We start from the raw sequence: 71,305 nt of genomic DNA on the forward strand, positions 1-71,305 counted from the left end.
ATGCTGATGGTAACACTGCGCAAATTACAGTTACTTCCTGGGAATGCCACTTCTGTGGAAACTCTTCTTTTGTTAAAAAAATCTCTGTAAATGGTATGGCTCTCTGCATATTTACACAGCTTGTTTACATGGCATAGAATCAATTTATTAGACTGTAAAATCCAGCACTTAAGTAAAGTTTTTGCACCACCCCCCAGAGAAAAATAAGTAGTTAAGCTTTTCATCAGAAAGAGAGACCTGTTCTAGACATTGCATCGTTCAGCCACGTACTGACGAAAAAAAAGTAACAGTCAAAATAGGAAGAGTGTAAATATTTGGAAAGTGTTATGCAGTTCTGCAGAAAGCTGATTTAATCGATAAAAATCAGCAATGACTTTTTCCAGGTGCAGAGAGATTACTGGGAATTATCGTTAGGGAAGTCACAGCGAATCTGCAGCACAGTAAACAAAGAAATAACCATCTCTTTTTCTTGCATTGGCACAGAACTAACCAGGCTGTTATCCATAGACTGCGTGGTAATTACTGTGTAGTCTAATGTTCCTTGGTTACTATTTGAAAGCAGTGAGAAGACAGACATGCTTGGGTAATTGAGAATGTTCCTAGGATGGGATTTTGAATTTCCACAAACATGTTGGTCCAGTAAGGAATAAAAATGGTAAGAAGCTCTAATCCATGCATTATTTGTGTTGATCAAAACTTTTAAAGCTACAGTTTGTTCCATCAGGCCCTACACAGGTGCCAAACATCTCAGCTCTTCCTTCCTGATGTACAGCTCTGTCAGATGTTTTTGCTCTCCTTCATGTCTAAGGCAGAATTAAGTTCAAGAGGCATTTTATGTTCTGATCAGTTCTGATCTTGGTGTGTTTACAAGAAGATTCTGGCAGCTGTGGTTTATTCAGTTTGGCTGAATGCCTCTGACTCATACAGCTGTGCCTCTGGAGCTACCCAGCGGCTCAGGCAGCTCACTCAGATCCACCTTAGCTTGTCACACCTTCAAAATATTGTTAGAACCAGGTTTTTACCTAACTAACATGACATCAGCTATGTTCCATCTGCTTAACCTCGCATGTGGGAAGTGCAGATGTGCGATCATTGTGGACAGGTTTCAACCGAGTTTTCTGATTACAGTCTCTAGCATCCAGGAGTTGCTTTTCCACCAGTAATTTCATTTGCTTTCTCGCATCATTTCCACATGCTTGAACCCTCACTTTTTGCTGTCCTTGTTCTGGAAATCAAGACAAACAAGCTACTCTGGAACACTGTTCTGCAGGTTGTGTTTGGGCAAGAAGTTGGTCAGGACAAGGATTCTGTGCATGTAGGGAAGAAAGATGTCTGAGAGGCCAGACCTGTCACCCACAGTCAGACAGGAGAGAAAACAGGCAGCATCGCCCAGACCGTGTCCCTATGGACATCTCATCTTTTGCCCCTAGAGGTTCTGAGGGTTTGTTAATGGTTGGGTGACAGTTTTTTTTGAGGCAGGGCTCCTCATTTCACGTGGCTTTAGCATTTATTCTGGACACGCAGTTTCAGATTTTCTACTAGACTCGCTGAACATTTTGTACTGAGTTACAAACTGTTGTCAGTGGATTTAACCCAGCTGACCACAGACTTGCCTTTATTAGTGCACATGCACAGAGCCCTTAGAACTAGCTCAAAAGCTTTTATATCCATTTTTGTTAGTGTATGATCTGCCTGGTTCTGGAGAGGCAGGCAGACAAGCACGAGCTACCCATGGACTCAGGAGATAAGATGTTTCATACCCACGAGCCTGCGCTGCTCTTTGAAACAAGGCTCTTCCCCTCCAGCACTGTCTGCAGTGCTCACTTTCATCTGGGCAGACTTTGGAAGAGAAATCTTGGAACGGCCTGCTGCACTGACCAGCTGCTGGGGCCTTTTGGAGATTGTATTATGCTTAAAGAAATCAATCGCGAATGTTCCAACGATCTCTTTCATTCAATCCTAATTAATACAGACCTAGACTTTCTCCATTTCATATACACTTGACACTGGTTTCTAAAACATCACCCAACATACTAAATGATGGCAAAAGTTATGCTGCAGCCAGTTTCATTCACGTTACAGAAATAGGGCGAACCACACACATCCCAAAAGCCTTTTGAATGTAATCCCCATTTGTGGCCTTCATTTATCTTTATGTCTTTTCCAGTTCTACTCCCATTGTGCCTACAGAATTCAGGGATCCATTTTAGATTAATACAAAAGCTGTACAATGCTCTTTTCTGTGGATCTTTACTCTTTGGCTCCCCAAGTGCAGGCTGTTCCCTGTCTTGTTTTGTGTGCACACTCTTTTTCTGCCTTTCTGTTTTGTCCCAGAGGTTACAGCCTGCGTGCACCAACACCCACCAGCACTGACAGGATTCTCTGGAGCCCCCTCCCTCCCCCCCCCCCCCCCCCCCCCCCGGCTGCTCCAGCACAAAAGAGAAGTCATAGAAAAGACATTTGCAGCTATTTGTAGAACTACTTTCTCTGCACACAACAGCTCCAGCTCCTGGGGATCTGTGTTTGGAATGTAAGGTGTGCTGCTGCCACTTACATGCAGACACCATCATTACTTGCTGGCTTAGAAAAGACTGAAAGCCAGGCTGCTTTTATGGTTTACAAGATCTGCATATAAATATAATCCATTTTAATTCCACAATTATACTGGAGGTGATGCCAGGTGTTAAAAGTAGAGTGAGTTTCTGGCAGGACTCCAAACTTCTCTGTTCTCTCTATTTCTATGGGTTGGAGCACAGACCAAGGCAGCACTCCTGCATCCGGTTTCCACCACTGACACGAGTTTACTTCGTAGCTGCCACATGGAAGCTGTCCAGAGGTTACTTAACTTTATTTTGAGACAGTTCTTTGAAATCTTTGAGTGAGCAGCGCCAAACGAGTGCAAAATGTGTGTAACTGCAAAGCAGAAGTTATTGCATTTCACACGGGAAGCTGCAAAAAAATGAAACTGCAGCAAGTGAATGTGGCCACGTGTGCGTATCTCTCGTTCCACCTTTGAGCCTTAACTGATGCTAGACAAAGCTGTGCTGGAGACAGCAGAACCAGATTTATGGTATTTTGGGAAAAGCAGAATCTGATTTGTGTTATTTTGGGAAATGGAAACCATAAACTACTGTGTGTCCATTTGGAGATTTGCAAGTTATGTGAGAACGCACAAGTCTATCATATATAACAAACACAGAGGAATTTATACTGGCTGGTACTGAAGGAAATCTTCCTTCCTGGGAAGGAGACACTAGATGATATTATTTGGTAGTTGTAGTCAGAAAGCATGGACCTGTGAAGCAGGGCTGTGGAAAACGAAATGCGGTTAAAAGAGGTAAGGCTGTGAGAACATGAAGAGCTATCTGTTCTCCTTTCCTGAGAGACAGGAGAAGTCCCAGGAGCTTTACAATGGAAAGAAGGTAAGAATGCACTTCTATATAAAAACCACTGGAAGAGTGTTTGGGGAGAACACGGGTCTCAGAGTTCAGGAGCGCAGGATTGCTATGATAAGGGGGAGTTCAGTGTCAGAGGTGGCACAAACCCAGACACCAGCAAGGCTGTGGTTTGAGGAAGGATTTCAGGTTCGTGCTGAGGAGGTTAGGGAGGAAACAGCCTATACTGAGGGTAGACATACTTAAACATTCAGTACTTTCTAACTGGTTGGCATCCCGGCCCATGCTGTTAGCACAAAGTAAACCCTGGTAAGAGTACATCAGAGAGCTGATTGTGTTCGTTCACGTGCCCAAGCTTTCTGTCAGAAATATGCACGGGCCAATCCCGGGGCACTGCATCTGTTGCCCTTGAAGCCAGCACTGTGCTTCACTACTTTGAGCTGGTTTTCTTCATTAAATACATTTACTGAGCAGTAAATCTCTTGCTCAGCATGAATAATTAACAAGGAAAGGTGTCACTTACTGCATTAGTGCTTCACAGTCCTGGCCATCGGAGTTTCCAGCTCTACAAAGCCTGTAGTGGGAAACTGTCAGCCCAACTTCTCGTCTCTTTACAGAGTTAATTTTGGGTATGTTTCTCATCCTGGGGCTTTACCTAGCTGTTGAAAGTGACAAAAACAGATGCCATAAAACACAGGAAAAATGCAGCTGGACTGAGCCTAAGTATTAGCAAGGCATATTCCCTTGACATGCACTAATCTTTTACCTTCAAAACCAGGAAAGATTCAGTTAAACTCACAATCATTTTATAGTCTCCATAGAACCGTAGAAGCCTGGGGATCCTTTGTTATTCCTCCATAAAGAGGAAGTTATATTGGAAGTGCCCTGTTTAAGTTGGTTGTTTTTAAATACTAACATTTATTGCTCTGCAGTTTCTCTTTAATGTGTGCATAGAGAACAAGAAAACACCTAACTGCTCGGGCATATATTTAGAAACAGTAAGAGTCCTCTGTTAGTAACTGGTTACTCATTTTGCCATTTGTATAACTGATCATTGTTAATGATCCAGTTAATGGGATTCATTAGGGAGGTTGATGGCTTGCAGTCATACAGCACATGATCTGTGGAGCTCAGGAATGAGCCTGCTGTAGCTGTCACCGTTTTGGGAAAGCTCCCTTGGTTGGACACACACCGACTGCCCCGTGCAAACCTGTCCAACCCTGCATTTTCATTAATTCACAAAAATGGACCGATATGTTGGCACAGGTCTGCAGTTCCTCCTTGCAGCTTTTTAGCAGGTGATGCCCTGGCCAGGTTGGTCGGGTGGCTGCAGTGCGTCCCAGGAGGCTGCTGATGGCACGGAGCACTGGGGCCGGCTGGGTTATTTGCCTCTGTGCCATTTCGCGCCCAGCAGAGCAGACCGACCTGCTGCACCCTGCTTGTGTCCTCACCAAACAGAACCAGATGGGTCCATCAGTCTGAGGTTCCATCTAGAGCCAATTGCACACAGTATCTTTTAAAAATATACATCTTTGTCCACATTTTCAGCAAGGCTATTTCTACTGTTTAAGGGGAACAGTAATGAAAAACTGGTTTAATTTTGTGAGTTCCTGAGGTGATATCTGGATGGTCAAAACACTACATTAAGTTGTCCTCCAAGCAAAAGTGTTCTTAAAAAAAAAAAAAAAGAGTTACCAATACACCAACATGAGCGTTGTGCACAGAGCTCAGCTGTACGTCTGTGTGTGGGAAACACAATACTTTGATTGAAAGCTGAGCCCTGTGTATCTCACAGGACATTAATGCAAAAACGAGAGAAATCTAATCTTAATCTTCTAGAGACTGAAACACTGATACAACATGTCGTGCCCTGTCATCACCTGTTGCTAAGGGTCGAGATATTCCCAGTGTAGGAAGGAGGCTGTGAATGAGGAGTGCATTTTGATGACTGCAGGGGAAGGCAGAGTCTCAGGAGCAGCTGAAGATGCTGCTATTTTATGGTGTATAAGATACACCTGACCCGGGCAGCAGATCAGCAGGGGCAGCCTGAGGTACATGCACAGAAAACATCTCCTTTGGAGCTACTGGTACATTTAGCAGCTGTCAGTCAATGAGGAGAGCTGATTCTCTCAGAAGCAGAGCTCCTCACAAACTATGGTTGAAAAGGCCTAAAATGTGGCTTCTTCAGCCTTCCCTTGTCCCAGATCTAGCTTCTCTCTCCTGCAAAACTTTACAGGAGCAGACTGTAAACTAACTTTAGCATTATGACACCAAAGGCTAAAAGACTCTCAAGACTGAAATGCAGGCGTGCTGTGCCACAAAGCAGCATCACACGCACTGTCCCACCAGCAGCCAGCTGGAGCAGGCAGACAGCACCCTCAGGTGTGGGCTTCTGCAGAAAGCACAGGGCAGAAAGGGCTCCCAGTATCTCAGGGGAGGAACTTGGCCAGTTATCTGGTGGTAGAAGCAATGAACGAGATTAGAAGCAATTGAAATCGCAGTGCACCGTGCTCTCCTCCTGCCTGCAGTGAACAGGCCAGAAGCCCTGCTGCTTGGGGTGCTGGACGTGGATTTGGCAAAGCGGCGCGAGATGCAGTGATAGCAGAGAAGCTGGGGCTGCAGCATCGAGTTTCTGTCTGAGGATTTCCTGCCCTAGAGAAGGGCCGGAGCCTCCCCTTCCCTGCAGCAAGAATTCTCTTGAACAGAGCCCTCAGAATCTGCACACAAACTATCGCCGTGTCCCTGGGCAGTGAGCAGAGCCCAGCACAAAACCTGCGAGGCTCTGAGAAGCGGGGCTCAGCGATCGCCTTTAATTTTAATTACAAGTGCAGGCTTGCTCCGCTCAGCCCCACCCACACGCCATTTCACGCCTGATTTCTTCTCTGATTTCTTTGGGGAAAGAGAGGGAATTCGAGTGTGTGTAATTTGGGTTAACAAGACGCATTATATGCAGCCTCATTCTTGTAAAAACTTTCACAGGGAAATCACCCAGCCCATGGAGGGAAAAAGTTCTCTCCTTATTGTAATTTTTCCAAGGCTAATCAAACTCTCACCGTTATCCTATTGATCACAGGGAAGGTTTGATTTTCTACCGGCTCCTAGTTAAGGTACAGTTGCTTTGGCTTACTGCATGCTGTGAGTACAACAGAGATCAACCCTCCATTTCTATGCTTCTTTTTGTCCCTTTCCCAGATCCCTTTTCCTTCAAAGCTCACCTGCCTTCTGCTTTTGTGGTGCCCTACCTGCATTTTGCCATCTCCTACATCTGTTAAGCAACAAAAGGTGAAGAGCTGGGTTTATACAATTAAAATTGACAGAATGAGAACGGGAAAAAAGCAAAAAAATCCTAAACAGGTGTGAAAACAGGAGGAAAAAAGGTAAAAGTTTCGTATGGATGCAGCATTTCCCAGCAACGCAGACCAATAGGCTCTGTGTGCAGTACCTGCGGCTGTCATTAGCATAACCTCCTTCCTGCTTGGACAAGTAATTAAAAGGCGCGTGCGCTTAATGGCGCGCATCCAGAATTGTCCCTGAATGCATGAGATCTGATCCTGCCATTATTGCCATATGCTTTCTAGTCTCCAAAGCTTGTCTTCCTGTGTGAGGGAAAGCACCAGCCTCCAATTCAAGGTGCAGCTCCTGTCCCTCTGGTGGACAGCTGCTGTGTGTCAGTGCATGGTGAGAGGCCCAGAGCAGCTCCACAAGAGCAGCATGCTGGAGAAAGGTGCAGGCTTTGCTTTGCCTTCCTGAGCAAGGGTTTCTTTGGATGTGTTTTGTGTCCCTTCAAGTCACTTGGGAGTTTAGGAGAGCCAGAGAGAATAGATTTTTCTGTCATTATTTGATAACCAATACAGTTCCCTTTGACCCTCTCCCTTCTTCCCAAAAAAGAAAGAGCGGCTCAGCATTGTGTTATTTTTCAAAGCCTTTACAAATTAAGACAGTAACGTGGAAATCCTCGTTGGGTTTCAGTTCATACTTCCTCCCATGCTGGGCTGAAACGGGGATTCTTTTGTGATGGCTGTGCTGCTTATTTTTTTAAACCTCCTGAATTTGGCACACTGCCCTACTTTATTTTCTTTCCATTCTCTAGTGCTGCTCCCAATGGGAGGCTCATTCGCTTCTAATGCATGGTGTTATCTTTTGCAAGTTGAACTCTAAATCCCAATGTTGTTTTTCCTCGCTTGTTATTCAGGTGCAGGGAATGTTAATGATGTCTCTTTGGTTGGTGGATGCTCTGGCTATGTGGCTTTAATCGTTTTTATTAATGTATTTTACAAAGTAAATTTCAGCTAAATGTAGATTTTGAGTATAGCTAAGAGACAGCACACCTGGGAGACACCACAACCATGCATCCGTGTGTGAAACGCATCTTCCGTGGCAAGGAAGGACACTCACAGGTGAGACTGGGAGAAGTTTTACAAAAGCTAAAGTTCCCGAACCATAAAGTAACACCTGGTTTGCAGAGATACAGAGGAGGGAGATCTGCAGACTAACCTGTTTGAGGGTCACCGGGTACCGTTCCTGTGTGGGGACAGATGCCCGCACCAAGCAGAGCTCTTTGATTAGCAGCACTTAACAGTCCCCCGCCACAGAACTAGCATTAGAGGATTTGGCGGAAGAAAATACATACTAGTGTCTGTCACTTGTCTGTTTGTTATTGAGCCGAGAGTCCCGTGGGAGCCATGCAGTAAGTAAGCAGTAAAATCATCCAACAATGCCTTGAAAACAGTTCTGTCTCTAAACACCGCATCTCACAGGCACTGATTGTGTTCAGAATGGCTTTCTTCATCCCGGGAGACCGTGTTACCTTGGACAACACACAGCCTTGGCCAAGAATAAATAATTAAAGCTGGGTGGTGCTTGACTTGTTGCTGCAATGAGAGGATACGGGGCTAGAAAACAAGTTGATGGATTTTACATGGGCAAAATCTCCAGGCCATTATCCCCTTCCCAAGCACTTGCCCTTAATTCCTATGCAAGAGACACTGTCAGTTTGTGGGATTCTTACCAGGAGCTTGTGAGAGAAATGTTGAAAAGGGATTTTTCCAGGTTGCCTTTTCCGTCTTCCCGCTGCATTAACTGCAGGTGGTGCAGCTGCTGTTTCGGCATTTCTTCTTCAAAAGCTACATCACGTAATATCACTGAGATCACAAGGAGATGAGAAGAAAAATGGCCCTATAGGATTTTTGATAAAAAAAGGATACATCCATAAAAGATGAAAGGTTAAATTGCTTTTAGAAACACAGCAGCGTTTAAACAGGTGAAGATCCTCGGAAATGGAGTTTGGATTCAATAAAGTAGCCGTGCAGAAGGGCAGAGGAAGGCCTTTCTTTGGAGGGAAATGTCACACTTTAGTGTTAATAAAATGTCTAGTGGTATGATAATAATGATAGCAATCAGGAGCCTTTATTTTTCACCTGGCAGGGCTGGTTCATGCGTGTTTTTTTCAAAGCTATCTGCAATTCAGGAAAGAACAAAAAAAGAATCAGGCATGCATTGACTGAAAAATATCACAGTGTAAGAGAAGAGAGCCAAAACGGCCCAAGACATCTGAATGTTACTGGGGAGATAAAACGTGCTGCTCCCAGGTGGCAGGACATTTTCTTCTTCAGCCTTTTAGATATTGCCTCTTCACAGCTGAGTTGTAAAGACATTGCAGGAGATTTACAATCCTAAAAGAATACACAATGAAAATGTCAAAAGGAAAAGGCAATTGCAAACAATAGTTTTGCTCTGGGCTGGCTCACTCTACGCTCTGCTTAGTAGTGATGTATCACAAAGGCAATGAGCACACAGCATTAGATTCTGCTGCATCTCCTGCATATTTAATGTACAAAAACTCAGTGGAACAGAATTTGTTTTGCGCTGACAGAGATGTCACTTACAACTTTTCTGTGGAAAGAGAGGCAGAGTGGGGAACATTGGTCTGTAGGGGCAGGCGGTGGCCCCACCGAGGCTCACAAATAACGGACCGAGGGGTCTCACTGTGTGCTCTCTGCACACACGCACAAGTGTCCACAAAAATCACTCCTTCTTCCTCCTCTTTTTCGCATTAGCACATTGCTCGCCGTACCTCTGGTGCATCCTGCATAACTGCTCCGTCTGCATCATTAGGTTAATTGACTCTCTTTCTCTGAAATATTGTTTACCCCCAAATAAAAAGTGACGTGCCTCTCTGTCAGCGTACAGCTTTGGTTTGGGCTACGACATGTGCCCACCATGGGGACAGGGGCTGCCAGCGGTTCTGCTCTGCCATTCCCTAAAGGAGCTCTTTTGGTGAACTAGCTGAGGGTGGGAACACAGCAATCATCACTCTGTCCATGGCTGTTTTTTTTCCCAAAAGCACTTCAGGACATGAAAATACGTAGCTCTGGCAAGCTGATTAATTCTGTGGGGATGAGAATTAAATACAGCATCCACCAAACTGGTAACTTCATTGTAGTTAAATACACAGAGAAAAACAGCTTATTTTTTATGATTGCACCCTTCAACTGAGTAACATTTCCTTTACTGAAAGTTATTAAGTCGTGTACAGGTACCGGTCTGGTCTCTGGCCTGCTAGTCCTGTGTATGGCAAACACAAACCCACCTATGTTAACAATGCACACGTGGGCTGATAGACACCTATGGGCTGGGCAGGTGGGAGTATCTGCCACATGGAGCAGAGAAGCAGGTCCTCGCAGCCGTCCAGACCTGCACTGGGGCAGCAGCAGCCCTGGGGGCTGGGACGGGGCAGCAGCAACGAGGCTTTGCCACATTGCCAGGCAGGAGCCCTGCTGCACAGCCCCACTGTTTGCGGTCATGTCAGGAACAGCGTGGGACGGAGTGGGACGGGCAGCTCGAGCAGAAGCTTCTCAGAAATGTTTCCTACACATGTTTGGCACGTGCAGAGCTTGCCATCTCCCCAGCGCTCAGACGTTCTGGAGCTGAATGCCAGAGTGCGCATCTGGAAGGAGGAGACTGCTGTCCTGCAGAGAACTAAAAGGCTGCCGGGACTTTTCAGATATAAACTCTCCTCTTGCCTTGTGCAGCAGCTGGCTGAGTTAGCTGTAGCATTAATATCGTAGCATTAATATTAACTTCAGCAAGGCTCACACTGGAGATGATACACTCCAGCCCCAGGAGCCAAGTCTTTTGAACAGTTTTTGCAAGATTCAGCCATGAGCACTCACTCCAGCATTTACTTTGAGACTCCTCGACTGTAGATAGGCTGTTCATGCCGGCCCAGAGTGTGTGTTGATGGGGAAGGTGCCAGCTCTTGTCAGTCACAAGTGTTGTAATGAATTACCAGGGGGCTCACAGGGTGCAGCTGTGTGTGTCAGCCCTGGGAATGATCACTGGAGCAAGATGCAAAACCATGAGGACCTGCTAAGACAAAGTATCAGAGAGAGAAGGAGCTTCCTTGGCACAGGAGCCCGTGGATCCTGCTCACCCTGAGCCCCTTGCTGTGCTGAGCCCTGACAACAGCATTGCTACTGCGGGAGACATGAATGCAGAAACATCAGTAACTGATACAGAAAGGACTGACCTAATGCAGGACTCCATGGCATTTCAAACTAAAGGCCTCAGCAGTAAAAGGCAGCCAGCAAAGCTGCAGAGGGGATGGGAGCTGGTGGGATTTTGCATGAGTTTCCCTGGGATCCAAAATTTGCTCTGCTATCCTGTCCTTGAGAAGAGCTGAAGAAGTTTGACGCCAGTAAGAAGTGCCATCCCGAGCCTGGAGCAGACACTGCGTCCTTACAGAACGAATCTACAGGTAGCCTTTACAATTTGTCTCCTCTCTGTCAGGAAATGGAGTGTTTTTCGCAAAGAACCCAAGCGTTTTTCTTGAGGAGGATTCGGTGGGAGCAGGAAATATCATGGAAAGTCAGATGAGAAAAGAAGCAGTGTATTGTTACAGGGAACTGGTGTGCTAATTGCCTTTCAATAGTTAATGCATTTTCCCAGCGTATCTTTGCTACTGTAATTTGTGCATCAAAAATACATCATTTATTGCTGTACACCTCGCACAACTCTGAGCTGGCTGAGTGCTGCGGCTGTTGATTCATCAGCAGTACACTTGGGAGAGCTCTGGGCTTACCTTTGCCAGGGCAACGCGTCTTTTGGACTAACTCTGATCCAGGATTGTCTTGGAAAGGAAAAACAACCCAGAGTCTGCCCAGATCTGCACTGTGCTGCACATCTGGGCATTTGTGTCCCTGGGCCTCTCTGCCTCCCAGTGCCCATTGCTGGGTGCACGGCGCACAGAATAAACTCACCCCTAAAGTCTGGGGCTGGATCACCTCTTAGCAGAACATCAGACCATTTTCACTCTAAAACTCACGTGATACGGAAATGAAAAGGAGCAGGAAATGTGAAGATTATTAATGCAAATACAAAAGTGTCTTTTTTTTTTTTTTCCCCTGGCACTAATTTTGAGTTTTCACTGTTACACTGAAAGGTTCACAAACAAATATTGCAACTTTCCACCACAGCCCAGGACAGCAGGCAGCTCTCTGCCTGGCTTTCTGGTTCCTTCATACTTTTGCCTGTTTCCCCCTTGTCCTTTTTGGAGCAAACTTGAGCCTCTGCCAAGGAGGGGGTGTTACAGGCTGGCTGCTCCAAAAGTTCTCCATGTTCTGTTATAGCTGGGTTTAGGTATGGCTCTAAAAATATAGCAGCTCTGTAATATAACGAGAAACACGAGAGAACCAAAAGTGAAGCAGCCTCAGAAAACTGCCAGCAACAGCGAAATGAGCTCGTCTGTGGGTTGGAGGGGCAGAAAGAAACAGTGTAAGTTCCACAATTTCAGAAATGCCTCCAGTATGAAGAAAGTTACACAGACAATATATAAGAAGAAGGAATATTTGGCACTTTTCTAAAATAATGTGCTATTTGTGGGACAGGGATCATTGCATTTTGAATCTAATGGTTTATAATGCTAAAAGGAAGAATATCCTGACTTCTTTCCAATATTCTCATGCGTTCCCTGTTTGTGACTACTTAGGGCATCTCTCACCAGGATCTCTGATCCGTTTGGGCCCAGGCACACGTAGGCCCTGCCTGAGGAAGGAGCTTTGGCTCAGCACGGTCAGCTGTGAGGGATGCTGTGGTTCTGCACAGCCTGGCTGTGCAGCAGTCAGGAGAGGCACTGTGCTCCTCAGTGCCCACGGAGGTGGCCTTTCCCAGCAGTGAGAGCATCTTTCCACACCCAGTGACACGGTGAGCTCAGGGCCTACTGACTTCCAGCTCCCTGATGGCCACTGGCTAAATCCACATGGCAATCCTCCATTTGGATTTTGGCCTGAAGTCGCGCTGCCTCTCCTCCACTCTCACTGCAGGATTCTCTGGGAACTGGAGAGGCTGAGGCAAATAATAGATACAAATTACGACCAAAGAAGAAATGACTGTCATTGTAAAAATGTATTTATTAATGATCTTCACATAATTCTCCGGGAGTGATATTCTGCAAGACAGAATTGTAATAGATTTTCACCAAATGGGAATTTTTTCCTCCAGAACTGTGTAGCATTAAAGGGAGTGAAGCAGCTGAATATATTTCCTCCAGTCAGGGAAATGACGGATCAGGGACAAGAGACAATACATTAGTAAACAATATAAAAAATGTACATTTTGTCATTTTGTATTCCTGAGTTATTCTAAATCTGTGAATAAATCGAGAGCTTAAAGTCTCTGGAGCTGTTTTGAAGTCTCTTGCTTTCTATAAATATTGCATTTGCCTCAAGTAAGAATTTCTGACATGTATTAAAAAAATACACATTAGCAAAGCTTATAAAATAGATATTTGGAATGCTGTTATTGTTATTTTTTTATTCAAAATACAGTTTAATGCAACAATTGAGTTCTACTTCAAAGTGTCAAAATTATTTTTCATGCTTTTTCTCCACGTTCTTTGAACTTTACGGTTGAAGCTCTAATTTTCTGCTTTCCGACTCTGTCCTCCTTTGAAGCAGTTCCGCGCACAGATAACGCGCTCCTCTCGCTGTTAGCGCTCCTATTAGCGCTCATTACGGTCTCCTGGCGCTGCCCACCACGGGCTGTGTTTGCCGGCCAGTCCGGCGCAGTCAGACCGACCCGCAGAGCTGAGGGCATCGCGTGCAGCCGCTCGTAGCGCCGTTACGGGGGAGAATCAACGTGAGACGCGAGCATGTGCTGCTGCCCATGCTTCAGCTAACCAAACGGTGCGGGGAGATCGCTTACTGTAACAAACCAGCACGTAATTGTTTGCAAAGGGAGAGCTCTGGAGCCGGGACGTATGGGAGAAAGCAGCTGCGGGTTTTCCTGTTCGTGACACGCCGCGTTTGATGCCGTCCCGCAACTTTCAGTCCGGCCGATGCCCGGAGCACCGCAGGGCCGCGTTCCCGCGGTGCAACGTTGGGAACCTCCAGAACCTCCCGGGTGCGGCACTTCCAGTCCTGCAGGCCCTGCTGCGGGACGCGCGGAGCGCTCCGGTGGTGCTCGGAGCTCCAAGAACGAACGGAGCGGGTGGGGGGCCGCGGCCGGCACCGTGTGTCACAGCGGGGCCGTCCGCGCAGTGCAGCAGCAGCGTGAGCCCACGGCACCGACGGCAAAGAGCCCTCGACGCAATCGCCAGCGGTGGGAATGCTCGGGCTCGCTTTTGTGCTCACAAGGAGTGGCTCCGCGATTGACTCCTTTCCACAGCTTTTCCGGGCTCTCCGTCCCGACCGACGAAGAACGCCATCCCCGGGACGGCTGCGCCCACCTCCCCCCCAGCACGGCCATCGCGGTGCCGCGGCGGGACAGCGGTTCCCCGCGGCAGGCCGGGTCGTCGCTCCCCGGGGCGCGGCCGAGAGCGGCAGCGCGGTGTCCGGCCGCGGGAACCGCCCCGAGGGAGCGCCGGCTGCTCCTCGGCAGCCACGTGCTGAGCGCGGCGCTTCGCGGAGCCGCGGGGCTTTCCTCGGGCGGGCCGCGCTTTCCGTGGGCACGGAGGGACACGAAGAAAACCCCAGCACTTCCTCGAGCAGAGCGGCCGGAGAGCCGCAGCCTGGCTGCCGCCGTCCCCCACGTGGACGTCCCCGCTACCGGCCTTCCTCCGCACGGGCGGAGCCGCTGCCGTGGCCGGGAGGCGGCTGTGCTCGGGGCGTTCGCAGCACGTGCCCGGCGGCTGATGTGCGCGTGCCCGGCGGCTGATGTGCGCGTGCCCGGCGGCTGATGTGCGCGTGCCCGGCGGCTGGTGCGCACGTGCACCGCGAGGCGCGGCCTCGTCCTCCCGTCCTGAGCCCTCAGAGCGCGCCGTGTGTGAGCGCCGTGTCGGTCCGGGGCTGCCCGTGAGCCCAGCAGTGCCGAGAGGAGGCCATGAGGCGGCGGTAAGGCTTGGCTTTATTTCTGCTATCGTGGAGTTGAGGTCCTGCAAAAATAGTGCTAAAAGAGCGCCACGCAGGTGGCCGCCGTGCGGGTTGGCGCTGTGACGTGTAGAAGTGGGGCCGCCTCCTCCCCTCCCCTCCCGCTCCCTTGGCGGCCCGGTGCTGCCCTGCCCGGAGCCGTGCTGCCCTGCACGGGCGGTGGCGGCGGGCGTGCGGCCCAGCAGGCGGCAAGAGGTGGGGAAGAGGAGGATCTCCGTGTCGAAGTGGCAAAGACAACACCTGGCAGCCCCGCTGCGTGCCCTGCCAGGGGAGGAACCGCGGCCCCGCTGCTCCTCCGCAATGCGGGCGGCCCGCAGGAGGCGGTCTGACAAACGCCGTTGCAGCAGGGCGCTGCGGTGTTGGGTACGCATTTATTTCCCGACTCTTTGACACAGCAAATCTGCACCTGAATCCCGGTGGGTGTAAGGTTGGGCGCAGAGATGCGCTTTCACATATTTATGTCAATTGCATCATTATTGTTCTCTTAGTTTTTATCCACTGCCCACTTCAGTTAGCGACAAAGGATTTCAGTGCTGGCCATGCAAATTAAAGCAAGAGCTGCTATTGTTTTTCCAGATACCTGACAGCTCCTCTTATTCAACCTAACGCAGACTGAATTTGAAAACAGAGCTGGGCCGGGTATTCCTGGCGCAATGATAGCTGACAGGCCGCTCGCAGGCTCCAGAATCAGCGTCATGTCTGACACGGAGGAACGTGTGTTGGCAGCCTTGCTTGAGCCGTGTTTCCAGAGCCGTAAAGAAACGGGAGCTCTTCCAGGGGATGACAGCAAAGCTGCTGTTTGAGAGGAGAGCCAGAGGCCATGTCGTTGTCATTCTTCTCTGTGTGGCAGTCTGCACTCACTCCTTGGAAGAGCACCTGGGAGCATATATGGGACAGGAAGCGTAATAAACATTGAAGTGATGGACCAGTACCAGCAAGGAAAAGAATTAATGAACATGTATGGTGACAGTGGATCTTATGCCTAGCGTGGACTTGTTGCTGTTCTGCTGGGGGCAGGGCAGTTCTGCTGGGGCACAGTGTGCATGGTGTGACACCACAGCCAGCAGGGGAAGACAGCTGTCCTGTTTGCTCCTTGGGAATCTGGCTGTGGTGATACTGGTATTAGTTACTCCATGAGGTGCCTGCTGAACCGGGTGCACTGTGAGTGCATTTAGAGTGACTGCCAGTAGTACTGCAGCAGACTGAAAGATCCCGCTTGGTGATTCACAAAGCTTTGTTTTGCTCAAGATGCATCTGAAAAGCTTCCCAGATTAAACATCTGTCCCTTTAACGCTGAAGCAGTTGTGCAAATTGGAGGCCAGAAAGAACACAAAACAGATCTAATCTGGGCTGTTCTTTGGGACAAGGATGGTCTGTCTGCTTAGAAAGCAGTGGGTGAGCTACACCAGCCTAGGATAATTCTTAGAGCAGGAGGTCTTGGTGCCAAAAAATTGCAAGTGTGATTGGAATCCTGGAAAAAGCAATGATTTCTTATAAGTCTGTGTTGTACTGTCCATGGATAGCAGGTAAACTGAAAGTTGCCCTCCTGCTCCAGTTGCTGGAGGAGATGGTTCAGTGCTTAAAGCCGGAGCGAGGCTAAGACACAAACATGGTCAAATGTTGTCTGAGCAGTTCATGACAAATTCTAAGCCATTAAGGAATGTGGGAAAGATGGGAAAGTTAGTGATAGTAAAGAGTGGAATTCTAGCAGATGGGTTATGGTAAGCATTAACCACAAAAGCCTGCCAAGCAAGTTATGTCTCGGATGGGTGCTGCTGAACGAACTTTGAGGTGAGAATCGTTTGCTTCCAGCTTCTCAGAGTTGCCCACCTGTGTTCCCAGTGGCAGTGATCGCTGCTTACCTCCTTAGCACCTCCTGTGCAAGCTGGAAAATGTCACATAATTTCTAAATACTGTTGACTTGGTTCCATGTGTTGTGAGAAACTATAGATGCATTTCTCCTCCATGAGTGTGCTTCCTCTGTCCTTGTGTGAGAGCATGGAGATGAGGATACCTTGTCTGCCCAGTGGGATGCAAACCACTTCTCAGCTGTGGGTTTTCTACTGCACCTACTGCAATGGGAAGTGGTCTGGAGCACCCTGACACAAAGAATGACTTCTGTGGGAAGGACCTGCAAAATGTGTGGGGGAGGAAGCAGTCATAGAAGGGCTGAGGTGAACTGCTTTTGAATGTGGCTGGGAAATTCCTGCCTTTCAGTTATTGTGTTATATTAATATGTGATGAAAGAAGGGGAGCTAGCTGTTGATTGTTCTGCTAGTTTTGTTGTGATGCAATCTGTAGGAAAAGAGGCAAATCTGTACTCATGGTCCTTTGTAGACCCTTTGGCATTTGGCTGAAGCCTTTGGCACGGTCTCCTCTAAAGGCAGTCGGGTGTGAGGGTCTGCTTGCTGCTGTTGATGGGATGGGAGGCACCCTCAGCACTCTTGCGGATGACCACCAAACTGCAGGTGTTACCTCTGGGCTGTTTTCTGGGTTGCAGTGAGGGCAGTGAGCATCAGAACTGTGTCTGCTCATGCACTTCTTTCTGCCACTGTAAGCCGTGAGCTCCGGAACACTTTCCAGGACTAGATCTAAATAAGAAAAAGTGAAGCGCATCTTAGCCAGTGCTTCTCTTGTCTTTATAGCAGCTACAGTGCAGGAGTGTGGGCCTTGTCTGAGCCTTGCTTCTTAGGAAGGTGAGACCAGAAGTGTTCCTTACTCTTTGCTGTCCAGGCTTTTGACACAGACCAACCTGCCCTGTATTAACTTTTGCATTTCTCATCAAGATGCAACATACTTTAAATAGCATCTGCATGACTGGCTCTTCTTTTTTTTTTTTCCTATGGAGGCTGATATACAAAGTACCTCAAGTGGCAGCTGTCACCAGTGAGGTGGCATTTTTCTTCACTGAGGCTGACAGCAGCTGTCCAGGAGAAGTATGAATGGAATGAGAATGACATCATGTTTATTCAGGAATGACATTCCCAGCCATGGATCAGTGTCAGCAATATTTTGATAAGTTTTAGAATGAGAAAACATTTCTTGAAATGTTCCCTGATTTATCCTTTGTAAAATACACAACACAAAAAATAATTGAAGAGATTGCAGCAGGACAAAGCAGGGCTTGCCTAGCATATGTTTCAATACACACTTTTATCGGTACTGGAGACAGTCTGTTGGCACTGGGGCTCACAGCATCTTTAACTCTTGTGAGCCCAACGAGTTTTCTGAGCCTGCTATTCTCTCTGCTCCTCCTTGCCCTGGGCCTGTTTGTAGCTGGACACGGGACAGGTTTCTTAAATATGTGTGGATTATTCAGTTCTGTGTGCAGTGTGATGACCGATGAGGATTCTTACAAGTGTTGGTTTATCCTGAAGCCTAACGAAATGTTTCAGGGAACTAAATGTACAGCGCAGTGAATTTGAACACCTGAGTCCCACAGGCCTGGAGATCTGTTTGACTTTGTTGTATTACTTCTTGTGAACTCTCTCACCACTACGGTACAACTTGGCTACTGCCATGGTGATGCCTTCCCATCACCCAATGCCTGTTTTTAATGCCCAGGCTTTTAATCCCCTCCTTGCCAATATGCAAGCAGGCAGTGCTGCCTGCTGTCCCACCCCAGCTGCTCTCCCCAGTGGGTCTGAGCAGTGCTTGTAGGAGCAGATCCCCATCAGGTGGGTGCCAGGAGGAGCCTGGGTCTGCACCACAGCGGGAGCTGCTGCCAGCCTAGTTGTGGCTCTTTGGCATCCGCTGCCAGCTGGATCACGATCTGCTGCCACCGGGCTGCAGAGATAGTCCTGGCGTAGTGGCCTCTGGGGGCACTGACTTCCCATCGGTCAGGTGCTGCTGTGCATGCTGACAGATCACAGAGTCTGAATTTTCCTTCTGTCTGTGATATTTGGAGACCTGTGTGTATCTGTCTAGCGGGGCACAAAGTGGAGGGACGTGTGGGGGTGACCTCACTGCAGTGAATGCTGCGGGGTGAGCTTGGCCAGCACCACAGCCCGGAGTGCAGGCTGGTGTTAACTTCATAGCTCGTTGTGTACTTGTTCAGTTGTGGTTGCCCATTTGTTCTGCCTCCAGCCTTGGCTCTCTCATGGTATCGCATTCAGCAGAGTTATATTTAATTTGAGTTCAACAGAAGGGCTTATTTAAATATAAACCATGTGAGTGACAGCACACGGCTCGGTGTGTACGGAGATGCTGTGTGGCAGAAGGCCGCAGAGATGCCCTGCTGCCCTGCCCTGCCCTGCCCTGCCTGTCTGCAGCTCTCAGGGCTGTGAGGTCATTCTGGAGGTTTGCACGGTGCAGGGGGAGCTGTGCCAGCTGCTTCCCTTTGCATCCTGATTCTTCGTGGTATGCTGGTTGCTGCCATCAGGCTAGGAAGCAGTAGCTGGCAGCCCTGTGTCCCTGAACACGTGGGCAGATGAACTCTGCTATAATCTGGAAGGAGTACTGGTGGTGTAGTGTGGTTTCTGGGTATCTCCCAAACCATCCTCCCCAGGAAGGTGTAAAGGTATTTTTTTATTTATTTGCAGCTATTGATCTGTTCTGACCGGTCTGGCCTCAGGAGAGGCGTGTGGCCATCAGCTGGGCTCTTCCGGCCAGGCTGCCTCGTGTCTGCTGGAGTGCCACTGCAGCACAGCTTGTGCAGGGGTTGGAAAAGAGCAAAGAAGGTGGGAAAAGGCTGCAGCTTTGTGGCTGCCGAGTAAGGACTGTGATCACTGCGTAAAGACGTGCTCCTCCAGATGGAGAACATCTTACACTGGGTACAGAGGAAGCAACCGCTTCATCTCTGTGAGCTGTCCGATTCTGGGAAACAGATTCCTTGGTTGATTGCTTTACAACCACATTCTAAACATTTTAAACAATTCATGTGTTTAAACTGTATGTTTCTCTCCCCCAGAACTTGCTACTCTGCAGTGTTCCACAGATCTTGTTTATAACACGTTCATCTAAAATTATCTCAGTGCACACAGCACCCTCCTATAGAACAGATGCTATGTAACCTGCAGTTCTGTTTTGATCTCAAATCAACGTGTTTAAGCTACTTGTGTGAATTATAAATTGAAACTAAAGTAAGAAAATGAAATTGTTGTGTTTTTTGCCGTGATGCTTCTGCAGTTCAATAGTTCTATTCATTTTAGAGTGCCTTTCTGGTGTGACACTCGCAGTTGCTATTTCAGGTTTAACTATTTTTGTATTTAAGGAGTTTCTGGGTTATCTTAAAATAATCTCTAAAAATTAACCTTTCCCAACTACATTACTGAACTTTTCCTGAGGTCTACTGGATTTGTTTTTGCATCGCTTCTGAATTTAGATGAGATTTATATACAAGAGACATTTTCCTTTGTAATTAGCCTACTTGTGTGTCTTCGTGCATCTTGAAAGGATGGCTAAGTATCTCAGGAGATTATCGCAGCATCCCGGGGCTGTTTCATATCTAAATCACTGGTTATCATCCTCAGATAATTATTCCTATTTATTTACTATTTATATTACAGTAATTCCTAAAGGAATCTCCCAGGTTGGGGCCCAGAGTGCTTGAGGCTGTAGGTGCATGAATGAAATATACAGCTGCAAATACCCCCATGTTGCTCTAAGATTAAGGTTATGTTTTGCAGTGCCAGCAGGACTCTGAGTGTGCTTGTGACCCCTCTAGGCAGAGGAGGCTGAGGATGGTTGCAGGCTGGAACCCAGCATCTTTTTGCTTTTAGAAGGAGATTCAAGTTTCACATTCTGGGCAAAGCAGGCTGCGGCCAGGGATTTTACTGCTACTGTCTATGTGATGAAAAGTGGAGTTCGTGATCTGGAGCTGCCTGGTTTGGTCCTGTACACATTGCTGGCTTTGCAGACCTATCAAGATGCAGTTTTATCCTCTTGTGGAGCCCTGCAAAAGCCCTCTGTTTTGACACTGGACTTTCATTTCTGAAGTCTGAAAATATTTCAGCGTCTTAAATTCTCTTGCTTTGGTGAGTTGGAGAGAAACTGATCTCTCTTCTCAGAACCTCCTGATCAGAATGGAGCTGGTGACTTTTTCACTGCCCCTCTAAAAATTTTCTGGACAAAAATGTTTCTTTCTGAGAATGCTTCACATATATTTCTGAGAATGCTTCACATATATTTCTGAGAATGAACAACTGAAGCTGGGATTGCTTCAGAACAGAAGCATCAGATCCACTTTCAGTGTCTCACCATAGGAAAGCTAGGAGTCACAAATGTGAGTGAGCCAATGGCAGCAGTAAGGAAACTTTGGACTGAGATTCCCCCAGATTTGAGGTACTGTGAATTATTTGTCTCCTCCTGGCCCTGCTGGGTCCCCACACTGTCAGTTCTTCTCAGCCTGATGCTCCTTCTTGAGATTTGAGAGAATCACATCTCCTTCCTCCTCACCCCTCCTGCTGCTCAGGACACAGCAGCTCTGTGCTGCAGTCTGGGCACTGGAAGGGACTCATGTGTGCAGCTCAGTGGGAACAGACTGGGGAAGAAGGTGGGTTAGGAGGAGAGGGGACATCTGCAATCCATGGGGAATTACAGAATAAAGTAATGGTGTTGTGGCCAGCGAGGTGGAACAACGCAGGTACAAGGAGGCACCAACCTGGAGCCTGCTGCTGGCACAGCACGAACAGATGGTGCTGACAGGCAGAAAGGGGAAGGTGTCAGCCCTGCCAGGGCTCCCTGAGTCCAGTAACATGAGGTGCCGGGCCACAGCCAGCTGTGGGCTCATCGTCCGTCCCCGGGGTGGACAGCTCTGCCTCACCACGGCCCGGCCAGCCCCGACCTCTGGGCAGGAGGGGAGGCAGGTGGGGCCCTCACTGCTGCAGTGCGCTCGGCTGCAGCGCTGCTCTGTGGATGGAAGCGCAGGGCTTGGTGGGTGGAAGCGTGGCTGCGGCAGCGGTGCAGCAGGTTGAACAGAAAGCTGTGCCTGGCTGAGCAGGACGTGCGTTTTCCTGGTGGCCGTTGTTTAATTAGGCTGTTGTTGATGCTGACACTGTGTATTTTCTTTGCTCTATCTCCTTTCTTTCTTTATTATTTCCTACTTTGGTTTGATGTTGTTGGTATATAAAATTTAAAGAGCTCTAAATTTTTTTAAAGGCCCCTAAAGGGAACGGTGCGTTTTGTGTTAAAGTCATTACATGAACACCTGTGAACCGTTGAGTTTAATTGGGCTACAGCTGTTGGGGAGCGAGTGGGGATTTATTGGTTTGATCGGCTGTCTTCAGGCTGCGGTGCATTGTCAGGCACTGCCCTTCCAACTTGTCTCTTTAAACAGGAGCCACGCGTACACATCAGCCGGCTGTGGGCACTGTGGATCCCAGGGATGGGGCTGCCATGGCACAGTGATGGTGTGGCCGTGCGAGGGCACGGTGGCAGCCAGCAGGGAGCACAGGAGCTGCATCAGTGAGGGGACAGCAGCCAGCTGTGGGTGTGTGGGACCTGCTGGGTGCGGGGACATGACTGGGCAAAGGCGGAGCAGAGGAGGAGCGTGAAGACAAGGCCTGGTCTGGAACATCGTGTGTCTGAATGGTCAGCTCTGGAGGTCATGTGAAAAACAGCTCCATTAAGGATGCAGCCGGTTAGAAAGACAGCAATAAGCCTGGATGCATCCTCTCGCTAAGAAGATGGATCCCATGCACAAATAGTTGGTGCTTTTTTTGCAGATTGCAAGGGCACGATATGCATATCAGAGGTGGAGAGGTAGGATGGGGAAACCTCCATCGTACCAATGGTGGAGACAGACTGCCCAGTCCTTCTGTGCCCCCCTCCTCACCCACGTGGGAGGCAATGGCTGGGACTGATGCTTACCTGGCTGCCTGCACCCTGGGGCCAGGAGCCCGCTGAGCTCTGCAGCATCTGGTGGGTGGCTGAGTGCTGTGCCCATCCGCTGCGTGTGAGAGCTGCCCGCCTCAGGTGAGCGCTGTAATGAGGCTGATCCTCTCTCTCTACCAATCGTCTGCAACTCACATCCTTGTGCAAACATCCAGACCCTCAGCGGGCTCTGTGGGACCTGCTGCTGGTGTGCCCTGCCTCTATTGTTGTGAGTCCCTTCCCTACCAGTGTCTGGGAGGGATGTGGATGGAGATGTGTCTGCGCTGTGCCTCAGGGGAGGGGGGAGGGTAAGAAAATTCCTTTTGATTTTTTTTTTTTCCTGTTGTTTTCACACCATTAGGAAATAATTAACCTCCTTAGTGAAAGCATGTCTCCTTTGCACCCGAGTAGGAAAACCTTAAAATATACATACAATACTTTTAACGCTAAGCTTAAATTATGCAGTTGCTGCATTTTGATGATAAATATGCAGATGAGAAGATTTCTGCCTCTTTTATCTTGTGATTCTAACTCTGTCTAAAAACAGATTGTCGCAGCCACCCTAATTCTGAGAAAAACAGCCTTTTGTGCATTGAAAAGCCAAAACAAGCAAGTCTGATGATCAGATCTTCTCTTCCTGGCTGGCATATGTCTGCCATGCTAGTGAAGGAATCACTTATCTTTTGTGGCGATGGCAGTTGGTGCCATCAATTCCTGTCAGCTGGTAAAAGGGATGGGAAGCCAAATTCACACACTGGTGATTAATTCTGGAAGCACATGAGAAGAAAGACATTGTGAATACCACTGGAAAACTCTGAAATTGCAGCGGAATGGGCAGAGTAGATACATTATGCCCAGGTTGCATTGGGTAATTCTTGTCTTTCTGCACCACGGGACAGCAGGGATCCTCTCAGACCAACTGCTGATGGTAAGTGTTCCTGCCAGGCCAGCCTGAGCTGAGTGTGATGCAGGTGTTGAGGAAGGAAGGCTGCTGATCTCAGTCAGTAGCGTATCTCATCCTGTGCCTCTGCTTACTGCTTGCCTTTGGTTTTGCAGGTGACGCTTTCCTTAGAGGCCACAACTGCTTTGGGCACTTTGAGGATGGGTATGGCATTTAAGAAGTAGCCTGTTTTGTTCCTACCATTTATTTCTCCCCTGGTCTCTCTTGCTTATTCTCATATATACGTGCATGCAATCATTTTGTCTCCAAAACATAATTGCCTATTGCCCTGCCTGTTGCAAATGGGCTGCCCCATTGACCATTGTGCCCTTTACAGTGTTTGCTGAATACTCAAGGTCAGGAAACAAAGCTGTTGAGGGAGTGGGGCTAGCCTCTCAGCTACAAGAGACAACAAAACCTTGTGCTTGCCTAGCAATCCAGAGCTTGTATCTGCCAAGCAGCTCTTGAGCTTTGGTTAAAAATAAAGAAAGAGGACTCTAGGGTTCACCTCTCCAGGCAGTGGCTGGGAACAAGCTGCTGCTGCCCCTGAGCGTGACTGAGCTGCACTGCGTGAGGCATCGGCATCTTTTTGCTCTCCTCATTTCTGAAATAGTCATCATGAAAGCATCTATTTCTCCTAAGTTTTGTCTTTTTTTCTGACTTTGCTGAGGGTCATTACCTCCCAAATACATATTCTGAAACTTGAGTTATTGAACATGGCAGAAAGCACATGAAAGCGGTTTCTGTTCAGATGCTGTGGTTTTGTGCTTTTGAGTCTTTCTGAACTTCATAGCATCCTCTCTGGTGCTGCTAATGACAAGCAAGAGCAAGTTGCTATGTCCATCGTCAGCCGTTTGCCTTTTGCTGAGCAAACTCCAGGTACACGTATGGGCTCCTCTCAGGCCGTCCGCTGGCACCGGTGCTGTGCTGTGAGCAATGGCAGAGCAGGGAGAGAGCCTGTTGCTTGGCTAGATCCTCCTCCTTCCCCTTCACTGCATGTCTCTGACAGACTGTAAATGAGGGTAAGAAATTTGGCAAAGCGTAATTAATAATGCTGAGCAGATCTGGAGTTTTGTAGTCCTGGCTCCCGGTCACTTCCCCACACTGCTGCGCAGCCCAGTGCATTTCTCTGGACACCTGTCAGATCAGTGCTGAAAACACTGCTTCAAACCTTACATTTAATCAGGCAGTCAGTGGAGATGCTACAGAGTTTGGATATAACAGAATTTACATAGAAGATGGCCTCTGGTGGAAGTTAATTGGCCCTGCATTACCTCTGCAGAAACCCCCCACTGTAAAATAGCAGTTTGCAAGAGAGCAGCATTAAATCAAAGAGCTGTGGAAAGAAATCGCGCTGTCTGCGAGGATTGTGAAACTTTGTTCCCAGACAGTATAACTTCTCGTTTGACCTGTACATATCCCACAGTCAAACATGAAGGGCTTTGGACTCTAATACCATCTGTGGGAATGTGATCCCTTGGCTAGTTTGCAGCTGTTCAGCACTCTCTCAAGATACACTGGAATTTCTAAGTTCAATTGTATAAGGCAGTGAAAATAAGTGTGGAGGGTTTTAATATCGATCTATGAAGATTATGATGTTGATAGGCAAATAAACACTTTTGTGTTATGTTTTCTTGCACAAAGGGCACAGCATAACACTTTTCTTTTAGACTGTGGAAAGCTGTAGTGAGAAAGAACAGAAGGCAAGTCCCCATGGCAGCACGGCGTGCGTCTGCACACACATGTCTGTCAGTCTTCTGCAAATGGTTGCAGACGCTCTGAAAGCAAAGTGGTTGTTGAGCTGTGCATATGGGAGAGTTCTTACAGTCATACAGATGCAGCCCGTGGAAAGCAATGGGCCCTCAAAGCTTGGGCTGCACAATCCATGCAGCCTCACACCTAAAAGTGTGTTTTCTGATCTTTGAAGACCCTCCCTGCCATTTTAGGCCCTTGGGTAAGGAGGGTGAGTCAGCCACATTAGGGTCCTATTCATCCCATTTCTTTGTGCTTAAGCAGGCAGTAGCCACTGGAACTGCACAGCCCATCTCTGCACTATCTCAATAGCACTGCTTATTTCTCTGTCTCTTTAAAACCTGTGTAAAACCGAACCTGCTGGAGCTGTGCATTAGTTTCCTTCAGAGTCCATAAGCGGTTCCTTTCCCAAGAAGCCCAGCACCTCGCTGCTCTGGACAATACAAAGTAGAACTGTAGGAGATTCTGTAGAGAATCTGCCATTTGTAATGATTTTCTTGTTCTTCCTTCATATAAGAGATCTGCCCAAAGAGCAGTGGTCACAGAGGCCTGTTTCCCTGGGGGTCCGTGAACAGTAATTCCTCTTCTTAGCACCCTGATCTGGTATCTCCTCCTCTGTGTCATGAGTCCAGCATGTTTAGCATATTACACATTCTGTTTGAATTGAATTGGTATTTCTGCAGCTGTATCATGTGATCACCAACATTAAAATGGTTGTTCCAGGATTAATAGTTCTTTCTCTACTTTTTGGACTGTAGCTTCCTTTTGCAGGAGGGGCAGGAAATCACGTCCTGTGCTTTACACTCAGCCTTGGCTTTTACCCAGAGGAGAGCAGGATTTAGTGCTGCTGATGCCTGCATCTTGCTCAGATTGTTCATAGTGACGGGAGATGAGCTGTCGTGCAGGAGGGCGGGGAGTCCCCGAGACCCCAGGAGCTGAGGCGTTCTGACTGAGCCCTGCTGACTTCAGGCTGTGGCTTTCGGAGCAGGGACGGCATTTCCTAAATATGAGTGTGGAGTGCAGCCAGTTTGTCCACAGCTGGGGCATGGCGGTCCCGGGGCCCCATCCAGGCAGAAGGGTGTGGGTTTGGGAACGCTGCCCAACCGCCGGCTGTGCCCACAGCTCCCAGCAGCCACTGTGCAGGGTTTCTGGGTGGCAGATCTGCAGGCAGTGGGGCTGCCCATCAGACTGGGCTATAGATACATCAGCATCCTTCTGACACTAAGTCTGACATATGTTCATGTCTCTTTGGCCTCCAAAGCTGAAACAGAACTGAAGAGGCTCCTCTTGTTTATTGCTCAAGAGACTGCAAGCATTTCTTCCCTCTTACCATTGCTGCTTGTCTCTTAGCAAGGCGCTGCAGGCTCTCCCTGGCAAGCATCAGACACAGACTCTCCCCTCCTGCAGCCCATGGTGTCTACACAGCACAGTTCTGCCCTTCCATGTGGCTGTTCCCAGCCACAGTTCTGTTTCTCAGAACCTGCTGCTGACATGAGCAGAGGGCTTTATGGGTCAGTGGAGCAGCAAGAAGCCAAGCCTTGCCCCCAGTGCTTTGGCTACTGAGTGGGCCTGTCTCTCTGCAACCTCAGTGGATGGTTTCAAAAGTCTTTGCTGGTTTTCCAGATTTAAATCTCTTTGACTTCTGGATTTTGACCACGGATAGTCCCACTGCAGCATGGCTGCCAAGCACTGTCTTTGCCACGGGCTGCATTGGATGTGGCCCTTCAGCAGTTTCCTTGGAAGCGGGATAGCCACAAAGCTGAGAAACGTGAAAACCAGAGAACTTAGTGAGATCATGTAAGGAACTGCAGCGCAAGGCTGTCTGCCCTCTGCAAAACAGAGCGGGGCACGCAGTGCTACAAGTGGATGGCGTTTGGATGCTGGTGCGCACTCTTAGATTAACCTGATGAAATGCAACAGGGTAGAGAGGAAATGAAAGATTTTGTACAAACTATAGGGGCAACATATGGCAGATTGGAGATGGGGAGACCTTGGAGAGCAGTTCGTGGCCACAAAGATACTCAGCCTGTTTTACAGCACAGCTGCTCTGAACAAAAGAGCCTGTCTAGATCGCTCTCGTGTTAGCTAATGCTGGTGACAGGAAGTTTGGAAAATGTCTGAAATATTGCTCGTTAAATGGGCAAATGCAGCACTCAGGTTTGAAACATACTGATCAAATGTGTTGGTCATAATGGTCATGGTTATGAGATGTGTCAACAATTTAACAGAGTGGGTGCGAAAGCAGGGAGCAGTGGGACCAGAAGAGCAGAGCAAGCAATGTGTTGCTACGTAGGGCTGCACGCTTCCCTTGCAGAAGAAATTTGTCCAGCTTGTGCAAATGAAATTAAAAAGGCAGAGCAGAGAGGGTATGTGGTTGAGCCACCCAAATGGACCTCAGAGTGCCCCAGTTTGGGTTTTTTGCAGAGAGTCAATGAAAATATCTTTTTTCTGGAGCTAAGTTTGCAGCTGCAAGCAGCAGATGGCTACGTGAGTCTCATGGGCAGGGAACACCCTGACTTTGGTGATCAACAGATCTAATGAGTGAATGTGGTTCAGAACTGGTGGTGCAAAATTTCTCAATAAATCACGTGAAAGTGTAATCTGGGAAATAATATTGAGAGTTCTTCTGATGAATGGCTCTGCAGGTACACAAGCAGGGATCAGTAGGATCTCTGTTTTTATAGATTAGGCTGGATTTGCAGAGGGGCATGAAGGAATACCATCAATCAGGCAAATATTTTCAATAATGCCTGTGAGTTTATTATTCTTCTTTGGCATTCTTAAAATAACCGTGGATGGGAGGAATATTTGAGTCTGAGTTACACAGCAACTGCTGCTGCTTTGAGTACAGGGAGCAGCCCTGCTGTAGGGGGGGCATTGAGCTTCTGAAACTGGCCTACAAAGGAAGATAGTTTTGATGGACTCTTTGTGACAGGTGTACGGTAAGTTCCCTGCCTGGAGTTGGTCTTGCCCTGCTCAGCAGCACGGTGAAGTCTCTTGGACGCCAAACAAAAGCCTGTCTGTTTCCCATTCTTCTTGAAGTAAGGGATGATTCCCCTTCCAGCTGAACAGTAAGAGCAGAGCTTTCTGTACAGTTGCTGTCACATTGCTGCCTGTGTATTTCTGCAGGCGCATAGCGATTCTGAGCATTCAGTCTCTGGGTGTGGAGGCGGGAGCTCCTTCGGCAGCGCTGTTGAAATTTAGGCTCCCCGAGACCCATTTGTTTCAGAAGCTGCGCATACAGCAACGCCCACCGCTGCGACTCCAGCGCCTGGAAAGGACTCCTGCTCAGAAAAATTACGGGCACGTAATGAGTGGGGACTGCCTTAGCCGGGCCGGCTTTGATCTTTGCTCACGAACTGGTTTAGGATAATAACGGGCTGACATAAAATACAAATGGCCACTTTGTGAGACAAAGATGATTGCTTGTGTAGGGCTTTGGCTACTGTGCAATTCATTCCTTTTCACAGACTTGCAGCTAATATCTAAGAGTCATTTGCAAGATATTTCTGATCTACATAGTGGCCCCACCTTTCCTGCAGCTGCCACCGGAAAGCCAGGTCAGCTGGGGGCTTACAGTGATAGCAATGAATAATACATGATCTGCAATCTGGGCTCCCTTTGCCGTGCTGTTTGCAGGCCGCATCTTTTTCTGCCTTAAGCAATGGCTCTTTCGGTGGCTGTGCTGGAATGTGGTTGTGTTCCTCCTGCGGTAACGGTGCCGGGGATGGCCGGAGCCGCGGGTGGGTTCCTGGGGATGGCTTATGGCTGTTGGAAGTGCTCTGTGCTGCTCATCCTCGTGCAATGTGGTGGTGGGACAGAAATACACGAAGGAACTGAACTTGGTAGAGGAGCAAGCTGTGTTTCTCTGTGTTTGTTTTTTTTTCTTTTTTTTTCCAACCCTGTTGGCTTTTGGCTCTCTCGATTTCACGGCTCTCGGGCAACCCGTTACAGTCCGTAGCGTTTCGTTTGGGCTGTGAGTTTGCCATCTAGCGGCTGCTGTGTTTGTCAGGGAGCTCCGGCCGGCCCACGGCCTCCGGGCTGTGCTGTGCGGGATGGAGATGTGCTGGGCTGTGCTGTGCGGGGTGGGGATGTGCTGTGCTGGGCTGTGCGGCGCTCGGAACAGCTCTGGCATTCTGAGCATTGTCCTGCCATGGAGCGTGAGTGCTTCGATGGGAGCAGGGAGGAGCAGATGGGCAAAAAGCAGATAGACATGTGATGAGAAAGCATTGCAGTAGCTTCCTCTGCCTCCTTCTCCACACTGGTTTGGCAAAAGCAGACTTGGTTGTGTTTGCTGTGCTGGGTACCAGGAGAAATGATGTGCTGCTCCATGAATGCCTGCTCTGTGCCTTTCTCCTCCATGATCTCATGTATGAATCAAAGCTTGCCTACAGGTGGTGATCGAACCCCAAAGGCTTATCACTTACCAAGCAACTGTCTGCAATTATTTGTTTGTCCTCAGTAGCCAGCTTAGTTAGTTATTGATATCTCATGTTTGGCTCCCCATGTTATAATGAAAAGGAAGAGATAAAAGCCCTGTTTCTGCTTGAAGTGCCAAATTAGCTAAGGATAGTGACACTGCTACTGTTTTCTCATGTGCTCAGATAGAGACGCACACTATTGCTCCTTATAGGCAGGGGTAGCTTGTTACCTGGGACAAGGCTGCCTGTACTGCATGAACTGCAAGCCAGAAGCATGTGAAATATTTACTAGGCAGTTAAAATAGTGGAGATGCTGCCTTGCCAGATTAGATGTCACACCAGGAGTCAGCGTGAAGGAAGCAATTCCTCCAGGGTAGCTGTGATGGAGCCTTAAGCAATCAGCAAGGCCAACGGTTGGCTTTCAGGAGGCACTTCCTGAAGCATTTGTAAAACCTCCTGGAAGAGTTAGTGCCATTCTCTGATCTGGGGCTGCATGAGAGTGAGTTCAGCGGTACCTCTGGATGTGGCGATGTCGGCCAGGAGCAGCTGTTGGCAAAGAGCAGTGAATGTGCACAAGTGGCACTCACCTACCTCAGCATCGCCTGGGAGGTGGTGGGACTGGGCCCTTCCACCTGCTTTTCAGTAGCCATTGTGCTTTAGAGAGTGAGAAAAGATTCAGCCAAGGCCTGAACTGCCAGTTAACCCGTTGCACTGGACAGTAGGAGGGCACTTCAGGTGCTCCCTGAGTCTCTGTCGTGGGTGGCTGGATGAGAGCTGTTTGTAGATGGAGGGGGAACTTGCTGATCTCCAGTGCACAGCGGGATATAGATTTTCGGCAATATATTAGATGCCTGTTCTTTTTAGTAGCAACATTAAGGCAAATATCCTTGAGACAGTAAATTGGACCATGTGCTTCCCTTTCCTTGCCTTCCTCTGCAGCAAAAAGAAACAGCTGTTGAAATATTTTTAGTTATAATCTAGTGGGTATGAAAAACCCCATGTGCCTGTGCCTGTCTTTATGGCTGTGCCTACAGCCAGACCACCAGCGCTGGGAGCCCATCGGGCAGCAGGAGGTGGAGGGATGGTGCCCAGGCACCTTTGGCTCTCAGGCAGCAGTAGGGGTGGCTCAGGAGGAGCTGCCTGCAGCTTCCAAGGCAGCAGACATGACTGTGCCTGCCACTACTGGGCCTGAGCAGGTGGTGGGATGGGGGCCCCTAAGCACCTATGCCTGCTGCTTCCCTACCCGGCCACTGCAGCTCTGCAGGGCCCCATCGTGCCTTCTGCTTGCACAGGTTTTTAGTTAGTTTTTAGGGTCCAGCTGCAAATCACAGTTTATAACCTCCAGGGATTGTTTTTTTTTTTTGTATGTATGTGTGTTAAATTGTTGTAAAATGATGTCCACAGATACTCTGAGCAGACCACAGCATTCTGATGGAAGCCAGGGCTTGAATCAAAACCACCTCATTTTCCCCCAAACCCTGCATCTCATTAGACTTGCCTGGATCCCATTAGAAATGTGTTAATCGGAGAAGAATGACACACATCTCTGCTCTGAGGTACGTATAAATTTGGTGTGACACTGAAGGAGACCTTGAAGGTGGGACGCTTGCACTGCTGCTGCCAGTATGTGGCTGTGAGTCCCTCCTTAACTCCAGCGCTGATGATGTCCTCCTCCCATGGCTCCCATAATTTTCTTGTCCTGAGGCTGTCCCAGTAGCGGGCATTCAGTTTTTTTGATTGGCTTCATGGTGTGAAAGCAATAGTTGAACTTTCTCTCCTCACAGAGCAATAACTTTATTTTTTCCCCTGGCAAGAGGAAGAGTGATAATGGAAAGAAGTTTTGTGATCTCTTCCTGAAGTATGGTACGGTCACACGGCGAGGACTGTTTTGCATAGGAGGCATCAGCAGGTGGTACAATTGCGTGCAGTATGCGCGACATTTCCTTACGGATATGAGAGAACTGTCAGCCTGGGGAGGAGTTGGCTCCGCATGGCCCGGGAGGTCGAGGTCAGCGCTCTCCTTGGCCACATTCCCAGGGCAGAGCTTGTGGGACCCCTGCACCCAGGGCAGCCTGCGCTGACGGGAAGAGGCTCGCGGGTGTCCTGTGGGTACGTGACTAAGCGCTGTGGTATTTGGTGGGGCTTTACTTCCAGATGTTGAGAGAAACGGAGTTTGGTGCAATTTAAGCTCTCATTTTAGAAAATATATTTCTAATCTTTGTGGTTACGTGAGAACTCTCTAAAACATGAAATGAATGCAGCCTGCTGGCTCAGAGACCAGAAAGCAAAGGAGGAGAAGTGGAAGCGTCTCTGTGCTGTGCTGGGGAGCGCTGCGGTTTGTTGGGGCAGAGAGTGGATGGTGGGAGGGCGGCGGGGGCTGCGTGCTGCCCTGCTCACTGCAGGGCTCAGGGCTCGGTGCTCCCCTCTGATAGATCCTGCTGTCTGAGCACAGCCCCGATGCTGTGGCAGCTGCAGCCCTGGGAGGACCATTCTGGGGTGCAGCGCTGCAGCAGCCATTTAAGATGTACTTTACGGATTCATCAACTTGTGCTTTAATTCTTGGTGCTCACAGCTTTAAGTTTTAAAACTCTGCTACTTCATAATCTCCACCTCTGAGATCCCTATTATTCCCGTTGTGCAATTACTGTGGATCAGAGTTGAATTTATTTTTACCCTCTTGTTTTTCCCTTTGCTGCAATGCCTCTGGGAGTGAATTCTGGGAAGAATCTGCTTTGGTTTTAAGCCGTGTGGTGCCGCCTCCTCTCCCATTATCACTCCCTGCTTTCAATGGCCCCATTGTGCTATCGGTGCCTGCACTTTGCCTGGTTTCAAGCATGGGGAAGAAGTTGCTCCATCCCGATGCTTCCTCCCTTTGCTCAGCAGTGCTCTCCTGCCCTGGCTGCACATGCAGGGCAGGTGGAGCGGCCACAGGAAGGATTTGTGGTGTCAGTGCATTGCACATGGGATTTCTTTCAGGGCTGTTTTCTTGTGAAACCGTTGGCTTCTGCCACTGCTTGAGGAAGGATACAAAAAGCATTCTGGTGATGCAAAAAAATGTTGTAAAATAGAATTATTTTTGCGTAATTACTTTCTGACTGCGTCAAACCCTGTCCGTTGTGCATTTCTCAGGCTTTATTGAATCTGAGTCAATTTCCTTCAGCTTTGTCTCATTTCTCTTCAAAGTTGTCTCATCTCAGCTCTGTGATATTTGTGTTGCTGTCCTTTCTGCAGACCTGCATCCGTGCTTCAACCCTGGTGAGAGATTGCCGGCCCCACACTGGAGGTGTCCATGGCTGCTGCACACCTGGCTGCTGTCCCATGCAGTCCCTGTGCAGGCTGACAGCACGAGGCAGCTGCTCTCCTGTGCTGTCCCCAGGAGCACAGCCCTTTTCTGTGCGTCTCGTTGTTTCCCGAAGGATTAAAATGCCCCTGGCCCAACTGCCTGCCCTGCTGACATTTCCCCCAGGTCTTTTCCCTTTCCTCTCCCCTTTTTGCCCAGCTCTCAGTCCTTTCTTTGGCTGCTGGGCCCCCCGGGCACACTGTTAGCAATGTGGGGCTGCGGGGGTTTGTGCGGCGCTGTGCGTTCAGCTCTGAGGAATATTTTGGATCCCAACGTGAGCACCTGGCTAATGAGCTGTGGTTCCAGTGCTCGCTGCAGAAGTGTTGCAAACATAATGGGGACAATATTTGCTTAAAATTTGTTTTGAACCTTTATGGCATTTTTTTCTTAGTTTGCTCAGTGTTTTTTTTTTTCCCCGCATCTTATTTATTTTGGACTGTGAAACTATTCTAGTTATTTCCCTTTTTTTTTTTTGTTTTGAATAAATTTCCCTTTACTGTTCTGCAGACAGAATGACACTACGGGCTGTCATCTTTACTTCCTGGACATATTGTATTATTAATGCTTTTTTAAAACTTCTTCTTTTTATCAGTTCTATGATTAGAAAAGCTTGGTTTTTGAGCCTACAGCCTCCCTTCAGAAACAGGGTGTTAATTGCCTGTGACCCGTGTGCACGGTGTGGAAATGGAGCGTGGGGTTGGCTGGGGAGTTCCCAGGTGGTGCAGGAACCCGGCCCTGCTCAGCACTGCCTGACTCTGCCCGAGTCCCCAGGAAGGTTTCCCCCCTGCTGCCCCGAGGCAGTGCTGCTGTCAGCCAGGTCTGTGCCCCGCGCCCAAGCGGCAGCTCCTGTCCCTCTGACGGCTCTCACAGAGCGGTTCTCAGCCTGGCCCATGTGATGGGTGAATCCAGGTCAGAGAGCATGGTCCCCTCACATCTGCTCGGTGCTTGCTGCTGACATTTTCATTCAGCCTGTCGGTACTGGGCAGCGATGGAGGTCTATGAAGGGGGGACAGAAACATCTTTCTGCTGGGCAGGACAATGGCAGGACCTCCCAGTAACTGCAGCTGTGTCGGGGCTCTGAATACAACAGGCCACTCTTGGCAGTGCTACTGAGGTCTGGCTCTTGGAAAGCAGCGCTGTGATTCAGCTGTCACTCAGCTCCCAGCAAAGGCAGCTTTGAAAAGGCGCCTCTGCTGCTCTCCTGGAGTAGCAAATATTTCCTAGGCCTCTGCTGCTGAATGGGAGAGATTGCCATTGTCCTCCGTCCCCTCTCAGGCTTGCTGGGCTTGCTATAAATGGGCCTTTTGCAAGGGAACAATAAGCTCAGCGAAGGGTCCAGGTTGCACATGTCTGAGCAGTGAGAACACTCGAGCACTTTTTCATTGGCTCCTGAGATGTGAAAAGCTGGGCAGCGAGAGCAGGTTTATTTTCCAGCCACAGCTGTGGGTTTGTTTTCTCTCTCAGGTTGCGCTGCGCTGGGTGTACATCTGCGCGTTTCAGCTCATTTCCTAGAAAATGTCTTCACCTCAGCGTTTCCTTTGGCCTCAGAAATCCGTTTCCTGCTGTACTCAGAGCTGTGTGATGTGTTCGCAGCAGAACCGCAGCCAGGTGGGACTGCCTGCTTTCGCATCTCTGCTGTGACAAACTTGGGCTCGGCTTTGGTAGAGTAGCCCCAAACTCGCATTGCTTTGTGGCTTTGTGGAAAACCACATGCACCTCTCTGATTCAAACCCGACTGAAAAGCCATGCATGGCTCGGGCTGAGGCTCACAGTGATTCTGGGGTTAATTCAGGCTGAAGATGATGTTCCTCAGCAATCTGAATGGAGGCAAAAGGTAAAATTTTCTGCCTGAACCACTGCAGCTGCAGAACATTTTCTGTTTTTTCTTTGACCTTGTCATGAAACTTCCAGCATCACAGAATTAGATGCTGCATTTTGGGTATGACTGATATTCCTGTTCTCCTCCAGAAAACGAGCCATAGTGATCTTTGGGTCACTTTTAAACATCAGTGTAAGTTATTAAACCCCAGCCTGATCCCAAGTGTAGAATAATGTATTCACTTCCTCCACCTCTAACCTGTAACTCACTTTCTAGGGGGTGTTTTAGCAGTGATCTGTGTAGAAATGATGCAAGACCAAGGATCAGCATTCAGGGACTTGGAGCCTTCTTGCTCCCATGAGGGCAGCTGACATTGTTTGCTTTGTTTTCCTGACACTGCATGGATAGAGAAGGGGGCACTGCTCAATGTATGTGATCTCTGCTTCCATACTCTACAAATTAATGCTGGCTTTTATTTTAAAATGCTATCAGAAAAATGCTATTGGAAAAAAACAATTATTTGTTCTTTTCAGATATTCTGTGGTCTGATTTTCCTCCTGTGCTGGTGTTACTCTGCTGCAATTTGCATCGGAGCTTTTCCTGATTTAGGCTTGAGTGAAAGGAGAACCAACAGCAGCCAGGCTGCAGGTCCAGGAGCTCTGTGCTGTGGCTCGTCCTCCAAATGCCAGTGAGGAAAATCTCTTTGGAAGTTTCTGCCTTGCTCATCCCATTTACTGAAACCAAATTTCAAGAAGCTAATCGGGCAGAGAGTGCAAAGGATGAAACATTAGAAATCAAATTAATGAAGCTGAATCACCAATTTGTGACCTAGAAGACTATTAGGAGTAGTCAGAATTAATTAACTCCTCTTTGCAATGCTTCAGAGGGAGGCAGCTAGCCAGGCGTGGGGACCCGAAGGACACGGATGGGATCTGACTACCTGGAGCTGCACAGAAATGCAGCGTGCTGCTCCTGGGCCCCAGATGAACTCCAGGGGTGACCGGGAAGCGCAGTCAGGAGGAGCAGAATGCAGAGCTGCCATCGTCCCTTCCTGCGTCCTGCTGCTTCATGCTTATTCAGGGACGCGCAGAGAAGCTGTGAAAGGGCTGCCATGCAGTCCTGCCGTCCAGCACAAGAGAAGCTGTACAGCTCCCAGTGGGCAGAGTGGACGTGCTGTATTGTGGCTTGGCAGCCTGGAGCTGGGTGCCAGCATCAGCCCCGCGGTGGGACGGGACATCAGCACACAGCAGAGCAGCCTCCCGTGGTCCCAGAGGGCTGGCAGCCACCAGCCAGAGGTGTGGGAATGGTGACACAGTGCCCTGCTGATATGCTGCTGATTTAATCAGAAGTAGGACTGAGCCTAATTCTTTCAGGGTAAGGTGGTCCATGGATCAAACTGCGGATTCTTTCCTTTCAAAGGTGGGAGTTCTAGACAGCTCTGGCTGATCATTGCCGAAATAAGTTGGTCGTTTGCACTACTCAGTGATATGAAATCAGCTTATCAATTGAAGTGAACGTGAGAGGCAGTACCCAGCTGATTAATTCTGGAGAACTTTAAAGATGAGTATTTTCCTCACTGATCTTTTGGGGGCAAATATGGAAGGAAGAAGGTATCACGTTTTTTTTTTTTTCACTAGCCAGAACTGCGGTGTTTTTTGAGTTGATAAACTCCTTTGTGTGCTAAACAGCCCATGGGAGAAAGAAGGGAAGGAAAGATTGGTGGAGACGTGGCTCCAGGTCCTTGAATAATGCATTGTTCAGTAAATTGACTGTCCGACCTGGAAACAGTGCACTGTTTGTGATCAACATCGACATTGCTGGCTGGACAGCTTACAAAGAAGCATTTTGGAATTAATTTGATGATTATGAAAATGTCTTAGATCCTTTGCTGAAGGCTAAATAAACACAATTAAAATATTCTTAGTTTTCACTGCGCTTTGTTCAGTTCATTAAGTGTAACTAGAGCTTCCAGTTATCTGCATTTAGTTTTTCAAAAAATTGGAGGGTATTTTTAGAGCAGTGTAAAGCTTATTGCTAATTACACCTGGGGGGAAATCTCATTAGGTATTCATTTGCTTTCAGAGTTTAAAACAATTCTAATGAGCTGCATTAGTTGTGATAACACTGACTGACTCTCCCTTGTCTGCTCCCCCTGGCCTGTCTGGAGCAAACAAAGCTGCTCTGGGGCCGGCAGCTCTGCGAATGTGACCTTGGTGCTCTTTAGAGGGGGGAAGCGCAGTGCCGAGGCTGAGCGGAGGCTTGGAAGCACAGCGCTGCGGTGCTGCTGCCGCTGCTGCCCTGGCATCGTGGGCTTGGCCAGGCCCTGAGGGGCCACGCGAGCACCTGTGGCCGGGCCGAGCCAGGGGGGTGCAGCTGGGTCTGCGCAGCTCTTGGGCTCGGAGGAATTCACAGGACCCTGCAGGAGCAGCTGCTGCCGTTGGACATCTCTGCTGCTCGCGGTCCCTGCAGTGCGGGTTGTCAGCCGATGTGTCTGCCTGGAGCAGCGGGCACAGACCAGCGTGGTTCTCTGCTCTGCTGGCTCCCGGAAGAACTGCTGTTGTACCACTGTCTGGGGGTCGGAAGGACTTCTGGGGAGAGCTGCTGCTGCCTTGGATGACCTGCGGCTGGGGCCGTGATGCTGTTGAAGCTGGAGTGAAGAGCTGGCCTGCCTTAGTGTGAAGAGTGCTGAAGCAGGGCAGATAGAGCAGAACCATTTTCATTTCTCATTGGTACATTTTGGATGAATTGAGAAGCTGAGGGGAATTCAGTCTTTGTGCTGAATGCATAAATTATTGGGGGCTGAGCTTTTCATCCTTCCCCAACAATGCCTCAAACCCAACAACTTCTGTCCAGTGTAAGTTTTGATCCTGCTCCTTTCTGTTGTACAGATACAGCATCTTTGTCAGGGCAGTTTGGATATATGGAGGATAAAAATCACAACTGCTCCACACAACTTACTGTAACTAGCCCATGCAATCATTTGAATGTGTTTAAGTCAGCTCTTTCTAATCATGCAAAGCAACATAGTGGCCTGGGAAGATACCTGTTTATAAGGCTATGTAAGCAACATAAGATATTCATCTGCTCATCTGGCATGCAAGGAGGGAAGCTGTTTGCGCACACATATCTCTATAACAGGAAGGTGTCTGTGAGCTGAGACACTCCTCTGGAGACCAAGGAGACTCAATGTGGATGTAAAGTGGCACTTTGAGACAGGTTTACTGCTGCTTCCAGGCAGAGGCTATGAATTGAGCAGCAAGATAATGGTGTAGGAGTGATCACACACATAGCAGGATATATGGGATTCTTTGGTAATTGGGGACATTTTGGCATTGGAGCTGAGCAGGATGAGAACAAGCTGGAGGAGTCTGCATGTCAGCAGGAAGGAAAAGGCTAGCGGCAAAGATGGAAGCTAATTTTGTTTTAATCTATTGGTTGTGGAGTAGAGAAGCATAAAGAGGCAAGTAGAAATGTCAGGCTCGGCTACTGGCAGAGAATGCACCCGAGTCGCCTGGACCAAAGTTGTGAGTAGAAAGGTGGAAACCAGACTTTATTCCTCAAAGGAAAAGAGAGCACAGAAAACGAAGCTTTCAGGGAGCGCGGGTATGAAGTGGATGGTTGGTACCAAACCCCCTACTCTATGGCTCTCTTATTAGAGAGGTTAAAGGAACTGTGGGTCTAAATTGGAAAGGTTTTCACAGGCACTTCACAGAGCTGAAGTGTTTTGCACGAGATTCCTCAAAGGTGGAAGGCGGACAGCCTCCCACCATTATTTAAGGAACGACCCAGATGTGCACCAGGGTCTTGCAGGGAAGTTCGTTTCTCTTTAGGTGAAGACAAGTCTTAGAAAATGTTTTAATAGATGAAAAGTGGCCTGTTGAGAAACGCACAGCTTGACCAAAGATAGCCAGTGTGGTTTCCGGAAAGGACCTTTTCTGCCTCGCTAACTTTTGGAAATTTCTTTTTTTAGAGCATAACGCTCCTGTCAGCATAGACAAGAGGCTGAGCAGCAGTCAGGAGAGCCTTGGATCTTCAGACAGTGTTTGACAGGGTCCCACGTCGGAGGTTAATGTCTAAAGGTGGGGAGTTGGAAAGGGGAAGAATTGGCTCACTGATTGAAAATTGGCCAGAGGACAGGAGCAAAGTGGGGAAAGGAAGCATAAATAGAAGCCTTTCAAGATGAAAGACAAGTTAATAAAGGAGCATGTACTGTAGGAGACTGCACTGGCGGATCCTGGTCTTTCTGATAGTTAGAGTGTATGAAAGACCTGGCTGAGGACATAGAAAGCAAGATTTCCTAGTTTGCAGATCACATCAGATTCAGAAGGAAGTGGTGAATAATGAAGAATTCCAATACAGGCAAATTGGAGACCAACTTCTAGTCTCTAACATGATGGCAAACTTAGATCCAGATGAAATAATGGATTTTACAGCGAGATATTTGGTTACTGTATCTGACTTCCCTGTAGCAGTCTGGGATGGTCATTGCTTTTAGTACATCCCAATGGGCTGTATTTCTTGCTGAGCTGCTGGAGGAGCCTCACGGAGTGTGCATGTGTGCATGGTAAATTTCATTCTCTTTTTGAGTTGAGGGGAAAACAACTGGAAATGTTTCAAAGGGCAGAAGCATCTGAATGGAAAAGGGCAGAAAGCAGGGCTGAATGAACTAGCTTAGAAGAAATGTACAAATAAATATTTCTTTCATATTCAATCCAAAGTTCAGTATAGCTCAACCTAGTTGGAGAACAAGCCCGCATACATAGGAAAGTCCACCTGATCCTTGTATTTCTGCCTCAAAATTTAAGAGACGTCTTCTCAGTATGTCCTGCCCCTGCAGTGGCGAACAGCTCTAGCCAAGAGGAGGCCTTTTAGAATAGAATGGCTGTTTCCCAAGCACGCTGCATGTCAGCAAGGCAATTCACGAGTCTGTACGTTACCTGAGGGAGCCTGGCTGGCTGCAAGGGAGCACATCTGTCTGCTGGTCTATCAAGGATGGATGGCGGTTTCCACTGTCTCAGAATGAATAGTGGAAGGAAGAGGTGTCTGTGCTAGTGCTTAAGTGGTACTTCTCCATCAGCCTTCAGGTACTGCAATTAACCCTAACACGAACAGCAGCCTTGGGAGCAGAGTACTGCAGTGGGAGGAGCTGTGCTCAGACGGGTTGGGTCTCAGTGGTACTTCTGCCCCATTTGCCCATAGCAGGGTTCCTAGTCCTGGGCCTCATCCTGCTTGGAAATCTGCTGGATGAAAACATGTAGCTGTGGGATGAGGAGTAGTTTGACTGAGGATGGCATAGAAGCAGACCTTGAGATGCTTTGAGCTTCTTCCAAAATGTCTGTTTTGAAAGCTAAACAGACTCTGTTTTACAGTGTTTTACTTCCGTAGTGAAATCAGCCTTACCTTTCCCCGGGTCTCTTATCCTCCAACTAGGCTTGTGCAAATTCCTTTGGTTATTTTTGGGATACTAATTAAGTGTGCTGTAGAAATTATATTATACAACTGGTAATGAGCAAAAGCTCAGATACAGTCATATACCAACCAAACCTTGGCAAAATGTAATGAGCTCAGTATTTGATACTTTCTTATTCTGCACCTGACTTTTTTTCTTGTCTGAGAAAAAAATTCCCGCTATAATGAGTTCTTTGAGCCTAAATCAAATAACGTTTTCAACGGAGATAGGTAATGAAATATTAGTCAGACCCATTGCGATGGGCAGATCTGTCACTGCTTTGTAGGGTCTTAAAAGGAACTCAGAGATAATGGCAAAATGGCTCTTGCTGCAGGTCCTCCAGGCCGGCCGTATGGGTTGTGCAGGAATGTCATGGAGAGCTTTGCCTTTCAATCCCAGCACGTTCGGAAGATGAGTTGCCACTTTGCTGAAAGCGATGGGATTGAGACAAGAAAAGCCACTTTCGTTTTGGGATCAAACCAGGAGATTCTCTGTGCCAAGAGGGATCCTGGAATAAGTATTAAGTCTTGCAGGAACGCCAGGGGAACTAAATATGTGTGCTTGGCCTCATGGCAACGACAAGGGAGCTTGTAAAGCAAATAGTTGTGAGCTACTGAGCTCGTTGTTCACCAGGGAGAGGAGCGGTTTGCTGGAGCTCTACTTTCCATATTAGCATCGTACAACAGCCTCATCTATTAGGATGGTGTGCTCTTATGTCTGAGATGCTGCGGCAGTGCTGAATCGCTTCCCCAGACACCAACTTTTTAGTTTCTCAGCAGTAAGGTTGTTTGGAAAACAAAATATTGGTCCCCCAAGAAACTCTGATATTTTAGATTTTTTTTTGTCCTAAATTGTAATAAAAATCAAAATGTTGAAATGCTACATTGGACAGAACATCTAAAATATTTCAGCTGGGACAATATCATTATGAAAACATTATCTTTCTCTAATACAGAAGCATCTCAGAGCAATAATTTCAATGTGTTAGAGATGATATATAACATTAAAGTATGTGGGGATATAGACTTCAGAATGTAGGAACAATTTGTTCAGAAATATTCCTATTACAAGCTTTGTTGAACTGCCTGTGTTCCCAGGGAACACTTCTGTTCTTGATGAAACAGCATTTTCTGTTTTTTTGACATGTGGACAAAATCATTCTGAGCAGCAAGGCTGCAGTGGCAGCAGCAAGGATGGGCACAACTCTTGTCACCCAATTTATTTAATGTTTGTTTTTGCTTCAGCTGTAGTCCTGGAAGTGTCTCACACTTGCGCTGCCTTTGGCCTTATCTCTCTGAGCTATTACTGCATGGTTTGGAAACTGAATCCAGGCTCTGACCCATCACACACGACAGAGGACTTGCTTTTGAACTGGGCAGTAGCAAGAACGGGATCCATAGCTGTTTCAGCCACTGTCTCTCCCTGTAGATGTGCAGTTTCCAAATGTCAGTGTTTTACTTCATCTCTCCAGTGCCCACCAAGGCACTCTTTCTGAATACCTGTTCTGTTGGGACTTGAGGCAGCTCTGGTGGCACATCACTGTGTGCCCAGCAGCAGGTTTTCCCCATCCGGGGATGTCCCTGCCTCCCTGCAACTCAGCCTGAAGACAGCAGCAACTGAGACTTCACATCACCCACGGCAGCAAGAGGAGAACAGGATTTGTGTATTCTTTTCAAAATCTTTCTAGCAAACTCCTTCACTTCTGGAGTGGCAGTCAGAGGCTCTGCTGTGCAGGCTCTTCAGACAGGGATTAGTGATTGTATTCAGCAGAAGACTTCTTCCTTTCATCTCTAATAGGATTTGCTTGGGAAGAGCCAAGATGAAATAGGCACTTGGAGGTGGCAGGATTGTGGTGACGGACACACGGACTCTCAGGGATGCCCCAGCGGGGACTGTGGCACAGGGGAAGAGTGCGCCAGGAGCAGCACCACCGGCAGCGTGGGCTGTGCACTTCCCTGATGGGACTGCGGGGTGCCCAGCGCCATTCCTCGCCTGGTACCGCATGGTGACCCTGCACAGTGCTGGGGATGTCTCGGGGTACATAAATGTGCTGCTGCTAATTTGCTCTTGCTGAGCGGCTCCCCTGGGTTTAGGTCACTGCTGCTGAAGGAGCTGTTCCCTGAGGATTAGAGGAGGAGCACTGTCCCAAAGCACCTTCTGAGGAGGTGTTGTGTCTCCGCTCTGCCTCCTTGCTTGGTCAGGGATCCTGGTGCAGGTTAATCCCTGAGTTGGGCAGCCTCATCCCTTGTCTTTTATTGCTTGGTGCCCATTCTGCAGGCCAGACTGATGAGCTCAACAAGGAAAGAGCCCAAGTTGCTTGGCCTCTGCAACAGTCTCTGCCTGATGCTTGGGCAGCCTCAAGGCCTTTGCTGTCTTTCTAAACACTCTCCTTCTCTCCGGTAGAGCAGCCTTATTACAGCAATAAAAATAACAAGGTCCCTGCAGACCTCTTTATAAAGAACAATTTAGAACCAGGAGTAAGTGTGAGGATCGGGATGAAAATAGGCTATCACAGTGCTAATGTGATATACAGGAGCGATTCGGGCATTATATTGGTGCGGAGAAGCTGTGTGCCTCGGGAAGGCTGGGACTCAAGGTAGGACCCAGGGCAGGACAGGAGCCATGGGTTCTGCACCCAGTGGGGTGACGTGACAGGTGTGCAGTGGTTCTGCTGGGTTTAGTGAATCCAAACATCAAATATCAAATCAGTCCATCCAAGAGCAACCTTGATGTTTAGGTATGTTAGTCTGGAACAGTGAAAACAAAATGCATTCCCTGATCATTGCGGAGGAGATGGAATGATGACCTTTAAAGGTCCCTTCCAACTCTAAACGATTCTGTAGTTCTATGATTCTGCGCTTCCATGCTACCATTCACCTCCATGGACATTTCCAAGTGCTGCTCATGACCTCCCCAATGCTGGGCTGAAGAGAGGCATACAAAGCAAAGGCAGCAATGCAAAGCCCCCAGATGTCACCTCCTTCCACAAATGCTGCTGTGTCTACACCTCTGGTCTTTGGCACTGGAAATTTACTAAACCACGCATCTCAGGAGACCGCAGGCACAAAGCAAAGGCATATTGATTGCTGAGCTTGCCCAGGGAATAAGAAGGTTAAGTGTCTTGTGAGGGTAGTAAGAAAAGGTAAAGCTTTTGCATGTGATTTGGGAAGAGCAAGGAATGGATTTGTGTTCCTGATGGGAGAAGCATTTGTGAATGGAAAACCTGCTGTTAGAACTGGTGTTTTCTTCCAAAGGACAAAAATCCTGAACCGGAGTGCACAGTAAAAGTCTGCTCAGCTGCAGCAGGGGCGAGACCAGCTGTGCTGCAGACAGAAGGCAAGCAGCCGGCAGGCAAGGGAAGGATCTTTTCCCATCTCCTGCTTCAGTTCAAATGGAGGGTAAATAGGAAACAAGCCAGGATTCCTGAAGAGGCTTTCAGGCACATACGTTGCATCATGTGTCAGGAGGGAAGCATTTGGAAGGAAAGCTTGCATTAATGGCACATGCACAGTACCATCTATTTCTTTTTTCAAAGTGAACTTACAGAACAGCATACATTGAGAGATAAGAGAGAATAGCAGCTCCTGATGTCAGTGAGATGGAGCAGGTAGAATTATTAAGGGTCATTTATAAAGAATTGGAATATTAATCATGGCAACACTCTCTGCCTCCTGCTCTTCACAGGTGCTTTTTTTCTGAGGAGGGGATGTGTCCCCCTGCTCACACAGTGCCTCTGAGTTCCTGCTCTGCTTTCTGACCCCTTCCCTCAAGGCAGTTGCCCTCTGGTAGCTGTGGGTGGGAGCCTGGACCAGGGGGCTCTTCTGCTGACTTCCACTGAGGTGTGCTAGATTCCAGGCTTTGCTCTGTGCAAGTCAGGAGACCAGCGGCTCTGCAGCTGCAGGAACTCGGCTGCCCAGCAGTGTTACTTCCTGTGTGACATCTGCCCTGCTGCTATCTCTAAATAGAGCAAGATGGAGATGCTGGAAAACCCAGAATGGCTTTACTTGGAAACCTCATTAAATGGAAATCACTTTTGTTCTAACCCAACTTTGTGATAACTGTAGCAGGTTGGAGTATTCACTTCCTATAGCTATACCACTAGCAGCAGCTTTGCTAAGCTATGAAGTTTGTCATTCTGCACCTCTGTTTTCAGTATGTACCAGGAGCTATGAACAGTTCTGTGTGCTCTCTTTCATACCCAGGTTTTTCAAAGCAACTCCTGCTGCAGTGCTGCAGCTGCAACATGCAAGTGGGATGAGTGCATACTGATTTATTTATAAAGGGCAATGAGAAATCACTATCCCAGCTAAGAAATTCACAGATAAGGCTGCGCAGTGTGAGTACTTGGCTGTATGTGCACAAGGAGCAGCTGCGTTGGTGCGGGGCTCAGCTGTGGCATCAACCTCTGCCACCTGCGTGGGGAGCAGTGTGAGGATGGGAAGGCAGGGTGCTGCAGCCCCACTTGCTGCCAAGTACTGGTCAGCTGGGCACAGGGCAAAGGAGCCCTGAGTCTGGCTCTGCAAGCCTCTGTTTCATCCTCGTGTTTCTGCCTTGGCTCATTCCTTGGCTCCCTTGGCAGGATCTTGGCAGCAGCGCAGTGCCCGGTGCGCTTGGAGGCCCAGCTCCAGCCCTGTGGCTCGAGTGTTGCTAAATGAGCGATGCAACCGACTTGGGAGCCCAGGCCTCTCTTGCATATTAAGTTACTGCTGCCTCCTCACTATGTTTTTCTGTGCTACAGGCAAGCCCTTGTAGCCTTTCTTTCTGCTTCTGTAAGGATTATCTGCCTTGCTAAAACACTTGGGCTGGTCCCAAGGAAACTGAAGCACCCACAGGGAAATGTATTTCTAAAATACAGAGCAGCGCCTTTCTATGCTGCCTTCCACAGAGCTCCCTTCTGCTGACCAGTGGATGTGTGCCGACAGCAGTCCCTGCACAGCCCCCTGCCCAGCAGCACGTCGATGCTGCCGAGCTCTGCTCTGCTCCTGCCTGGGAGGGCGGCCGGCTCTGAGCCCTGCTGGCAGCTCCTCCTCGCGTCGTGCGAGGCTTGCGAGCACGAGATTGCTATAATATTGAGCAAGGTTTTCCAACACATGCTTTTCTCTGGCAAATCGCCACCCACAGCACAGTGTGCCAACATAACACTTTGACTTAAAGAGGGAAAACTGCCAGATAAATGTTTTAGTTGCAGGCCTGTTTCATTGTTGAATTCTAAAATCTTGGCGAAAGCCGTTGCCAGTGGATGGGGAAGCAGCCTTGCTGTTGGGGCTGGTGAATAGGGACCTGAGTGAATGTGTTCAGGAATGACATTTGGTGGACATCACCCACCAGCTCATTACGTTCCCTGCTTTCTGCAGCAGAGATGCACAGAGCAGGTCAGTGACAGCCGCGTGGGGGACCCTGTAATTGTTGAGTGCTTGGCAAGCAATAGGATTTCCTGTGATTTTGAGGCATTTCTCAGTGTTTTGGGGACACCTAAGCCTGTAGCTTTCTTTTCAACATGCTGTCCTTTCATGGCTGTGGGGATAGGTCCCTGGCACCAAGAAACTTTTCAGTGGAGCGGAACAGTATTGGATGAAGACGGAATTTGCATTTGAGTGGGACGTAGCTCTGCTCCCTGCCACACCTGAAATGTTTCCTTCGGAGTACTGCCATTGCTGTGCTCCCTGTTAATTGCATGCAAGCCCTCCTATAACTCTGAGCACCCAGTGACAGTTGTGTGTGCACCATCTGGGCATAATGTCATCCAGAATAACAGTATTGGATTAGAAATAGAAATAGAGTAGAATAGAAACAAACTACAATAATTGTTGATTTTCAGAAGAAAACCCTGCCTGTGTGTGTAGATAGCCACCTGCACAGCATTTCTGAACAGGTATCGCTGTGTCTTAAACAAGAGGAACTTCCTTTCTATTTATTCCCTACTGGCCTTGGTGGGAAGGAGGAGGCACTTGTGTTATCAGCACTGAGATGAGCCCGAGCTGAGTAGGGCCGTCTGAGGGCTGTGAGGTGAGCTTAGTGTCGGGGCTGCTCACACCCTCTCCTTCCATTTGCATCATGTAATTGAAGAGCATCTTTGAGCTGACAAAGTGCCCAGGCCACAGCTTTTCATCTATGCCTGATCTGCCCCGCAGTGCTGAGCCCTGTTGAGTGGTGCTGCTGCTACGACACACAGGACTTCAGAGGGAAAATCAAACTTCTCTAAATTCCAGTAAGCGAATTTGTGACTCTTCATGGCAACTCCGCATTATTCCCAGGTTGTTTGCTATTTTCTCTGTTCCTCCTTCCCTGCTGCCTTCATTATCACGCTGAATATCACCAGGGCAGCATGACAAGAATCTGGAGAGACACATTATTAGGACAGCCTTGTTCATACCTCTGAACTGCATCGTTTGTTAACATTTCTAAGCTTGAAAGGGTGGGGGAGGATGGCAAAATCTGATTCTCCAGATGAGAAAGACACGTTCTAGCAGCGTGGCTCAGTGAGATGTGCACTTCACCCTTGTTACAGTGACCGTCTGTTGGCAGCACCAGGAGCCCAGCCTTTCCAGGGGCAGCTCAGGGGCCCTGAGGGCACAGCTGTGGGGCTGCAGAGATGAGCTTCTCTGTGCCCAATGTGAGCAGCTCTGCCCCTGTGCCGTGCAGTTACAGTGCGTTACAGAGCTCTGAGAAGTGACATGCTGTATGAAGACTTGCAGACAGGATTGCAGCAGCAGTGAGCAAAAGCTTTGTTAAAAAAGACCCTGCTCCATGCATGTGGTGCTGTGTTTGCAGAACCCAGCAGTGCGATGAAGGCAGGGATGGGAGTGCCAGCTGGGGCTGTTTGAGCTTGGGGCTTGGGCACCTTGATATAACCTTCAGTACGCTGCCAAAGGCCCCATCTTCCAGTGAGTTCAGCTTTCATTGTTGCTGCAGACCTCGTCTGCCTTCAGTGTTACTCTGCCAGGATGCCTCTGCTGTCCTGCTCCAGCCAGGTGCCCAGAGCCTCCCAGGGGTTCCCAGGAACTTGGGCAGGATGCGGTGTGCAGGGCTGGCATCCTGACACAGTGACTTCCCTCAGCTCCCAGAGTGCCAGCAGGGGAGCTGAGGGAAGTTCCTGTGGATAGGAATGTGTTATTGCTGTTTCCTGTTATGAAAAACCACCAAAGCATCAAATCTTGGTGGTTTCACTTGTTTATCTCAAAATGAACTAAGAAACTTAAAAGTATTTCTCACAAGTAATTAAATTAGGATTTTTTTTCTGCAGTTGCTGGAGGTAATTTTACATTTTAATTAGCTCTAAGCTACACATTCCTGACCTGAGAAAGAGACTAAAACTTTATTTTGGTCTCAGGCACTCAGCAGTAAACAAAGTATTCCCTTCTTGTCTTGCCACCAACGCTGGTGCAGAGGTGCTGGAAGGTGCCAGGATGCCGGCCTTGTTGGCTGCTTCTCCTTACACGGGCTGTAAGGAAGATAAGCTCGCCCTGCAGCTGCACAGCTCTTGGCTCAGGTGCTAGCCTTGCTGGGCTGCTGCATTTCATGGCATGTAGGAAGGCGCCTGCCCGAGGAGGCACAGAGTGGGACATGGCCTGAGATGCGCAGAGCCGCATTCCCCTCCGTCCCCCTTGGTCACGCTTCTGATGGCCTTTTCTCTTTCCCAGAACAGACGTGCTTTGCTTTCTCTCCAACTCTGTCACTTTATAATAAGTCAAACAAAATGTAGGGAAATAGACTTCTCTCTGAAAATTCTTTCGGTAAGTTGATATGACGGTGTCTGAGAAAGGCTGAAACCATTCCAGGCTCTGATTGCAGGCAGTGGCTGTGTCGAGGAGTGTCCAGTGCATGCAGCCGGGCACACAGCTCCTGTTACTGCCTGCCGAGGTCCTTCCCACTGCCGGGTGCCCATGTGGGGACACGGAGCACAGTGTCCAGCGCTGTGTTTCAGGGCATGGGACGACAAGGCACGCACATCACGCGGTTGTTTGCCCAGCTTGGTTTCCTGATAATCCTTGCCCCATTCAAGCAATTTCATCTCAACTTGCATGGAGTATTCAACATATCTGAAGCGGTAGCATGGCCCAGACTGTGGCCAGCCGTGTGAACAACCCTCAGGGAAAGGCTGGGTGGGATCAGACTGCGGTGGGTTCAGCTGGCTCTGCAGGAACAGGGCTGGCTGACAGCAGCCGAGAGTGCTGCCACACAGTTTTGGTTTTGGAAACTGTGTGCTGCGGAGGCAGCAGAGCAAGCAGTGCAGCAGTGCCTGCCCAGCCCTGGCATGGCCTGGGGGGGGGACACCTCCAGGGCACGCACATGGGGCCCTGGCTCTGCACCATTCTGTATAGAAAAGTTCTGGTGTTGCTCAAGATCAGATGTGAGGTGTCAGTTGTGACTGCCAGACTACAGAGGAAAGATTAAGTTTTCACATTAACGGAGATCTTGGCAAGCTCCAGATTTTTCAGCTTTTCATAGTTTGCAGAGGTGCCAAGAACCAAGGCAAGCAAAGGGTGAAAAATATTTCATTCATCCTGTAAACAGCCGGCGCTGGGACACTCCGTATTGGCTGAGTCAAGTGCCAGGCTCTGGATCCAGCCCTGGGCAGGAATGTTCTCTTCTGAGGTTCGTCTTCCTAGGATCTCTGACAAGGAGAGGAGTGCTTTTGTGTTGGAAAGCAGCAAATAGAACGGGGCAAATGCAAGGACAGTTCAGTGAATGCTGTTCTTACTAAATTGTGTGTAAGCCATGTAAGTATGTATGTGCCATAACTGAGAGATATTTGCTCTTTAGAGAGCAGTTCACAAATTTCCTTGTGCTCCGTACTCAGTGTATAATGTCCACAGTACAAAACCCCTTTTTCAACTTGGAAAGAGACATAAGCCGAAGAAAAGCTGTAAAGAACCATTGCTAGCTGCCACATCTTCCTTAGCCTTCCACCATTTCAGCACTACAACAATTTCCTCTACCATAGGAGGAGAATGTGCCCTGCAAATCTGGAATACTACTATCAATAAAACACCAAGTCTGTTTTTCATGCAGTTTGCACGTGGAATCCAGTGTTGCACATTGCAGCCTGGATCAAAAATTTATCAGGGCCGAAAAGGCAGTGGGCATCTCTCTCTGGCTTGCCTTATTACTCACGTGTAATAATGAGCAGATAAACATTGCATCATTCCAGACTGGATATCTGAACCTTGCTGCCTCAGAGCACAAATTGCTCCCCTGCTGCAGGGGCAGGGAGATGCGCTGCTGGCAGCGCTGTTTCCCTGCTCTCTGTAGCAGCTCATCCTGCAGCAGTTCCTGCATGGTGGGTCATCACTGTAGGGGGACACACTGCTTCTGAAACTTCCTGCTTCCCTGCTTGGTGCTCCTTAGTGTGTCCCCAGTGACTGGAAGGTTTCTTCTCCCATGCACTCTCCATTACCCTCTATTCCAGTGGAAGCAAGGAGCGTGAATTCCAAGTTAATTATTGTGTCATCTAAAGTAGATCTGTGTAACAAATCTCATCAGCTAAGACGGGGTGAAAACCTTTCCTGAGCTCCCTGCGAGGTCCACAGTTCCTCTGGCTGCTTGTCGTGCTGGGGAGGCTGTGGTGCTCAGTGCTTTGCAGTGCTGCTGTAGTACCCTGTGATACCAGCCAGGAGCTGAAGGGCACCACTGCAAATTGATGGGGATCTCAAACCTTTGTGAGCAAAATCCTCACTCTCCTAGCCTAGATAGATCAGACAAACTCCAGCCTTTAGAAGCAAATGGCTTTGAGAGGCAGAAACTGCACCTCAGCCCAGGAGAAGCAGCTTTGTTGCAAACCGTGTGCTGTGATTTAGGGAATCTGTCTGTGTACAACTTCTGAACTCCAGCTGAGGTTACGCAGCTTCTGCGTGAGTGTTTCAAGTGTGTTGTTTCCACGTGTCATGTATCTTTCTGATCAAACATTGTGGAGGTCCTTTAGGTGTGAGTAAGTCCCTCTACGTTGGAGATAAAGCAGGGCTGCAGCCGAGGCAGCATCTCAGCTGAAAGCTGGTAGGGCTGGGGAGCCAGGCAGGATGTAATTCTGGGGCTTGAACACAGCAGTGCCTGGGAAGTTAAAGAAAGAGTTCAGGTTTTTCTGCACAGAGAAAGCCTGATAAGGAACACAGAAGAGAGATCATCCTTTCATCTGATGGATAAGGTGTGTCCTTTATCACTCTAGGACCAGCCACATTAAAGGAAACCATTTGCATAGGAGAGGACGAGAGAACTAAAGATATTTTCCCATCCTTTGGAATGAGGAGCCATCTTCTGCTGTCTCCAAACACTCTTCCTCAAGCGTATGCCCTCTTGATGGCTTTCGACAAGCCGTGGAGCTATTTTACACTCTTAAAAGGCATTCCTGAAAGCTACTTTCCAGTTAAAACCGTTCTTGAGTTGGTTTAGTTTCCATAGGGCTGTGATAGGCTGTCATGAGCAGAAACAACTTCAAGTAGCAGGCTGTTCAAGAAACAGACTAGATCCTGTGAAGGAAACGCAGTCCTTGAAGTACTTCAGTTCTGAAAGCCTCTCTTATCCAGAGTAAGTTCTTCTGGGAGTAATCAGCAGCTCTAATAGTGTGTGCACAGGGACTGGATTTTGCCTAAGTTTCCTTGTGTCTCTGCAAATCCAGTTCCAAACAGTAGCAGAAGATGAACACCCCAGACAGAACCTGGGATGTCCCAGGTGCTGGCAGTGCAGCACGGTGAGCAGGGTGAGGTGAGCATGGATGTCCAGGGCTCTGTGCAGAACTCTCTGCCGGAAAACAGACTCATCTGATTTCTATTACGGGAAGGAAACCAGGGGCAGGAATTCAGCTGGTCTCTAGAGAATGACGAGGAATGGCCACTATGCATAGGCCTTGCAGTGTGCAGGATGGCAGCCAGGAGGTGCAGGTTGGGATGCCAGCACTGGGAATGGGCACTTTGTAGGGGGTGCCCTGCCCAGAGCAGAGCTGATGCAGGGCTCCAAGAGGTCATCTCTGACTGTTTGCTCACAGGAGCTGCAGCTCCGGCTTTGGCTGTGTATCTGTGTCTGTGTGCTGCCCCAGCACAGAGTTGGCAGGGGCCAGGAGCCTGAGGAGCTGGGTGAGGTGAGTGCTGGGACTGCGTGTTGCCTAAACCCTGCCCTGTTTTGCTGGGTTCACTTGTCACTGCAGTGACTGCAGTGCAGACGTGCCCCATTGGAAATAATGCATAAAGGTTAATGAAATACTTGTAACTATTTTAATCAGTGGTTGGTCTTTTATTACATACTGTTTCACAATCCAACAGAGCAATAGATTGCTTTTAATTGTATCTTATAATTGTAGCTTCCACTGATGTGCTAGTAGCCATTTTGGACGCATGCTGCTTATATATATGGCAAGCAAACAACATCAATTAATTAATTAATGCCTTTTAAGTTGTGTACAGCTGGTACCATAACATGGAGCACAACTCGGACAGGCCAGGACTGGCCTGGCTGCTCAGGGACGTGTGGGTGTGCAGCAGAGCTTACCTGGCTGGCTGTAAGGGAGGTGTAAGCAGAGCAGTGGGCTTTATGGCCCCTGAGGAAATGGGGAAGGAGCTCACTGCACCTCTGCAGCAAAGGTGGTGGCTCAGGGCTGTGGTACAGAAGGAGCCCATCTGTCAGAGATGTAACTCGAGGACTTTCCCTTCTGCTCACGGCGGAATGCTGGCTCCCACCCTTCTGCTCCTGCTATGATGCCGGTGCCTGCGATTTGCTGGCAGCCCCTCTGGCTTTGGAGTGTAGAATAGTGTTTTGGGTTCACCCACAACCTGAGCTTTGTGCGGCTGTCCTTGCAAAAGGCAGAGCTGCTGTGTGCATTCTGTTTGAGGTATCTGAGCCCAGAGAGCAGCTTCGTATTTTGTTAACTATGATTAAATGAAATCTGATGAAGAAATCTCTGAGTGTGACTCACTATTTCACTCTCTGTGTCTTCTTAGAAAATGAAATGGGGAGATCCTGTTGCATCCCTCCGATAATTGTCTGCAAAGAGGGTGATGTGAGAAATGATCTAATTTTATCATCTTGTGGTTTGAAGAAGCATCAGGGCTGGTTGCAGATCTGTAATTAGTGTATGGCTGGTAAACGGTATCTGATACAGTCATTACCAGCTCTGAGGCAACCTGGAAAACAGAGAATATGAAGGGGAAATTCGGCACAGGGTGCTTACTGACTCATCAGGCAAATGCTGGAACCGATCAGCAGCCCAGTCACTGCCGTATTACTGGGCTGCAGTGCATCCAGAAGTGGTCATTAACTGTCAGAACCCCTCAGCCCCGTTCCCTTCCTTCGGCTGTGTGATTGCTTTCCTGGAGGATACCGTGCAGCCAGGCTGGCTGTGACTCCCCACGCCGAGCTGCTGTCCTGCCTTGGCATTGCATTCATTCTGCTGGCTGCATGGGCTGGAATTTGCCACATGATCTGTAAAAGTACTGAGGAGATGATATAGAGGGCAGGATTCATACCAGCTTATCCCTTATGAGTGCTCTCTTGTGTTTGTTCCAAGCCCAGTTCCTGCTGCTATGCGAAGCCAAGAAGTTGTGGGGATGAGGGTTCCTGCAAAGCCGGCAGTCCTTGAAGAGCCTGTCTGTTGTAATAGCAAAACAATATTGATTTAGCTACAGTAGTAGAGTTAAAAATTGTCTGAGAAGTTTGCTTTGGTGTCAGTTTCCCATGGAAGAAGGATATGAGTCAGCTGTAAATACAAGGTTTGTAGGGACACTCACTTTGGGGCAAATGTCTGCCTCAAATCCAACGTGAGAGTGCTGCACTGCGACGAGTGGAGGCAGCAGGGAGAGAACAAGGACTGGAAGGTCAGACTGAGCTGAAGGTCTGCCTGCACTGAAATGTGGCCCCATCTCCATCCTGCGAGGACCCCTGCGGCCACGTGCAGGGCGGGCAGCCGAGGGTTTCCCAGAGCCGGGTCCTGCTGGCTGCATGCCCCTGGAGCAGCCTGATGAGCATTTGTTCCAGTGCTGTCTCTGTGTGTTCATCTGCCTCAAGTCGTGCTGCAGTTTATTTGAGAAGCCCTGATGGAAGTGGTGCCCCAACAAAGGGTGGCACTGTGAAAGGGACTGCAGGAGCAGGGTCCCCTTTTGTGCCAGAGCTGGGGAGGAGGCAGCTGTGGTGCAGAAGGCAGAGGATCCCTGGGGAAATAAGTGCAAACCAAGGCCTTGTTGTTTCAGGACTACAGCCCCAGACCTTGTCTGAGCATCGTCTGAGTCCCAGCATCATTCCAGGAGCCTTTCCATCCACTCCTGCACCCCTCCAAGCGGTTTTCACTTGTTCCCCAAGCATCTTGGTTAAATGTTTCATTACATTCGGGTGGATACATCCCATCTTCATGCTGGAAAATGGAGGACAAAAATCAGAAGCACGCCCAGAGAAAATGACCTCCGAAATACTGCCTTCGCTTCTCTCAGCTGGTCCTTGAGGTTTTGGTGCAAATGAGAAGCACGGTGGACTCAGCACCCCTCCAAGTCACATTAAGTATCAATAATGGTAGTGCTTACAGATACCCTGTACAGTTCAACCCTTATCTTTTATTTATAGCTGACAAAGCTCAGAGAAGGAAAAAATATCATCATACTTTAAATAATAGAAGGTGGAGGTATTAAAACTACCCAGGCAGTTACAGTAGTTGCAGAAATGTCTCCCAGCAGACCTGAGTGTGCATACACCGACTGCATTTTTAATTTTTAAAACATATTTCTTTCAAAATTATTCAGCAATACAAGAAAGCCACTTTTATGGGGTGATAAATTACTGTAATAAAGTGTCTTTTGTCCAAGCGTATGGGAAGAAAACAATTGCAGGCAGCAAAGGCAGGCTCTAGCCCCTGGAGAGCCAAGACCCATAAGCAGAGGAGCATGTTGATTTGTCTCACATGATTTTAATTATTTTTAGAGCATCCTCTCTGGTTTTTAACTGCAATTTTGCTTTCATTTAACATTTCTATGAGGGTTTGATTTCTCAGTGAGTTTGGAATGCAGTACCAGACCTTCGCTGTGGTTCCAGAGAACTCTGCTGCCCCTTCCCTGCAGCCTGAGCTACGTGACACTGTACCTGTCATTTACATGCAATTAGAAGTGCTTTGATAGGATTTATATTCCTTTGAAACTTTAGAAACTTCCTGCAAGAATTAACCGAACAAGAAATCATGAGTGATAATTAGGGGTCTGATCCTGCTCCCTTCAGGGCCAGTGTGTTTTTACCACAGCCACATCCATCATCTCAGCGGTCTGCTGCGTGATTACGGATGCAAACGGAGTCTCCTGGCTCTCAGAGGACAAGGCAGCAGCGGACAACACGGGGCTGTTCTGTTGTCCCTTTGGACAGGAGCGTCACCCCTTCACCCTCTGCTTCCCTATTCCCCATCATCGTTGTTGTTTTGTAAGCCCAAGCAGATAATCTGTAACCCCAGTCCTAAATCTACCTATATTCCTGTTCTGCACGTAATTCTTGCCCCCAAAGCTATGGTGTTTGAACTTCAGAGAATAAAGTACATTTAATTGGACCTATTATTTTCTTGCAAAGGCAAAGCCTTTCAGATCAGGCTTCAGCCTCTCTGCGCCAATGAAAATACACGTGCCTAATTATTTCCATTTTTCAAAGAACCTCAAAGGCAGCTGATGAAAGGAACCTTTTGCAAAAGCTCACAGCAAACAGAGTGAAGTCACCTCATGCATGGAGGGAGGAAGCAGCGCTCTCCTCCCATGCGCGAGGGGCCGCAGTCGCTTTGCAGTGCCGTGGGGAGGGCGCGTTGCTGCTGCTATGGGAAATAAGGCTGGGAAATGGTTGTGTTGAATCACCCAAGAGTTTTTCAGGGGCTGTCAGGGCACCAGCACAAAATGTTTCCCCTGCTGCTGCTGCCTGCTCTCACAAGGCACAGCCCGCTGGCTGGGTTATTCAGTGTTTCTTCCTCAGCTTGGGAACAATGGCTTTGCACTGATGCTAACGTATCTGCCGTCACTGACTCGCAGTCTCCTCCTCTGGCAGTTGTGCACAAATTGGTGAGGGTTTGCCCTGCAAAGCTCACGCTGTGATGGTGCAGCTCTGCCCGTGTGGGTCAGTCCTGGAAGGGTCCCGGGGTTGCCTACACACAGGGAGTTGCTCCATTACTTTTGTCATATTCTGCTTTTAACGTGCACATGTGTGCCCCAGGCCTGGCAGTGCTGGTGGGTGATCAGTGCGGCTGATGGTGACGACGACTCCCAGCGAGGCAAAGCTGCAGCAGCCCCGGTGTGCCCGGCATCTGCAAACCTCCTGCGAGGGCAGCGCTGTGCCCCGCCACAGCACAGCAGGGCATGGCTTTCCCACAGCCAGCAGCCCAGGGAGGGCAGCAGAGGCTGCTCCTGGCCCTGACATTTCTGTATGTTTGGATTCTCATTTCAATGGACACAGACTGTCCTCTTCAGCTCTCTGCACACACCAGGAAGCTCTGCTTGGCTTCTGCTGGCATTACCTGTAGCTGCTCCATCTACCTTTTCTGCTGTCAACGGGAGATGGATGCAGCCTGGAAGCTTTTGTCCTCTGTCCTTCAAGGCCAGTCTGTCTTACAGATTTATTGGCCTCAAAGGGCCCGGGCTAGGCCTGGACAAAAGAGGTTGGTAACAACGTAACACACTTGAGTTGAAACAAAGACTGGACTTGGATAAAAACTATTCTGGGCTTTTGGTCCGCCTGCAAGCATTTGTTCAATGTCTGTTGGCTTCGTTGTGGCTATCAGAGGACTTTTCTTCACCTGGACCTGAGCCCAGCTGGACTTAAGCACGTGCTTAAAGCTAAATACAACTTACATTGCTGTGCTGAATCAGGGCTTTTCTTCTTTCTAAGTTATTTTGCTGTGAGTGCATTTTTGGTGCACATGAATATAAACTGGAGCTGTTATGCTAATAAAGTTGAACCTCCTGGTTTTAATATTCTGTATTTCTTTTCATTCTACATGGAGACGGTGATGACTTCTTTTGTATCTGAGATTTACATGCGGTCCCATATTTTAGCAGTGACACATAATTTACATGTGATTAGATCAAAGTATTTACTTCCAGGAGTTTTAAAACAACAGAATCTGATTCTGAATATGCCTATTTCCCCCACCTTTTAAGTGAATGCAGAATAGAAACAGTAGCTTGAAGCAGCAAAAATTTCAAGAGATCTGAGTTTAAGGGAGAGGTTTTGCTGCACTGTCCTCCTTTCAAACGCTGCTGTCACAGTTGGGGAGTGAAAGTGGCAATGTTTTCAGAAATGTTTCATGAAGTATATTATAAGTGCAGTTTAAATTACTTTTTAAGCTGGATAATCTGCCAACACTTTACATTGTTAACAGAGAAGGAGAGATGGCTTCAGAACTGACTGGTGTGCTCAGGAGATGGAAAAGGAGCTCCTGCCGTGAATGCTTTACACAGTGTGTATCCCAGCAGCTCCGAGCTGCCTCGTGAAACATCCCTACCTAGAGAGGATAGGCATATCTTCTGAGCTGCATGGGACATGCGAGGACATCTGCATGGAAATGAACCCGGACACAAAGCCTCCCAAACAGACTGCACCTTCTGTGACAGAGATGACTGGGGAGAGCACTGTCTCCAGCTTAAAGACAGTTGGAGGATTTCAGCATTTTTGAGCCTGCTTTTTCAGGTACTCGGTATGTAAAACCTTTAGGCTGGTAACCTGTCGTGTTGGTTCATATGCATCTTGAATTCGGTTCTGACTCACTGAACCCTGCTGGGATCCCAGCTGGTGCCCTGGCAGCTGCCCCGCATGGTTGCTGTGTGATGGCTCATGGCTCCATGCTAGTAGCTGGTCTGCAGGGCTGGGTTCTGACATGTGGATCCTTTTTGTTTGGCTTTGGTTCGTTCAGAGCTACCAAACGCTAAGCCCTACTGCCTGCTCAGTGGGCACTGCCTCTGCTGGCTGTCATGGCCACACCGCTGGTCCTTGGGACCCCCAGGCACGGCTGATATCACGGCGGTTTTGTTCCACAGGCTTTAGCCCATCGATAGCAGTTGTGTGAGCAGTCTCAGCCCCTTGCAGGAGAAATCCTTCCTTGTTCTCCATGCACATGGATGTGTGCATCACTGTGTACCAGGTACGGAGTGCTGTGCAGCCCGGAGCTGGTCCAGCCTGGGCTGTAATTGACTTTGAACACTGTGCGAGACCTAATTCATCAGTCTCACAAGTCCTCTCATAACACAAAGAAATTGCCTCTCTCTCTGCCCAGGCACAAGGAGCAGATAATTAATTCTCTGGGGTAGGGATGAGGCTCTGGGGAGGTTCCAGAGGCAGAGCCCTGCCCTTGGAGAAGCAGAAGCAGCTGCACAGACCATCCTGGCTGGGGATTTGTTTTCAGCTCACCCAGATAATAAGATCCTTTCTCCTCTTAACCTCTTACCTAGAGTGCAATTAGGGGTAAACTGAGCTGGCTGCTTTGTAAAGAAAGACGTGTGCTTAACCTGGCAAGAACAACTTAATTACTAAGCTGATGGGGAGAGTGGCCTGAGTCTGACTGAACCAGGTGAGCAGGAGGCACCGCGAGCATCACCTGGCTCTGTGCAGATGCTGCACCATGCTTTGGTGAGATCCCACTCACGGAGCAGGCTCTGCAAGGCTGCCCAAGGTTCGTCCTGGCTGTGGGATGTGCCCACGCACTCCTGAGCTACTGGCAACATCCCCTGCTGCCCTGCCCTGCCCTGCTGGGCTGCCGTGCCCAAGCCTCTGCCACTGCCTGCTGGGTTACCCAGCCCAGAGCCTGTGGTGCTCTCAAGGGAGCAGGCACAGTTAAATGGATCACAAGACACTTGCCACCTTTATTATCTGATTTCCTCTGAATGCATTTGTTCAGTTTCTGCTGCGCTGCTGTTTGGTGACAGCTGTGCTCAGTGAACCATCTTCCAAAAGCAGAGCACGTTCAGTTTCCTACTTAACCTGGCACAGTGGCAGTGAGGGCTGAGCAGGGGAGCTCCATCCCTGCACTGCTTCTGCCCCACTGGAAATTCCTGGGGGTGAGGGAGCAGGGCTGGCGCAGAGGGATCAGGACTTCCCCACAGCTCTCACCAGCGCTGTGGTCCTGGGGTTTTCCTGTGCATGAGTGTTCTGAATGTTCTTTTTTCCATCAGCAAACAGCAGACAAGATAAATGCCTTACATACATGTTAACAAGCACCTAATCTTCACGTCATTTTTCTGTGAAAGTTGGGCAGAGGTGGAAGAGTTTGGACAGGCCTTGCTGCAGGGAGCAGCGCGTGTCCCAGCGCTGGATGTGGAGCTTAGTGTGCACAGCCGGGCTGTGTCTGCCTCTTCCATCTCTGCCCCAGCCACCTTTCAGCAAGCACTGCTAACCTCCCCATGCACAGCATGAAGGCACCGTGTGCTGCTCACACTGCACCTCCTCCCAGGGCACCAGGCAGCTTGGGAAGGGTGGGGGCTGCACTCAGGGTGGGTTTTGGTGGAGATGAGTGCAGCACAGACACAGCCGTGCCCAGTGCAGTCCCTGCTTTGCTGTGGGTGGTGTCAGCAAGGCCATGGGCTGTTGGTGTGTGCGGAGCTGCTGAGCTGCTGTGCTGCCAGCACTGCCGGTTTCGCGCTTTCTGGTGGCGGATTTCACACCTGCTTATCTCTGTGTCTTTTTTGTTCATCGGTGCTGCTGCGACTTCCCCACCGCTGCACCATAGTAAATGCCAGTGACTGTGGGCTGGGTGCTGGCGCTTCTGCTGAGGGCTCAGAGCTCAGTGTGGGTGTCGGTGGGGCCCTCCCAGCTCCATCCATTGCTCGGCAGCAGGGCTTCCCCCTGAGTTGCTCCCCGGCCCTGTGGCAGTGCTAGTGGGCACAGACGACTTAAACCTCCCATTTCCCATGTCAAGGCATCCTTGATCCTGTGAGGGCAAGGTCTGGGAGATTAATTACTGCCAATGTAATTGTTATTATATTATGCCTCTTTCTCTGCTGTCTCTGATCAGACCATAATAATTTCATTTACGCTTTGAAATGACTGAGGCAGTGATGAGGAGCTCCGGTTTGCTGGCAGCAGGATCTGCTGGTGTGTGTGGTCAGGGCCAGAGTCACTGGTTCTATGCGCTTCCTGACCAGCAATGAGCAGCCCCTGGCATCAGGTGCAGGATCCAGGTGGGCCCCCAGTTCCCTCTATGGAGCAATGTAGGATTTGCTGTTTTGTGGTCATTCCTGAGATGCTGACTGTGAGCTGATGTCAGAGGAACATTTTATCCCAAGAGCAACAGCCTGTGCGTGGCTTAAAATCCTTTCTCTATAGTGAGAAAATAAAAGTGAAAAATATGAGGCATTGGGCATTAATATGAGGCATTAAAAAGCATTCGGAACATTTCCATTAGAAACATTCCCTGAGAGAAGGAACACTTGAGTTCCAGCCCTCTGATAAGCACTTTTGGCACTGAGAGCCCTTCTCACTGCCTGCCGTGCTGGAAGCAGGCTGCGTGCTGCCTGCAGTGCCTGGCAGAGCCACTGCTGAAACCAGCTGCAGGGCAGCGGTGTTGTGCTCAGGAGGGTGAGGCGCCTTCTGTCCCCAGAGCAGGAGAGAGATACAGCGGCGTGAGCACAGAGCAGTCCTGTTCCAGTGCTCTGCCTGCTAGCTGCGTACTTGCGTTCTGGCAGGAGAGTGGGAACGGATGACTAAAAAGAAGAGAGCTGTGTCAGAAGGCCAGGCCTGGGAATAGATGGCAGCACTTCAGTGTTCTGCTCTGAGCTTTTTCCTTGCCCCTGGGTACCCATCTCCTGGTACCTGGTGGCTCCTAGTGCTGCAGCAGTGCCCGCGTGGCTCTCCATGACTGGGCCCTATCTGCAGGGATGGGCTGAGGACAGGGACACAGCTGGGTGCTGTCTCTTGAGGACGCTGACATCACTTGTCAGTACCACGGAGTGGAACATATCTGTATGCCGTGACTTGGCAGTCCCCAAGAGATGCTGGCACAAAGTTCGGAGACCCTGGGGCTTTACTTCTGACCCTGAGGCCATCAGAGTTCTTCAGAAGCCCAACACAGGGTGACTGGGGATGAGATATCCCCCACCTCCTGCCACCCCCCACAGCAATCCCCTCCTCTCCCTCCTTGCAGGCAGAGCTGCACCCTCCTACCCTCCTTGTTTCAGGAGGCAGCAGATTGGTTTGCCTCCTGGTGCTTTCTAAAGGAGCTCTGATGTGGCAGGCTGCCTCTTGCAAATGAGCTGAGCTGCAGCTGGGCTACTAAAATAGGTCCCAGTTTCCACCGACAGACCAGATCTGGCTTGCAGGTGGCCAGCACTGAGTGCCAGCACGCTGGGAACTGCTACCAGGAGCGGGGCGGCAGCCGGAGCTCGCCGGGCTCGTGGCGGCTCTGTTCCCCGGCACGTTGGAGCCAGCTCACAGGCTCTCCATTCCCAGGCACTGTGACATATGCTGTCTTAATGCCTCCGGCAAATTGGAATCAGCTTGGCTTTTCAAAAGCCCTTTCATACAAAGGGCTGACATTTTCTGCGCTTTATTCCAGAGCTGGTTTGGGTTGTTAAAAATTATACCCAGTGGGTAGGAGCTGCCATACCTCCAATTGCCTGTGAGGCTACTCTGTATTTTATCAGCCTGGTTTTTTTATTATTTTGGTGTAAGGAGAGGGGACCATTGTTTTGAAACTGTAACGAGAGTTTCCAATAGATCTGGAAATGTGCTGGTGGTAAATAGCTATCGAAGGAGCCAGCCCCCCCGGCACCTTGAGGACAAGGCCTCCAGCTGTTCGGTTATTCAGCCTGGATCATGGACTCCAGCTGTAATTTCTGTTCTGCTAGCTTAATTCCACACCATTTTCACACTGGCTTTTGAAAAATGCATGTTTATTCTCTCCCCGCCTCCCCCCATTAGCTGCAAATGCCTTTCAGAGGGTCACGCTCTGAGCGCACACTTGTCTGTGCAAAGCTGCTCGCAGCGCTGCGCCAGGCCCCGTCCCTGCAGGGAGCCGGGGACGTTCCAGAGAGATTGGTTGGAGCCCACTTGTGGTGCTGAGCACAAAGGGAACCGACAGCAGGGAAAGCACAGCTCCCTTCTCCTGTCAGAGCGTCAGCCCGCATGGGGGCACAGGCGTAGTGCATACAACAGCAACAAATGCATCGCGGGCCTTCGGGCTCCTCTTCCAAGACACCCAGGGAACCCTGGTCTGCCTTCTCCTTGGATCTTCGTCTGATAATGTTTTTTCTCACTTACTCAGTGCAGCAGCTCCTCGCTAAGGTTGCAGCAAGGCCAGCGCGGTCATTTTCACAGCAGGGGCAGGGAAACCGAGCCAGGCTGCAGGGAGCTGTGGGAAGAGCAGCTGCGCGGTGTGCTGGCAGCAGCAGGGCAGGTGTCCCTGCGGGCAGCTTGGAGTAACAGCAGAAACACCGGAGTGAAAATAGAAGAGACGGTGCTTGGCTGGGAAGGGGGCAGTGCGTGAGGCTTTTGAATCATTTTTCAGAGGAAATGGCTTTGCTTCAGCCCCGTGACTCCCTGCTGGCCCAGGCACGAGGTCAGAGCAGTGACTAATCGCGGCGGCTAATTTAGCTTCAGTGCCTGTTCCAGGAACAAGGTGCTGTGTCGGAGTGCGCCTCTTCCTCAGTCCTGCAATAACTATTTCAGACTCTGTTCCTGCATTCTGATCACAGATATTCCAGGCAGAAGCTCTGCTTTTCTGGGCTGAGCGGTGGGACCAGCAGCACAGACCCATTCCTGGTGCCCATCCATCTACAGCTCTCAGCTGGAGCTCAGCCCGTCCCTCCCCAGTGCTGGTACCCAGGAGGCAGTGCTGAGGCCACGCTGCTCCTGTAGGCAGCAATGTGGAAACCTCTTTTCCCCTACTGCCTACACTGCAAGTCCTCCCTAATTGTGGCTCTGTGCACTACACCTCCTCCCAGTGTCCCTCTGTCTGGCTCCAGGGAAGCCTCCTGTCCCCGAGGGAAGGCAGTGTCTGTCATTAAGAGACCGAGCGCTTGGTTTTCTGTTTGGCTAATTCTTTGTTAGCTCAATCCCATGGGCAATGTGGAGGACCCGAAACTAAAAAGGACTGATTTGTCGTGTTCCTATGTTGTCTAATAGCTGCTGCCCATTTGTACCATGCTTAGAGCTTTAGTGAATCCAGTCCTGCCCATTAGATCCCCACTGAAGTGGAGAAAATGAAACACGTCCTTTCTTTGCCATGGACTCTGTAAGCAGTAAGAAAAGAAGCGAGTTAAGTCCTCCCTGGCAGAGATTGCTCTAACAATTATTTACTTTGAGCAAGCATATCTATATTAATTTGCTTTGGGTTGGCTTGATTTTCTTGATAAAGATTCCAGTAGACTTGTTTTAGAGGAAAGTGAATTACTTAATTGCTATCCAGTACTGGGATGCCTGGCCATTCTTCCTCTGTAGAAAGCTGTAGCAGAAACCCTTGGTTTGTTATAAATGGAATATAAATGGAAATGCGTCTGAATCTGCACGTGAAAATGCAGCAGAAGAGTTAAAGGAAAAGGTATGTGCTAATGGCTGCACAGCACCATATGTGTGAACAAACTGACTGGAGGTGAGGTGCAAGAAGATGGAGAAAAGGACTGGAGCTGTAAACACCCAGATAAGGAAAAGAGGAGATCTGAAATTCAGGAGCTCTGTGTCAGACTTGTGAGGGTGAGACAAAGCAATGAGGCAAGGTCCCTGTGCGGAGCCCAATCCTTAGTGGTACAAAGGGCATCGCCAGAGCCCTGCAGAGCTGCCGCGGCTGGGAGCTGGGCGTTCCACCATCGTGGGCACATGGGCTTTGTGTGGAGGAGCATGGTGTGCAGTGGGCCCCGGCTCAGGGGAGTGCTTTGGAGAAGGGACCAAGCAGCAGCTTGACGTAGGCACACTGTTAAATGTGCTGGTGAAGAGGGGGATGTGGCTCAGCTGGCCCTTTTCTTGCTTGCACACACCAGAGAGCTTGTGGGTTTAGGGCTCATGTTTGTAATTAACAGTAGCAAAGGAATTGCACTTTGTGGTTCAGTAGGAGAACAGATTCCCAGTGGGTTGCCATACTCTCACCCCAGCACCCGCCCTGCTGCAGTGCGGCTCTCAGCACTTCAGACAGCATTTTGTGCTCTGCTCCAACTTGTCATTTGGAAAACCACCAGTGAGGTGTTTTCCTGTTTGTGTCACAGCATGGCTCTGGCATTACCTTCCCAGCTCTCTGTGGTCTTAGTTTCTCCTTACTGTCGCTCAACTGCTGAGTGTACAAATCAATAACTTGTTATTAATTCCTTTAGGAAACTCAATAGCTATTAGCAGGATTCAGTGAGGGGGTTCCACTGTTTCATTTTAACATTCAAATGAGATTTCAAATGTAAGTTTGCACTCAGCTTTCATTTCAGACTGTCCTTCAGACCCCAGTTACTGCTGCTGACGAATCCACCCATGGGTGCAGCAGGAGGCTGTGCCATGCTGCCTTGCAGAGACTGCTGCATCCTTCAGTGCTGCTCCCACCCGAACAGATCAGCTCTGAAAGATACCAAAGTGTGTGTGTGCTTCAGAGCTCAGCAATGGGTGACGGGTGCCCTAGAAATACCTGCAGTTTCCGAACTGAACCCTTTGAAGTTCATACAGCCCTGTAAGCTGGGACAGACCAAGGTAATTTCAGCATTTCGTTGTGTCATCTTCAATTTAACACACAAATTGCTTAATGTGGAGTTGTGACTGCAGGCACACACTGCCGTTTCCTGCCCTGGTTTCAGCAATATTGAATTTCCCCGACCCTACCAGGACGCCAAGGCTCATGGCACTCGCAGAGATTGGTCATTAGGAAGGCGAGGGAAGGAGAAAGGAGCAGCTCCTGTGTGTGTCCTGCAGTTGGGGGGGGGGCAGAGTGAGGAGGGGGCTCTGCTCTTCCCCAGCTGCACCCTGAGAGCCCCAGCTGCCCCATGGGGAATGTGGGGAGGCTGTGCCCTTACCAGGGGTTCCCCTGGGTTCACCTCCCTCTTCTCTCCCACTTTTGTTGCGCACCCAGGGCAGGCACTGCTCTGTGTGCCATGGTTGCCAGGAGAGCCGTCCGCCTTCCACAGAGCTGCTGGAGAGCAGCACAGGGAGCCTCAGTGTTGGGAGCGAGCAGCCCAGGGCCCCTAGAGCAGGTTGTGGGAGCACAGCAGGCACTGCTCCGGTTTGACAAGCACAGTGAGTGATTAATGAGCCAGGGAAAACAGGGTGACACATGCAAATACTAGAGAGCTGTAGAGGAAATTCTGAGGATCAAGTCCACCTTTGTAAACAGAAATATCTCTATTATCAGGGTAGACAAGAAGGGAGCAGAGAAGCTCTCTGGCTTCCCCAGACAGTTTCTCTAATGATACTTTCTGCAGTTTGCATCAATCCAGATTAAGCTTCAGGCTGACACAGACGGACCTTAACTAGGCTCTCATCCAATGGAGACGTGCATCCCCATCTCCTGCCCCTGCATGCTTGGGCGGAGGATCTGCGCGTGCCCCCGAGCGCTGGCCCTGCTCCCTGCTGGCTGTGCCACGTGAGGTGCTCAGTTTGCTGTGGTGAAGGGACTGCAGTGATGAGGGCCATCCAAGTCGCTTTGCTCTGTGGCTTTCATTGTTCCAGGCATTTGCTTGGGAAGAAATTGGAGCAATTGATAGAAGTGCTGAAGGAGACATTCACGGTGTCTCTGGGTGCCAGCACATGGCTCCTTCCATTGTCTGTCCCCAGGCTTCAGCAGCAGGTTGGGCCTTAGAAAAAGCTGCAAATCAGAACTGTGAGCAATGGTAGTGCTGGTGGAGTGGCCAGCTCATCCCCAGCCCAGCCTCAGTGCTGCACACCTTCCCAGGCACTGGGCACTGCTAAGCATAAAGGGTGATGTTCTCTGCTGGGATGGATTTTGTGGTGTATCTGAGGAGGTCGGTGACTGTTTCTCTTCCTCTGTGGAGCAAAGCCTTGGCCTTCTTGTGCGTGGCTAGATATTACATTTTCAAAAATTTTCTATGTTTTAGGATGAAATTTTCAAAACTGTTGTAGAGTCCATTTTCTTCACATACCAAAGGGAAATTTGAAAATCTTACCTTTTCTATAAGTGAAGGATTTTGCTGGGACTCATCCACAAAGAGCTGTGGGTTCTTTGCACCAGCATTCTGTGTCCTGTGCCCGTGGCTCACAGCAGTGATGCCAGCATTCGTGGGGCACTTCAGACCATAGGGTGGTAGAAAAGTGTGTCCTCAGCACAGCCTGGTGGACATAAAGCCCTTGTCATAGGGCAGGTGGGGATGTGAGGAGCGTGACTGGAGAAGCCCTATGTCATCTGGGGCTGGCTGCTTCTCCGGGGGTGAGAAGCGCAGTAATTGACTGCTTCTGGCTGGTGTTACCTGGAAGCTCTCTCCTGGCTGGTGAGAGTCTGCAGGAGCAGTGAAGGGCTGGGTAATTGTGCCGTGCTCTGCTGTGAGGTGAAGCCTTCTACTTGAGGAGGCGCCTGCTTGGAAGGGTTCTGGGCTTGATTGTCATTCTAGACAAGTGTATCCTGACATCCCTTCCTTTTTACTATAAATCAGAAGCAAAATGAATAAATTAGTTATTGAAGTTCCTTGTGGGCTTCATTGATGCGATTGCAGGTGGAAAAGACAGGTAACATAACCAGAGGGAATTGGTGTCAAGGCTGCTCCTTACAGACCCAGATTATGTCACCAATCAGCTGGTGAAATAAAGAGATTTCCCGCGTATATTTAGTAAATCAACATGACAGTGTCATATACAATCGGAGTTAATTAGGCAAACCTTCTTGCTGTGTGTAGCGTACCTCATGCCTTAAAGGTAGAGAGGCGCCCACATGGGGAGAGGGGCGGGCTGCGCGCTCACACCGGCGTGCTGCGGGCTCACAGCCCCATGGATGTGTTTGCACCCACATAGACGTGACTGCTGCAGCCCCTGTGCAGGATGCTGTGCCCAGTGTACCTGCAGCACGCTCTCCCTGGGGCAGAGAGGGACAGAACAGACACAGCCCTTGCCTTGCTCTGGCCGCATGCAGCTCGTTGGTGCACCCGGGGCAAAAGGTGTCCGGTCTGCGGTCCTCCCCTCTGCCCCGGAAGGAGAGGCCAAGTGTGGAGCGAGGGGCAGCTGGGCGGGGGTCAGCCCAGCATCACCCTGACCGGGGGAGTCAGCTGTCAGCCCCGCAGCAGAGAGTGGCAGTAACAAAAGGCTTTTTCAGACATAATCCTGCTAAACGAAGACAATCCAGTTATGTTTCCAGGCGACAGGAATTGAGACTTTAGTGCCAGAGTGTGAGGACTCTGCCCTAAGGGCTTTGTTTCGGGACTTAATGTCAGGTGATCTCAGGGCCGACCCAGTCTTTGTGCCCTGCAGCAGCACGGATTAAGCCCCAAATATGTATTTTCAAACTGAGCGAAGCCCAGGAGGTGCAGCACACAATGCAGGCCGGGAGGAGAGGCGGCGCGGCGCGGGGATTACCGGCACCGACAATGGCTGCCCGTCTCGGAGGGGCACAGCGTGGCAGCTGAGGGCTCTGCTGCCCACTTGGTGCCAGCCACCAGAGTTCAGATGTCTGACACGCGTCATACCGCCGCTCCCATATTCCCAGCCCATGTGTCCCCAGTCCCCAGCAGAGGCCAGCTAATACCCAATTAACGGGACTCGTTCTAATGAACTGACTCCGTGCTGCCGCCTCGCCATCCTCTAATCTCTTGCAGCCGGAGCGGAGGGGCCTGGCAGGTGTCACTCCAGGCAGGGGCACACGGCAGCCACGTGCCATGTTTGTCCCACAGCTCTGGCTGCGTCCCTCCCCACCCGTCACCCCCTGGGCTGGAGGCAGAAGCGTTACTCCACACCAGGTGGCCGTTGTCCCGGTGGTCCCAGCCTGCTCCCAGCTCTGCACCTACCTGCTGCTGACACACTGTGGGAAGGATTCGCGCCACGGCGCGTGCTCAAGCATCCTTTCTGGTATGTGTTTCCCAAAGGCACAGATCTGTATCCCTTGGCATAAGGCTCAGGGTTGTGGGGTGGGATGGGTGGCAGCTGAGGTGTGGCCTCACCACCAGCAGTGCTAAGGGGCACCTTCAGCTGCCGAGGGGCTGGCCCGTCCCACAGCCACCTGCAGCCCTGGGCTGGATGTGGCCGTGGGGAGCTCTGGCAGGAAGCGGTTTGGGGTTATCTTGGCTTTGGGAGCTTCACAGTCAGGCTGCTCTGCTGCATAGAAGAGGCTGCCCTGCTTTAGAGGGACTGTTGTGCAAGCTGGATTTTTCCATCTGCTGATGTCAGAAGTAGAAATCTGAGATAGTGCTATGAGCTAGGAAATCCCCCTACATGCCGTATCTCAGTTCCAGCAGCCTTATCTCCTCTCGCAGGAGGCTGTGTGCGTGCAATAGGTGGCCCAGAGGTTTTGGGCACAGCACAGCCCAAGGATGCAGCACAGTGGGTGCTGTGGAATTTGGTTTCTGGGCGAAATCAGGCCATGGGGAAGATCAGAAGAGCAGGAATCTCTGGTGGCCGAGGGCGGTCCATGCTCCCCCTGTGCCTCTTTGGCTGCAGATAGCAGCAATGGGAGCCGGCTGCAGGATTACTGAGTGGTGGGCATCTTCCTTGCAGCCCTGCAGAGCCAAATTGGGTGCCTCTGCCCCACACAGCAGGAGCGGGGCTGTGGGCCGGCGGGGTGGGACACAGGGTTGGGATGAGCCCAAAGCTGTGGGTGGGTGGGACCCTGCTGCCTGGCTGTGCTGCTGGGGGAGGTGGGGCAGGGACACTTCTCTGCCTCCCAGGTGAATTTCTCCTATGCCTCTAATCAAGCTTTCTCTTTGGCTTAGCAATGTGGGCAATGAGAATGTTTGTAAATTACCCCATCCAGCAGACAGGCTTTGTCCAGCTCTAATTATTCTGCTCTGCCCCTTGAGACGGGAGATGTGCTGGAGACAGAGAAGGACGTCAGGTGCTGCTGCCTGCCCCAAGCAGAGCTCTGGGACTGTGCACAGAGGAAAAGCTCTTCCCCTGTTTGGGGACCAGGCTGTGGTCAGCATCCCCATCACATGCTGCCACGGCACGAGCTCAGTGTGATTTCCTGCCACAGGGAGCTGCGTCCTCCTTGCTGTGGGCTTTGGGGCTGCAGGGCTGTAAAACTGTAAGGCTGCGGGGTGCAGGCTGTAGCACTTTGGGCTGCAGGACGCAGCTCACCTCTCCCTGCGGGGCTGGGCAGCTGCTGCCAGTGTCCTATGTGCAGAGACTGAAAGGAGAAGGCACACCTCTCTGAGCTCGCTGCTTTGTCTAAGTCTTGAATGATTTTCTGTCACTGGGTATCAAACTGCAGTTGAAAGGATTTCCCGTTGACATTTAGCAGTATTAAATTACAAAATAACCACAAGTCAGCCACTCAGTATGATATAAACAGTGGGATTTGACAGAGCCTTTTCTGGCCTTGGGGACCAATTTACTCATTTTTACAGTCCCAACTCCAGTCATCCGCTGGTAATGCACAGCGCCTTTTGGACACCATCTATTCGGAATTAGAGACACATATGGCGGGGTGTAATTACCTATTTATTCTGCTGCTGAATCAGCAAACTGAAGCTAGTTAACATTGCAGCTCATAAGTCCGTTTCATAAACATGGGTCAGCGCTGGAACTGGGCAAAATTAATGCAAAAGAAAGAAAGAATTCCTATCGGAAGGGGAGCCAAAAAAATCAGATGATTTAACAGGGAAAAAATTGACTCGGTACATTCTGCAAAGAAGAAATGTGAGGAACCCCAGCCAGGCTTCTGGGAGGAGGGGCCGGGATCATCCCTGCTCCCACTGCTGAGAGTCGGGAGTAGCGGTGGCAGCGCCGTTCCGAGAGCCCGGAACCATCGGAGGGCGTCGGGCTCACTGCCCAGAGCTGCGGCTCCGTGCCCGGGGGCTTTGGGGCGCGCAGTTCTGTGCTGCCTTCTGCACCCAGCGCTGAGCCAGGAGTGGGTGCCCTGCAGCCCTGCGTGAGACCCAGTGCCCCAGGGCTCCCAGCACGAGACAAGGGTGGGAGGGAGCTGCGGGTTCTGGTAGCTGAGGCGGCTGTGGGCAGCTGGCAGGCGCGCTGCTGGGCAGGGAAGGAGGCAGCTCCCTTCCGCCCCTTCCGCCCCATACAAAGCAAAGAAGGAAAACAAGCGCAGGATCCTGAGGTGCCAGCAGGAAAGCCGGGAACTGATCTGGGCAGGACTGGTTGAAGCTGGTGAACATGTTTCCTTCCCACTGACCTACGGAGCCATTCAAATATGCCACCGCCAGCACTCCCGCAGGGGGTTTCCTTGCAGGATAGGGTGAGGTGCACGGCCTCAGGGCGGTGTGAGCCTGGGCAGGAGGGCAGTGGTGGTCCCTTGCTGTGCCACCAGCAGAGAGCTCTGTGTGGGCCCCAGAGTGCACTGTGTCTGTCTGTCTGTCCACCTGCCTACAGGCCAGGAGGAGCCCAGCCTCTCCTACAGGTGCATGCACTTGTGCTCCTGCTCTTTTCATTCGTGCTCTTCAAAGCACCGGGCATCTTGCGCATGCAAGTGTGCAAGGCGCAGGGGTCTGAGCTCATTAGCTTTGTGCAGCCTGCACCTGCATCTCCTGTCTGCAGCCCGCGGGGAAGCAGTTTTGTTTTCTTTCTTTTTTTAAGAGGGCAGGAGAGGGCAGAGAGCAAATGACAAGTGCCTGGGAGGACCAGCTTGGTGCGGGGCCAGATGCTGCACAGGAGGAGCAACAGGAACAGTGAGATGGTTGGTGGGGCCATTCCTGGGATGCAGCTGGAGGGGGGCATCTCTGCAGGAAGTGTCTGCTGGGCAGGCCGGGTGTCTGCCTGTGGGTCCTCAAAATGAGCAGGGAGGTGACCAGAGCTCTTACCCATCACTGCATCCTCCCTGCAGGGCAGTGTGGGCAGGAGGAGGAGAATGGGGTGGATGTGAGGCTGTGTGGCAGGACTGTCGTGTCTGCGTTCTTCCCTCTGCTATTTGCTCTGCTCACAGGCTGTTTTTTACTGGAAACATCAGTTTCCCCATCCCTAAAAAAGAGACGGAAACTTGCAGGAATACTCTCCACACTTTGGATGCTTTGTCCCTTCTGAGCACACAATTTCCTGTCTTGTCTCTCCCCATTTCTGTTCCTTTCTCTGTGATTTCAGATAGACTCCCGTAAATCTTGTTTCAGGCCTAAATTGAGTGGCTGCAGATCCCATCTGTGGCATGCCCTGTGACCTGGCAGCTTTCCTTTCCAGCGCACAGAGCTGGCAACATCCCAGGCTCTCAGGGAAGTTCTGCAGAAGGATTGTCGGGCTCCTGGGATTTGGTTTAGATCAGAATTTCCATCCCCAAAACCTGTTTTCAGGGGGAAGGGAAAGAAGAAAGGAGTTCAGTGCAGAGTTTTAAAGTAGCCACGCAAAGTCTACACACTTAGAAGATCAAGCAAACAATCCGTTCAGTATCTGCACTGTCTGGTCCCATGGCAGGCTGTGGAGCTCACACAGGAGCAGCCCTGTTTCTCCCACGCCGGCTGTCCCATGGCAGTGCTGCCTGATCAGTGCCCACTGCCCGGTGGGGTGAGCTGCTGCCCTCACAGAGCTGGGAGAGTGTGTGCTCAGCTCAGTGCCAGTGCTGCATGGTGCCTGAGCACTGCTCCCAATGTACCTGAAGCTGTTCCAGAAGCAGAGAAGCTTTGAGGGCTGGGGTGTCCTTGGGAATGTGGTGCTGGGAGCCGTGCCGGGAGCTGGGCAGGTGCTGGAGGTGGAATGCAGAGCTTTTAACAAAGTCACAATCGCTGCTCTGTACTAAATGACTCATTTTGAAGTCAGCCCCTCATGAAACAATCCCTTCTCAGAGACTGCTTCCTTGTACACATCTCATGAGTGCAACATAATTCTATGGTGTAAATGCTGCTTACGTTGCTGCTGAGCTCACTGCATGTTCTCACCCACTTCTTTTGGTGGTCAGTGAGTTAAAGGGAGAGAACTGGTGGAGGTGGGGTGGTACATGGATGGTGTGATGCAGAAGTTTGCATCCTTAGGAAGCCAGGCTTGCAGCATTCAGAGCTGAGGTCTGCGATCCGTACCAGTTTTGTTCCTAGG

This window comes from Tetrao urogallus (assembly GCF_951394365.1).
Source record: "Tetrao urogallus genome assembly, chromosome: 19".
Taxonomy (NCBI): Eukaryota; Metazoa; Chordata; class Aves; order Galliformes; family Phasianidae; genus Tetrao; species Tetrao urogallus.